Genomic DNA, 72,089 nt, shown 5'->3' on the forward strand with positions numbered 1-72,089 from the left:
TACTGACGCACAGTACATAAATTTCAATACTGGGTATTTAATTTATTTTTATCATTATTATTGTTATTATTATTATCACTACTACTAATGATCATTCTATACATAATAATAATAATAATAATAATAATAATAATAATAATAATAATAATAATAATAATAATAATAATAATAATAATACAATTTTATTTCTTTACACTACTACTCCATTGCATAAAACATTTTTTTTACTCCTCCACATTTTTCAGACAACTATAGAATGCTGCTTTGCATTTGTTCAAGTTTTTTGTTTTTCGTTTTATTCCCCAAATTTTAGGCATTGCAAACATTCAAGTCTAAGAGTACAGGGCACATTAACAGACCATTAAGGGTTTAAACTATAGTATAGTCCTTTAAATTTAATGATACATCCAAAACATAATTTCTTGGGCTACAAATAGCTGGTATCTTATTAAATCAGTGCATTTATTAAGATATGGTAATATGAGGTAATTTACAGGTAGATGTTATGTCATACTATGTTATATTTATTGTAATTATCAACCAACTTCCATGTATGTTTTATAAAGTCAGTAGCTGAAATAAGAAATTACCTGGGAAAAATAAAAGCATTTCTGAAATAGTATTTACTGTGGAGATACTGTGATTTCTCATAGAGGTTACAGTAATCCTCTCAACAGCATATTGACTACACTGAATTACAAATGCATATTTGCTGAAACTGAGACCAATCCAAAGGAATTAAATGATAAGAAATGAACTCAAGTTAATGCAAAAATAGGAGTTTTAAGTTTAAGAAAGTTTCAAACCTTCACAGAATCAAAGGTGCCTCCAACAAGGGCCACAGCCATATCTGAAGTCTTTCAGGCCACCTCAGATCTGATAGGTGAAGTTCATTTACTGACTCTCTGATGTCCATGTTTCAGTAAATGCAACTATGGTATCAAGTAAAAGTCAAAGCAAAACAAGAAAAGCACTCAAAGAGCTCAGTACTCCGTCAAGATTGTTCAGTCGTATGATTTCTGACAGATTAAATCTTTAAACAATTTGTGGTCCACAGCGGTGGATTTGTAGTAGGATCGCAATCATGTGATCATCAGCAGGCAGCTGATGTAGTGTTCACTTGTTGTCATAGTTACAGTGACGCCGTGCCACTATCTCACAATGATACAGAAATCTTTAACAAATCCATGGATCCAGACTATAAGCTGCATCACTGCCAAAATCTAATCACTTGGTCCTTGTGTCATTTCTGACCTTCCCTGAAAATTTCATCCAAATCTGTTAGTCCGTTTTTGAGTAATGTTGCTAACAGACAGACAGATTGTCACATAACTCCACTATGTTCCTTATAACAAAGGAATAACAAACAAAAAAAAGCCTGTATCCTGGCTGACCAATGAGCAAGAGCTCCCATTCTCACACACACACACACACACACACACACACACACACACACACACACACACACACACACACACACACACACACACACACACACACACACACACACACACACACACACACACACACACACACACACACACACCTATTTTATATGTCAGTGTGAAAACTGCCTTCTTTTTACACTGCAAAAGCATCACAATACCATCTCCCCCAGTGCTTTCTGTTTTAGCACTAATTAGATGGGTGACAGGAGTGGCACTGATTGGCATTGTAAAATCTGCACTATCATTCCTCACCACTTCCTGACACCCCCATCACCCACCCCCCCCACCCGTTTTCTGTTCAAAGCTGCCACTGCCATCAGAGGAATTATTTAAGATGAAAGATAGTATGTAAAAAAATAAGAAATCTCCCTTGGCGGGTATTATCAGTACAACCCTTTATGGAACGCGCTAACTTACTTTTCCCCTTTACTTTCTGTCTGTTTCCTTCCATCTCTGCCACTCACTCTGTCTTTCCTTCTCTCTAGGTTTCCCAGCGGAGAGAAAAAGGCAAGGGGAGAGAAAGGAGGAGCAGAAAAGTGAGTGAGCTCTGTCAATTGGAGTGAGAGCGCTGCTAAGTCTGGCTACACTACAAAGGTTAGCAGATCTGACTGTCAATAGTGTCTTGTGGGTGGGAGGGGGATGAGGGAGGAGACATGGAGGTGAGGTGGTGGAGGAAGGGGGGCGGTCGCTTTGAGAGAAAGAGATACTTTGATATTTCGGAATGTTAGAAGGGTGAATGTGGAGAACTGGAGGTTGGGGATCTAATTACCGGGCCATAATTGGGGGCTAGGGAATAGGTTGCCGTCCTCTCAACTCGCTGCAGATCAATTATGTTAAGAGAACATCTGTAAGTAGAGCTTAATGAGGTCCATTAGAGCAACATGCGCTGCCTTCCCTAACGGTGCTTGTCAGCTTCTTGGATGAGTTGGAGTGTGCTGCTGACTGGGGACCTGGTGGAGGGGCTTAAATAGGAGAGGAGGCTCGACTCCACACGGCTTTTCCCTGTTAGAGAACCAGAGAGGCAGACAGCCGGGAGAAGGAGAAGGTTACGGACGACAAGGGGGAGAGGGGTGTCCAGAGCCACGGGGGAACCCAGTTTAGGGTGTTCTCTAACTGTTGTTCAGCTAAACTTGCGTCGGCAAGTTGTCTTTAGAGAATCCAAAGTCTGGAAGAAAAAGTTGTCATGTGGACATTTTGATTTAAAGTCAAGAGAACAGAGAAGATTCAAACCGCAGCAGCGACCTGAGTGTTTGTTTTGGGCATCCCTGGCTGTACTCCAAGGTACGTGTTCAGTCTGTGTGTTTCTGGGTTTGAGTTTAACGTAGAAAAGTGACAGGAGATACGACACAGAAAGCACAGAGCTGCTGAGGACACGAGGTGGAAATGTGTTTAGCTGCTCCCCTAATTCCTGCCTGTGAAGCAGCCCGGTGCTGAGGACGTGGTGTGGTTTAGATGCAGGTCTCTGCTGTTGTTCTGGTTGGGGTTGGGGTCATATGTGCTTTAATCGCAGCAGCGGTTCCTCTGTCTGTCTGCAAATACACGAGGAGTGTATGGAGGTGTGCGGATCCATTGGATGGGGAGACTGATCAGTCGGTCTCCTCCATCCTCCTCCTGTCTCTATCTCACACTCATAGGGAGGATGAATAATTGGCGCGACGCAGTGAGTGAGAGGAAGGTGGAAGGGCAAAGGGAGAGGGCTGGCAGCCTCACACACTCTACACACACCATGCAGAAAATTGCATGATTACCAAGATAGGCCGCCTTGAAATAATTCAATCCATGACAAAACCTAATTACTGCTAGGTAATACCCTGTCAGCTTTAATGCATCTCATCACTCATAATGGCGCGGAGAGCATTTTATGACCCGTCTCATTATCGCTGCGTTTTAGGCTCAAGCCGCATGCCAACTATTGACTGCTGTCTCCTCCTCCTGCTGCCTTCCCCTCCTTCCTCCGTCCTCCCCCGATCAGCACGTTTATGGGAAAACTTCCACTCATCAGACTGCATGTTCCAACGCTATGTGGTGTGTATGCACCTCTCCCTGACATGTCAGCCTCATTATGGCCTCATTCACTTCAAACTGCGCTAATATATGCACACTGGCGCAATAACAGGGCGGAAAACGCCGTCCTTTAATTATAGAAATGATTGAAATAAAGAGCGCGGAGGTCCAGGACCTCACAGTGAATGCAGGAGGAACAATGCTGCAGAAGGAGGAACCAGCGACCTCATTTCATTTCCCTATTTAATTAGACCATCTTCCTCTTAATTACGCTGTGATATTTTATTTTCTCACAACAATCTGTAGTCCATGTCGCCAAATATGTATGAACACGGATGTACAAGCGGTTCCCTGACCTCCTTTACTCTTTAACCGTCAGACTAATGGTTTTAAGGTTCGTGCATTTGCTGTTTGAGTGGCCTTGTTAAATCTATCAGTTGGACTGGATGAGTGATTGATATCATGTGCTGGTAGGTAATGTCCTCTCATGGAGCTGCTTTTGAAGAGCTGCTGCTGTTTGGCCTCAAATCACCTCCAACTGTCGGCCTGCGTGGCCGTGGGACTACACTGTGGACTTGTATCGTTAAACTTTAGACGTGGACAGTATTTTGGTCGGTAACAGTCTAAACGTGTGTTTACAGACCCTAACCCCCTGAAAGCAGCACTAGACCACCTGCTCCTTAACCCTTAGATGCAGAAGTGGGTTACAAATGACAAGGTGAGGTCTTGTAATGAGAAGTTTTTATTATTTCCTATCCCAACTATTCCTGAAACAATATGTTTTTGATATCATTCCATTAAAATGTTTAAGTTACCTTTAAAGAATTTGTGATATTTGTATTACTACCCCAAGTTATCACTGATAGTATTATCAAAACAAACTTGGAGAGCAGCAACAGTTGGAGGAAAAGGGTGGAAAATGTCAAAAAAAAAACCTGATGCTGACATTCTTTTATTGCTGTTCTATGTCATATTTTTCTTTTTCAATTATAACAATGTTGAAAATTTGTTATCAAGTGAAAAATAAACCTATTTAAAACATGAAAACGCTTTTGTGTGGACAAAAAATATGATACAAACAATAATACAAAATTTTACTCTTAACCAAAGTGACAAAAATGGCATATAAGCACATTGATTCTTATACGAGTCATTATTGACCCACTTGTAAGAAGAAGAGGAAGAGTGTAGGTCCAATCACTGGACCATCTAAGGGTTAAACAACAAATAAATAAATAAATAAATGCTATGACACTCCACTTTCAGCTCTCCTTGTCACCTCAAAGTAACGAGCGGCTCAGAGACAGAAGGACGTTAGAAAGTGGGCGTTCCGGGGACGCGCACCGATTCATGCTTTCCCTTTATAGTGGCGCGTCTGGTACCAGATGAATGGCCCTATGGTGGAGGTGTGATGTCTCACCGATGAGGGAATGGGAGTTTGGAGATTCTAAACCAGATGACTTGCCACTCAGTCTCTGGTTCTCTGGACTAGCAGCCTGACCCCTGAATGATCAGCACATGTAACTGTGTCTTGTCCTACTAAGTAGTCGCTGTGATCCACGTGGAGCACATTTTTCCACCCTCTGAGGTCTATGTCAGTTTGGTGAACTTTTTTTTTTTTTCTGCTAAGAAGGGATCTGTAGCTGAAAGCCACTGCCTGAAACCAGGCTTCTGCTGAACTTATTGACAAAGGTGAGTGAGCAGGACTCTTATTTTGACATATTTACATTTTGAACCAATAGCCTGATGGAATTTAGGCCTCGGCCTACATGTCATCATTAGGAGAAGGCTGACATAAATACATCAGATCCTGAACGCCTCGCTGTTTAAATATAGGGGGGTGAGAAGTGTGAGTGTAGCTGAAATGCTCCGGTGCTGCTGGAGAGCGGGCTGGAGGGAACCGCTGATTCCCAGAGCGGCAGCCTCCTGTGTGATGAGGCTGCCAGCAGGATTAGATGCTCGCTGCATCTCTTTGTCGTCATGTCATTCGCTGCCTGCATCTCTGTGCTCATACAGCTCCGCTCGCTGATAAACGTGCTCCTATACGCCGTGTGACGCCGACAGCAGCCCGCAGCTCGCTCGAGCTCCTCCGCCTGCGTTTTGTTGGCCAATGTTTCCCCCCTTCTTTTCATTCCTCTCTGGTCGCCGTGCTGGATTATTCCCTTTCTAACAAAGCCTGATCTCAGTCTGCCTGCAGACAGCTGCTCTCCGGACCAGGCGGCTCCGGGTTGCATGGTGGTGCCTCGGCTGCTCCAGCGGTTCAACAAATGCAGAAAAGGGAGAAAAGTTTCGGTAAGACGCTTTCTTTGGCTTCGGATTGAATGAACGGCACGTTTCATGTGTGTTTAGTGTTGCTCTGCGATGACAACTTACAGCATCTCTCTGCGTCGAAGGCGACGGGTCTGACCTGCTTCTGCATTAACCCAATCCATGATCTATTTTACTGTCATTCCACCGACAAGCTTTCATTAAGACATTACAGAGATGTGCTCTGGTCTGATGGTACTGATCATTCCGCTGATATGTGCCCGAGTTCACTACGGCTCCAGCCTGTTATGTGCTTATGAAAGCTGCATGGCGAATTGAGTCTGTGTTAAATCCGTTATTGGCCTTTACCAACAGTGCGCTGCCATGGCAACAATAATTAAACTGATAGGGTGAAATGTCAGCATCTCGTTGCCGATCAGCTGAGACTGAAATAGCATGCGGTTCTCCGCTCCATCCCTCCATCAGCCTTCATCCGCGCTCGGCTCAGATAATGATAACCTACATGTGGCCACAGACAGCAGCCTGAAGCCCACAATGAGAGCAGGAATTAGGAGAGGGGAGACCAGCTCATGAACGAGCGAGAAAATAAAACAGATATCATTAGGACTGTGAGCAGGCTATGATTTCCTTCTTTTGTGGAAAAATGAAGCCTTTGTTGGGAGCTTCCGGCGATGAAAAGAGCGAAGTGGCCAAATTCCTGCCATGCTTCTCCCCTTGTCCCCCCGAGTTGATTGCACAGTGAAAGGAGACTCGAAACTCTTGCTTCTTTTGGTGTGGTAATGAGTAGCGGGGACTTTGTAGTGTTAACGAGGCAGGACGGATCAGTGGTGCTGAACAGCGGAGAGCAGCCGGCCGAGCAGCCGCGCGCCCGCTGCCCAAATCCGGCCAATTAACAAATCAACGGCCCCGACGCACCGGAACAAATGAAAGGAGCTGCTCCCCGCACAGCTGCAACTTGTTTCACATTCTCTGCAAGCCATTTCTGTGCAAGAATATTTAGTGTATACACAATGTGCAGCAGGTGAAGAGCAGTAATGTTGCACGATGTAAAATATTTTATATTATCCTCAAAGACCACACCAGTGCTTTTTTTATTCAGTGTGATTGTATTCGAGTAGTTTCCCTTTGTCTCCAACCTTAGTTTAAAACTATTTTCAGCCTTTTTCTGACTTCTTCATCTACATCAGGGGTGTCAAACTCATTTTAGTTCAGGGGCCACATTCAGCCCAATTTGATCTCCAGTGACCAGTAAAATCAGAACATAAAAATTGATAAATAACTCCAAATATCTCCTTTGTTTTAGTGCAAAAAAGTACATTCTAACAATGTTCACATTTAATAAACTTTAATTTTACATAACATTATGAACAACCTGAAATTTCTTAAGCAAAATAAATGAAATTTAAATAGTATTACTCCTTAATTTATAATTTGTGTATCACAACTTACACATCACAGTTTCTCTACGAAGGCACAAAACATTTAGTTGCAGGTATCTGGAACTGAACAATATAATATTTTACAACTTGTCATAATCTAAAAATTATTTTAAATTGACATTCATGTCCTCGTCCGTGTAGTAATCCTGACCACCTCAACTGACACACCACACAAACTAAACAGGAACTATTAAGGAAGAAGGTTAAGTTGTCCTCCTGCCTTTTAAATGTATAAAATGTATACATTTAAAACACATAAAAGTCGTATCAGTACGTCAACAATAGGGTTCCACCAAACCAAACTCTGTCGTACTGAAGCTGCTGACTGACATATCGCACAATGTTCAATGTCTTTAAATATTTTCACAGTAAGGATTCATTTTCACCTCTGTAATTTTTACACTTTGCAAAGTTGTCTTTATGTTTGACACCTCTGATCTACATCATTAAACTGCTAAATGCATCACCTTGAAAGTGTTTTAGAGGCTGAGGTTCAACTAAGCATTGTGTGTGTGGTTAGAATTTTTAAAATTTTTAGCCGCACTTGGACTGCATCCACACACAACAGACCAAAAGACTAAATGATTTTCGCAGGAATGGATCAACTTGCAAGTTTGTGTAGTGAAATTACAGGGAAATTAAGGCTGCTGTCAAAAAGGAATAAAACACACATCCAGAAAGTAAACCTCTACATCACCCTTTTATCACTGGGCAACAGGACAGGACAACTTTATGGGGATTGTGGGGTAACACTGGCAAGTTTCTGTGTTTTAAAATGGGCAAAGCTAAAACTAAAGATTGTGTGTGTGTGTGTGTGTGTGTGTGTGTGTGAGAGAGAGAGAGAGAGAGATGAATGGGGGACAAAGGGGAGTGGGGCTGTGCCTCTCCTTAGGGAATGGTAGGAGAATACTAATTCCAGCCCTGTGAGAAGCCTCATTATCCTCCGACTCCTCGCCTCCAGTGGGCCAACAAAGGCTCTCCACAGTCAGCTCAGGCCAAACAATACGGCGCACGGCTAAGCTCCTCGCTTGTAGCCACGCCCCTCTAAACACAGAGGAGGTCAGTGTAAAAGAAGTGTCCAGGAAGAAATGTGAAACTGTGGCTTTGTGTCTGTGTGGGCTGTTAGTTGTGCTCACAGCATCTAAACAGCGAACCGTAGTGGTGCTGATCGTACCGACCAGGTCCAGTCTGCTGGCCACACAGCCACAATCCAGCTCCTCCGGGCTTTTATTTGACATTATCAGTCCATTGCTGTTGTTGTAGAGACACAAGTAACATCCGCTAGTCATTGCTGTTAAACGTAAAATCTATTTTATTATTTAATTTTTTTGTAATTTACTGGTGTTGTTGTCTATATCAGAAAATACCATGAAAGTGTCTTTTTTCTTCCTGGTAACAATGAAGTTACCTCCGCACCTGTTATTGTTTAGCTTTGTGTAAAAATTAAATAATGCATAGGCCAAAAAATGGCAGGACCAGATCAGTGCAACAGCTGCTCAAACTATTTCCCTTACAGAGTGGTGTTGGTTATCTTTTCACAAGCGAGAGGCTACATCTTACCCTCTGAGTGCAATGTGCTGTTTGCAAAACTATTAAACACATATAACACAGGCTGTTTCCAGAACACTATTCTTTACTGAAAATAAATGTAATATTTTTAAGTGACATGCGTGCACATATTCTGCAGCTGAAAGTGTTCTTAGTATTTCCCACAGGCCAGGACTACACACTGACTGTATTACCACACACTGGGTAAAGCACACTGACTTTGAATTCAGTGTAAAGGACAATACTTGACAATTCTGATATGTTTTTACAACACTAAACTTTTAGTCTACCAACAAAATTGATGTACACTTAATTTTGAGTCCATTTTTTTATGTGAACATATTAGTGTGCAGCTTTGAATCAACAAACAACTAAACTGTGATTTATGAATGGTACGGCCAATTATAATTAAAAATATCTAGTTTTGTTTCTCAGATCTTCGTCGAGCTGTTACATATAGTTTTTGGAAATCCCTTTACCCTGTGCAAAGGAACAGTCTGCATACTAGCTTACTAAAGTTAACCCGTTTCCTGTGTGACTAAATTATATACTAATAAAATGAATAAAACCTTCCATGAGTTGTTGTTTATAACTGAATGCAGTTCTGCTAGATGTTTTAAGGCCAGCAGTTTAAGAATTAAATCTGAGTTTTTCTACATTAATAGCAGTAATTTCAATTACTTTCACGAATAGCACGTTAAAAATTTCAATGGCCCACATAAAACACATGCTATATAATTTAGTGTGAAACAGCTTAGGTTAAAATGTGGATTTTTTTACAATATTGGAATATAGGATTTTACTGTATTTACATAACCGTTCAAAAGTTTGGGGTCACCCAGACAATCTCATGTTTTCCATGAAAACTCCCACTTTATTCATGTACTAACATAACTGCACAAGGGTTTTCTAATCATCAATGAGCCTTTCAACACCATTAGCTAACACAATGTAGCATTAGAACACAGGAGTGATGGTTGCTGGAAATGTTCCTCTGTACCCCTATGGAGATATTCCATTAAAAATCAGCTGTTTCCAGCTACAATAGTCATTTACCACATTAACAATGTCTAGACTGGATTTATTTAATGTTACCTTTATTGCAAAAACTGCTTTTTTTTTCAAAAATAAGGACATTTCTAAGTGGCCCCACACTTTTGAACAATAGTGTGTGTGTGTGTGTGTGTGTGTGTGTGTGTGTGTGTGTGTGTGTGTGTGTGGGGGTGTGTGTGTGTGTGTGTGTGTGTGTAAAAGTCTTATTTTGGTCAAATAAATGAAAATTTTGCTTATATCGCTACTGCTGATTAAAACCTAAGGAGCACAATGGCAAAACAAGTGATACATGCTATTTTGGTTTTTATTGTTTTACCATTTCACTTCTCTTGTCAATGTAAAACCCTCTTACCCTCCTAAATAGTATTTGTAATACATTACATTACCAGTCTGACCATTTAGCTCCATACTGTGTCAGATGTTTTCTGCCTGCATCCGTCACCCTCAGGGTGTTCCCATTAACACCCTTTTCCTTCTCCTCAGTCAGCGCACTGCTGCATGATGAGTGTTTAAAGCCTCTCTCTCTGCTTCTCCCAGGTATACAAATGCTCTCCGTCCAGCCGGACACCAAGCCAAAAGGCTGTGCCGGCTGCAACCGGAAGATCAAGGACCGCTACCTGCTGAAGGCCCTTGATAAGTACTGGCACGAGGACTGTCTCAAGTGCGCCTGCTGTGACTGCAGGCTGGGCGAGGTCGGCTCCACGCTCTACACCAAAGCCAACCTCATCCTTTGCCGGAGAGACTACCTACGGTAAGAGAGAAAAAGCTTCACAGTGTCTGTGTGACATTCAGCAAACTCTGCATACATCCAGATAACACAAAGTCGGGTCAGTGTGTACACAGGGCTGTTGGAGAACTCACCCTCTGAAATCCACTTTACACCCACTGACAGTTCAGTTCATTTATTTTTTGGAATGAAGCAGAGAAATATTTGTTCAGGCCTCGAAATTTGTCACAACCAATTAGACAACAGAAATTTGGTTGTGAATTATAATATGCCATTTTTTTACATTTTCCAAATTAGCATTGTTATGTTTCTATTATTTATTTATTTACATTTTTTACGTCTATCATCAGTGTGGTGTGACCCTATCTCCATACATTTTATTATTTTCACTCACAAAGGTTCCAAGTTGCTTCAGATATGGTTATAATAACCTCCTTTTATTGAATCATATACATGTAAAATTAATTTTTAGAATTGGACTATAATCCAGCTAATTAGTGTCACTGAGGTTTGTAGTGAAGCAGACAGTAATTATGAATATAAAACAGCACCATATGTAATTAATAACAGGAAAATTTTGGTATAAGGCAGCAACAAATATTTAATTAAGCCTTAGATGCTCCAGTGATTGGACCTACACTCTTCCATAAGTGGCTCAAAATGACCTGTATAACAATCAGTGTGTTTTTATGACATTTTTGTCATTTTGGTTCAGAATAATCATTTGTATTATTGTTTGTATTCTATTTTTGTCCACACAAGAATGATTTCATGTTTGAAATTAGTTTATTTTTCACTTTATTACAGATTTTGAACATTTTTGTTATTGAAAAAGAAGAATATTGCACAGAACAGCAATAGAAGAATGTCAGCATCAGTTCTGTTGACATTTTTCCGCTCTTTTCCTCCAACTGTTGCTGCTCTCCGTCTCTCCATCATCTCTTATATAATATTACCAGTGATAAAGAGCTTGGGGTAGCAATGCAAATATTACAATTTCTTTAAAAGTATAAAACTTAACTTAAAATTTTAAATGGAATGGTATCAAAAACATGCTTTTTGAGGAATAGCTGGAATATGAAATGATAAAAACTTTTCATTACAAAGATATCACAAGAAAACCACCTCACCGGCTCATTTCTGACCCACTGATGCATCTAAGGGTTAAAGTAATTTTGTCTTGGCTTTGAAAATACAAGCATCAGAGCCGACAAATTCTAAAAAGGATATTTCAGTTTACAGTAGGGATTGCCTACGCTTTACAGCCTCTTCCCTGTTTCAGAAGATTTAGGCACAACGGGATGCTACGATAGCAGCAATACAGGGAGCTGTTACAGCCAATCAACACTACCCAGTGTGCTTCTAACATACAGCACTATGTATATGCTGGCAGAGAGATACAATGAATAGGCCTAATTAGGAGAGCACTAGCTGATTAATTATGTTCATGTGTATTGTTGTATTTTTACGTGATACTACATTAATTTGTCTTTTTGATTTGTTTCACTTGTGCTGAATTGAATTTATTTGCAAGAATGGATTTCACTAATCTGTTTATTATTGGAATGCGATGTCCGTACATAGACGTTACAACCTGATCTATTAGCAGGAATGCAGTCTGTTTCTATGGCTCCAGTTTACCAGGGTTACTATCATTTAGCAGGCTGAATACATCTAGTCGATATGTTGGTATATTTAATAAGCAAAGTTAGTATTAAAGGATAATCTGTGATTCAAACATGAACCACACAGTAACTGATATAAAAAAAAATAAAAATTGGAACTAATCACTCTCTACATTTATTGATGGACTAAATATGTAATTTTAAACCCAACACTAAACCAAATCAGTCTGTCATGGTTTTATTTGATAAATAAATAACTAATTAACTTTATTTTTGCATCTATAACAAATTATTCAGTAAAAATGTGAGAATTCCTCCAATTGAAGTGCTCCGAAATAACTGATTGTGTCTTCAAAATACAGTTAAAATATATATAGCAGGAGAGATTATTATAATGTGAGGTCATTTCATAAATAAATCAATCTACTTTTTTTGAGGACCTGTGATTTTATTGGCAAAAAGATAGCAAATTTATCATCTCTCCTCATTAATATAATATTTGAAAACATTTTACTGCCAAATAAATATATATTTTTTAATATATTGGTGCTTAAAATGGCTATTTTTTTCAATCTGTGTGTGGAGATTCTTTTTCTCCCACGAGCTGCAGCTGTGGTCGTTTTCAGACCTGTAGAGAGATAAATAGTTGACATTTAAGCTGTTTACGTATGAAGTTAATTTGTAGTTTATGAAGGCCTGAAATATGTAAAGCTTTCCACTGACATTGGTTCTACATTGAACAGCTTCTGATTTTAATCTTCATTCTAAAGGTCTGACATCCAGATCTTGATTCCTGAGTAGATGATTCAGTTTTTTTCTTCACTGGTTTTTAACATCACGAACAGCAGATACAGCGGATAAAATGTTAAGACTTGCAAATACCTTGAAAATTTGGGACATGAATGAGGAAAATGAATTTGTGTATGTACGCTAGTATATAAGCTGCAAAGTGTGTGAGTGAGCGAGGACGGAAAGGTGACTGGTGGGAACACATGAGGTTACTGGCACAGAAATAAGAGAGGGAAGGTAGAAAATGACTAATAAGAGGTAGTCGTGATACCCCAGACACACATTCACATCATATCATGAAACTTATCCTTTAAGCAGTTATTTTACTAGGTGGCATTACCTTTGGTTTGAGCAATTTGCTACAATGACCAGTTATATTACTAAATTACAAAGCATCCACAAAAACTATTCAGCTGTTTATTTGTGTGCTGCTTTTAAAGAAGCACATCTTCAGTAGGAAACAATGGATATACCGAAAAATAGACTAACATATTGTTGGCTGGGATGTTTTTAATCCTTAAATATGTGTCAGGGCCGGGCTGTCTAGGGTAGCTGGATAGTGACAAAAATAAGTGAAACAAATGCTGAGTTCTAGAGTGGTAGGTGGGATTTATTTTGAAAGGGGTTATGAGCACAACAATACAGAAAGTGAGGGGGTTAAAAACAAATGGTTGCTACCGAAACAAAAGAAATAAACACAACCAAAAGCAAACTTCTCTATGAAGATGATATCATGAAACTGGGAGAAAATAGAAGATAACAGATATAAAGAAAACTCTAAACCAAAGTACTCGGCAGCAGCACCCCTAACTGAAGACTAACTAAGGATTCTCTCATAGTGTTTCCTCATAAGTCACAGATCCCAGCTAGCTTCTACCCCTCAACGCACATTAACCACTGGCACAAATATTCACAGATGCTCACAAATGTTCACCAGGCAGCTCAACTTCTAATACAAACTGCTACCGAATGCCGGCATGAATGAGCCTTTTACACATCAGCTCCAACCAGGATTGGAGCAGTAGTTCAGCCAGCTCCAATCCAAATTCAGTTCCAGGGGTTGTAGGCGGGGCGAGAACACGGAGGAGGGGCGGACGAAGGTGCAGGACAATCATTGCAGCTGAACACAATACAGATTAACAGAGGAGGAGGAGCGCAGCGGCAGGGCTGTAGCAATGTGATTAGAGGTCGACCGATATGGGATTTTCAAAGGCCGATGCCGATACCGATTTTTAAAAAAAATTTCAGCCGATGGCCGATATCTAAAGCCAATTGTAGAAGCCAATTTTTAAGGCCGATATCCTTTTGTTTTTTTTTAAAGCACATCGATTACAAAAGGCAATTTAAACACTAAAAGTATATACATGTATATATTACAAATTAAATACACTAGTAGAACTCTAACATTTATTGAACACAAAAAGTGAAAAAGTACAATAACATAAAAAAAATACTTAAAGTTCACAAAAATACAATTAAAAAGTAACCTGAAAGTGGTTAGGGTTAGGCTTGTTGTTGCCTGGCTCACTCACTCGCTCCGCTCATGCTCCGCTCTCTGAGTGCCGGGGGTCCTTCTAAGGGAAAAGCGGTTGCGGCAGCTGCCCGTACGGGTGCCTGATCACAAATCGCCTTTTTATTTGTAAATATCGGCCGATGGCCGATATTGAAAAAAGTCCATATATCGGCCCAAAATATCGGCCGGCCGATATATCGGTCTACCTCTAAATGTGATTATATTATAGTATCTCATATATCATGTAGATATAATGTACCAGCCCCCCTGGAAAGTGTCCTTCCATCACCCAGTCCTCAGGTCCTTCCTGCCATGGTGGTTGCTGTGTAGCAGAGCTTGAGAACTAAAACTGTAAATGTCATCGGTGAATCACTTGTTAACATTATTTCCCCGACACCACAGCATACAGTCACAGTGAGGCCAGACAAGCTTTTCTGAACTGGCGTGCAGACTGGGAGGGAGACCAATTCCAACATGTTATTCTTTCATCTTCAAAGTTCAAGGTGACTGAATTGATTTGATGCTCACTATCATGTGAGTGGCCTGCCTGCAAATGCACCCTGGCATCTCCTCACTGCTGGCTAATGAATGGCAAATATAGCAAATAACAGCACTCCACATCTGATCTGCAGAGCAACAGTGAAAGCCAGGCTCCATCACGAGGCAATCAATGACTGCTACATCACAAAGCAATACAGTTTTACACACACAGACACACACACACACCCATCCCCGTTGTCAAAAGTAACCTCAAATGTGTTATTTCTACTTTATGTTTATCTCACTCTGTCAGCCCAGGTTAGCAACAGGAGAGGGAAAAATAAGGACGTCTTCACATGGAGTTCATTTTTATATTCCGCTGGCTTTAAAGTAAATTATATGTACCTTCATTATGCACCCCCACCCGCTTCTCTAAGTCAATCCCATTCTGCTTAGCAGGGTGGCATGTTATTAGGCCTTATGTAACCAGGGTTAATAGAATTCTTCAGGGGTCTGCAACCATGAATGATGTGATCCCAGCAGCAGATGAATAATAATCCTCACAATACATGCACACACAAAACAAAAACAAATACAGGGAGAAAAAAACGTAAAGATACAGCAAGCCGAAAAAAACGTGTGACTGAAGACGGTGTACCGAGAGGAATTTGTGTGTGTTTGAAACCAGGCCCTGCGACTGCAACCGCAATTACAGGTATTATCTCCTAAAGCTTGATTTGTGCATGGCTTTCTCTGAATATGGAGAAATACAGCGAGAACACTTTATCAGCAAATGATCCCTTTGAAACCAAAGCTCCCACTGATGATACAGGGTGAGGGCGCTGTTTATGCTGATCTATGATTTTCATAGTACAGAGCGATAATGTTTGAAAGCCCAAATGAAGGAGGGAAGCGGACAGAATGACACATTTAAGTTAAAATATGCTAAGAAAATGAAGACTGCAGCACGGCGGCCTGCTGAGTGCCACCACACACACGCGCACACACGCACACACACACACACACACACACACACACACACACACACACACACACACACACACACACACACACACACACACAGCGCTAGCTCCAAGGCCGGGTGCAGACGGGAAAAAGCTGTTGGGCATCAGTTAATGGAAAACTGTAAATTCCAGGCATCCATTTTAAAGACAGCACCAGGAGAACACTTATTTATTTATCTATCTATTCATGCATTTTTTTAAAAAAAAAAGTCCAACTTCAATTTTCCTCTACAGTGCTTTTACTAAGATTGTAAATGCAAGCAAACTCACGGCGCCGTCAACGCTGCTGGATTTATTAACGTCTTGGAAAACTGGCTATCAGTGAGAGATAACCAACATGTAGAGCATGGTTCACTTTAATAACAAATAAATTTCCGCCTTCAAAAACAACTTTGTAATCCACTGCCACCTTGTACAAGCATTTATATAAATGTAAATGTAATACAAAGTATCTGTTTTTCATCTGACATTGGTGCCTATTGTCAGTTTGCCTGTCTGCTTCTGTGACATCAAGTCGGGTTTTATCTCCAGGGACCAGCAGGGAATGTGGAGAAAAGGTTCCATTTCAGAAATTTCATTTAGATAGGTTCTCCTTATGAGCACATGTCATAATGTAATATAATAATTTAAAAAATAAATTCAGTTGGTGATTACTCACAAACTAAAAATCTAGCTTTCTGAGCTCAGACACACATTTAACTGAGATGAAGGCCATGATCCCGCTTCTGAATTCTTCACTATTTTTACATCCACTCTGCTGCTTCATAGGTCTGTCCATATCAACCACTGATGCAGCGTCCACACTTGTCTACCTTCTTACTTTCCTTGTGGAACTATTTTTTTAAATTTAATGCTTCATACAGCTTCACTGCTAGTTGAAAGTGATATTGATGTGCACATGACTTTCACTACTTTCTTCATTTCCTGTCCCATTTGTGTCAAAAATATCTTCAGATCAGATCAGATCAGAATCAGCTTTATTGGCCTAGTATGTGGACACAGACAAGGAATTTAACTTAGGCTTTTCCCACTCCACACATCATTTCCATGCTAAGCTTGTGTTCAGATTGAAGGTGATGTGTGCAGCTGGTACCTTCATGAAAACTGTGATTGTGGTCAGCATATATTCACGACATACAACCAAGAGATTAATGGCAGACTAGCTTTGTATTTATATGGATGAAAATTTTTAGAGAAGGAACTTTGTAGTGGCAGTAAATCAGTTCTTCTCTCTCTGTCAGAAAGCGCATTTCATTTAAAACACCCATGGTTTTGGCCTCAACATGGATAACAAAATGTTGCAGGGTTTTCAAGGAGAGTGACAACATAGAAGCAGCAAATATAAAAGCAGTTTTAAAAGATACCCTTTCTAAATACTCAGCATGTACAAAAATGGACAGTGGAAATGTGTTATTTGAGTCATTTGATTCCTAAACACTGATGGGAATCCAAACTGCCACAATGAAGGACTGATCTACAAAGTTTTCATGAGCTCCTCTCAGGCCTACAGAAATGAGTTTTGCTAACTCTTGCTAACTGTACTCTGGCCTATGTAGCTTTCACTGAATAGTTTTGGTTACTTTTAATTAATAAAGTGTTAATTAAATAGCCATTCAGGGATAATATCAAGCTAAAGGTACAGCTGTGATCTATCTAAATTACACACACAGCCTCATTCCAAACAGCAAACTAGACTCCCAGTTAGACCAGTCCTCAGTAATTCAGTGATTGATGGCGAACAGCCCCACAAAGAACTGAAAGCATGTGATTCCACTGCAACCGCTGCACAACATCCCACTCACTTAACAGTCGCTGTGTTCCTATGAGATTTGCAAGAGGCTGGGTGTAGTTTGTCATCAGCTCTCTCCTCCCTGATTCTCTGCAGGCTGAAAGATTCAGGACAGGTCCTTTAGTCCTCTAGTGACTAACACAGATGTTCAGCTGCTCCCCAACTAGCACTGAAGGCCATGAGACATCTGAAGCAAGCTTCTGGTCAGTGACACCAGAACTTGCTTTTCAGTGGCAACTCCTAGTGTAGCTGCAGTGTAGGGTTGTCTCAGAGAGTATAACCATACATATAGTAATGCTGCCCATTTTTAGACGATGCAGTTGTGCTAGAATTTTTGTTATGCTTAAAGCGTACCCAGTCTCCATAGGAATAGTATAATGATGATGTATTTTGTAGTGAGGGAGGGGTATTGATGTGAGATGCATCTCACTGTTACTGTAGTGCACACCCTGTCTTTTAGAAGTGAGATTCATATGTTACAATTTTTCCAGTTTTGTTTATGCTGATAAACAATCATTGTCTGCATTATGTTGGTTGCATATATATATATATATATATATATGTATATATATATATATATATATATATATATATATATATATATATATATATATATATATATATATATATATATATATATATATATATATAAACTGCTGTCCAAACATTTGGGGCTGCTTCAAAATGTCCTGTTTTTCAATGAGGATAACATTAAATGAATGATAAATCCAGACTAGACATTGTTAATGTGGTAAATGACTATTCTAGTTGGAAACGGCTGACTTTTAATGGAATATCTCCATAGGAGCACGGAGGAACATTTCCAGCAACCATCACTCCTGTGTTGTAATGGTACATTATGTTAACTAATGGTGTTGAAAGGCTAATTGATGATTAGAAAACCCTTGTGCTATTATGTTAGCACATGAATAAAAGTATGAGTTGTCACTGAAAGCATGAAATTGCCTGGATGACCCAAACTTTTGGACCGTATGAGCCTGTAGCTCAAGAAAAACCTAAGGGCGATGGATACAGATGGATACAAGCTTCAGTAGTGTTATCTATGGAAGAGAGTCTACTTCAGTCACTTGTCATGATACACAACAGGCTCATATCTGAGGAAACAGTATGACAGAAGGATGGGGGTTAGAGAATCACAAATAACAATGATGGAGATGACAGAAACAATCTCTGTAGACTGGACTTGTCACAGGACTCAAACAGCTGTCCTGGAAGTACAAGTACCACCTCGATTAAAGCAGGACAGCCAAAGCAGAAGTATGTTATTAATACTTAGCAGAAGACCAAGTGTAATGAGACCAAGCATTGAATGGCAGCAGGTACCTGTGGTGTTATTGTTTTTGTTGTTGTTTTTGAAAGAAATTGGAGGGTTTTGTTTTTTTTTTATTTTCTATAGATGTGGTTCTCTAAAAGGTTTCAGATCCTGCTGTGTCACTGATCGCCAACATCATTACTTACTCTGTCCTCATGACATCAGGCGTGAGGACAGAGTAAGTAATCATACTGACGATCACTGAGGACAGGCTCTTGGTTATCTATTTATTTTATCTCTCAAACTGAGTGGATTTTCCATGTTTACACCAGTATAATTATTTAGGATACATTAAATAGCACAAACCATTTGGCTATGTTTTAAAACTGGTATGCAGAGATCTTCACCCTCAACTCAAAGATACCTCTCAGGACAAAAAAAGACCTTTTTGAGCCCTCACAAAGAAGCAGCCTTCAGATTTGTTGAATCCCTTTAGCACTTGAGGTGACGATTTTGCCTGGAATGTGTCAGTTCATTCAGGTCTCAGATTGAATCCTGTCTCTGCTGCTTGTTATTACAATAGACACTCAGCATGCACAAAGGGCCTCTCCTGCTCAAGCTTTTAATGGGACTTCTAGGTGGAGAATACAGCACTCAATCTGTCAACCTTGCTACTATACTTTCCTTTTTCTTTCTCAAACACACACATGTACACCCATCTCCGTCTCTCTCTTGAGTCTCAGGCCTCTTGGCCTTCTTTGATGCAGCTAATCGGGTTCTCTATTACTCTAAACGGGCCAGAGATGATTACTTGATTCCAGCAAAATATGTTAAGCTTTGTGTATCCCCACACCTTCTCCTATGTGAGGCTCTACATGCAGCAGTGAGGCAGTCTCAGTGCTACAAGGTGAACTATTCCCTGGCATGTGTTATTATTATTAATAACAGCCAGAGAGAGGGGTCACCCCAGACAACTCCTTGAAAAGAACCCCAGGCGAGGCAAGTAGGCCGCAGCTGGGTTGGTTGTTAAACAATACCACAGTTCCCCCTGAGGAGACGCGCTGCTTAAAGCAAGAATAATGCATGGGGAGAAAGAGGAGAGCCGTGTAACCACATTTTTTGGCCGTGAAAAATTAAGATGTCACCACCTGGCATATTTAAGCATAACTTTACCACTGAGCTGAAGGTAGTATTAAATACAAATGACTGGTAAATGCAGAACCACTGGAGGGAAGGGGAAAGATGAAATCGGGAGAGATTTTAAGCACCAGTCTAATTATTGCAGATCTCTAATTATGGGAATTAATGGGGGTTTTATAGCCATTTTAGCTGTACCGCACATCACTGTTCTATTGGCAAAAATATAGCTGGTTAGCGTAGTCTAAACGTCTCCTGTTGGAAGTAAATACATGTCAACTTGTATTTAAAACAGAAAAGTATTTTGGACATACAAATTTCTTGACAGCGTAGCTCATACGGTATTTGAACTCCGCATGCTCCTGCATTTTTAGGTGTTTTTTCTGACAGCATAAAATATGTTTCTGCAATTTTTTCCTCTAACCTTTTTATGAAACCTTACTCAGTCAAGTAACAAACCCAGCTTTAACACCCTCAACACTATGGCACAATTCAGTGCTACAATCTCTCCAAATGAAATTGGTTTTTGTGGGATCAAGGTTCACATAGTTGTGTTATGATTTGATCTGATATATGCTGAGGAACAGAATAGGGTGTAATCCTCCCCGTGCAGCAGTCAGACCTACAGCTTCATATTTTCATCTGTCCTGCTGCAGTGATTACTCCCACATGGTCATTAAGATGAGAGTGTGATGGCTCAGGCTATTAAAGGTGGAGGAATGATCTCAAATAAACGACAAGGAAAACTGCTGCATTTTTAAAAAATTATTTATTTTGTTGACTCTTAGATCCTGAGAACGGTTGTTGATCCTCGACTAGAAACCTATTTGGGATCACATTTTATACCAGTGATAATACAATTTAGCAAGTACCAGGCTATGACCAGTCCTGTATCTATAATATGTTTTGCTTTTGCTATTTGTCATTTCCACCAGTTTCACTTGAGACCTAAGGTGACCTCTAAACACATTCACAGGTTTGCATCAGGCCGTGATGTTGCATCAGGTCTAAATAGGTTTAAGGCACGGTTTCTCGAGGTCTTGAAAACTGAGAATTAAAAGAACTGTAAAGTTTATAGCTGTCAATTTGTTTAAAAAGTCAGACCTTCAGATTGTTTTACCACTGCACTTACTCATTCATTTTTCTTTTCATGATGCATTTTTGTATATGTACATTCCAAATTCGCATCTCTTTTTTGGTTTGAAACTGTCAAATCTGGAGATATCAGTAGCACCTTTGAAAAATACCGTGTAATTTGTGTCTAAAGACTACTAGAACTCTGTTCAGGTTAACTTTCACAATGACTTCACTCTCACCGAGGTCATAGTGAATGAATAATGGCTAGAAATCGGGGACTTAAAGAATACATTTGAGAAAGCATATAATGATTATACTTATATCCGGCCAAGTAGAACGACATATTTTTACCAGTCTACACCAACACTGAGGCTCCCTTCATGATGCTGCTCATTGAGCTTTGGCCATGAATCACCCTCTGCAAGACAGTATAACAAAATAAGAGGAAACTAGAAAAGCACTCAGAGAGTGCAGTACTCCTCCAAGGCTTGCCTCCAGAAATGCAGCATTTGTTTATTAGTTATTGATGATCAGAAATCACGGCAGCATAGAATGTGTCCATTTAATACAGATGTACCCACAAACAAAGTGACCTTGCGCTGAGCACAGGCATGTTTTATATATGTGTACGTTATGTACAGATACTGAATAGCGTGACCTAAATATGTAGCGAATGGCAGGAATTTATTTATTTATTTATTTATTTTTTTTGCGAGTGGCAGGAATTGATACCGAATCATATGACCTAAATATGTAGCAGGCGGCGGGAATTGATGGGACTCAGAAACACCCCCACAATTGAATCTATTGTTCCTTGTATCATTTCCAACAGATAAGTCCCAATAAGTCCTCAGCAGTGGATTTGTATAAGGATCACAATCATGTGATTGTCAGCGGGCAGCTGATGTAGTGTTCACTTGTTGTCATGGTTACAACACCGTGACACCGTACCGCTCTCTCACGATGAAGCAGAAATCTTTAACAAGTTCGTGGATCCAGACGATAAGCTACATCACTACCAAAATCGAATCATTTGGTCCTTGTGTCATTTCTGACCTTCCCTGAAAATTTCATCTGAATCCGTTAGTCTGTTTTTTGAGTAATGTTGCGAACAGACAGACAGACAGACAAACAAACCAATGTCGATCGTCACTTAACTTGACCGCATTCCTTGGAAGAGTAATTAAAGGAAACCTATTCTATTTTCGCAAGGAACCTCGCATTACTTCCTGAATTCTGTGGTATCAAATATATTCTTGCTTATTATGAATTCAGCTTCTTACAAAGTCTTGCATTTTTGAAAAAAAAATACAAAAAAAATAGAATTTAGCAAATCTGTATTTTTAATGTAGGTCGTAAAACTTTACCAGGGAAGGACATTTTTACAGAGTTGTTGACTAAGATCATGAAATGACTTTATCTCTGAGGGGAATAACTCTTCCACTAGGTGAAACAATTACACACCTAATGAAGCCCCAAAAGGATTTACGATCATTTTAATCTCACTGAATCAAGTGTCTTGTTACATCTCTGTCATACTTCTCTTTTGTGGCTAACATGGCCATTCTAACAGTTTTCTAGTGTATAGTTTTTTTATTCAGGGCTGCACAGTTAGCGCTGTTGCTTTGCAGCTAGAAGATCCCCGGTTCGCGTCCCTGCCTTCCTGGGGTCTTTCTTGCATGGAGTTTACATGTTCTTCCTGTGCATACATGGATTTTCACTGGGTGCTCTGACTTCCTCCCACAGTCCAAAAACATGTTGAGGTTAATTGGTGATTCTAAATTGTCCACAGGTGTGAATGTGAGTGTGATTGTTTGTCTCTATATGTAGTCCTGTGATAGACTGGTGACCTGTCCAGGGTGTCCCCTGTCTTCACCCTAAATCAGCTGGGACAGACTCCAGTCCCCTATAACCCTAATGAGTATTAAGTGGTGTATAGATAATGGATGGGTAGCTTTTATTCAACACTGAGTGGCTCTAATATTATATATGCTTTGATTAAAGTCAAAATGTGGCATTTAGCATTTGCAAACTCTTGAGCAGCCTGAAAATACAGTATATCAGCTATGTACCAGCTCTGTTTGTTTTCCATAATTTAATTGGCCAAAGTTAAATGATGTACGACCTTTGAAGATTTAATGTCTCCATTAAATCTTGAAAGATCCATTCTATGTGGCTGTTAATAGGAGTGAGAAAGGAATCAGGCAGATGAGTGGTTGTCACAAAAATCAGTGTCGACTGGTTCTCTACACAAGGTGAGATGATGGTACTCAGTAGGTGGCTAACAGACAGCTAACGGGAGTTGAATATGGTTTTTAGCAGCACAGTCGGCTGTGCTTGTTTAGTCCACTGTGATCCTGCTGTTGTTATTGGTTTCTTACAGTCACATATTCTTAATTGTGTACTTTTTAAGGTTTGAGATGACACAGTTTCAGTCTTCAAGGGACATCACCGCGTTCGCATCTTCTCACTTACCATGAAACTACAACAACTACAACAAACAGTGATGGGCACATTTTTAATTTCAAATAGAAAAGGCTGAAGATAAGCAATGTGAAGCTCTTCATTGAAGAGGTCATTTTGCTCTGTGTCTTAAATTAGGGCTAACTGAGCCACCAGATAATTCATGTGATATTTTAATAAAGACAGAGAATCTTTTATATTTCAAGGTCATTCCATAAATTACTGTCACTATTAAACAGTATGGATAGTACCATATATTTATAGTTAACAAGCTCATGTCTGGTACACATTCTAATGATTTTATTGGAAACTTTGATAACTCGAATAGTGCGTCAGGTTTTATTGAATAAAAAAAGGCATGAAAGGCTCTTGTCATGTTGTTAGAGTCATGACACAAGCTGCTCATCATTACCATTGTACACAAGGTGGTTCAACACAGTTCAGTACAGATAATGTCACTGAGTTTCTAGATTTCAGCTTTCAACATGGAGAGTGCAACAAAAACATGATAGCAGTTAATAGATAAAACACCATTTGAACAGTCTGTGGTTTGCCATCTTTACTTAATATAGAAACCTGAAGAACTGCCCTTATCCCAAGGTTTGTTTTCAGGTCTATGGTGTGTTTATTAGTCTGTCTGTCTGTCTGTCAGCAGGATTATACAAAAACTACCAAGCCACATGCCATGAAACTCGGTGGACAGGCAAGTCAGATTTTAGACAAGTTAATAGTCAAACACAGTCTCAGTTTTTAATCTAAAGTTAAATCATTTATTTCATGGTGGCCGTCCTCAGGTTGAGTCACAAACGCCATCATAGCTGTCAGGATAGATAAGGAGAGATAATTGTGCTGTAGTGTGACCAGGGTGTTCAGAAGAGCACATCCAAAAGGAGCTTTATTCAGTGTCCCAAACAAATCAACGTACATAATAAAAAATACGTTGTATTATGGTAAATCATGTTCCTGTCCCAGTCATGAGCCCCCTCTGAACAGGCAGGCCTCATTGTAATGAATATTGACTCTTAGTGTGTTCCTTTCTTTCAAGAAAATCAAGTCTTTTAAATGTCTGACACTCACTGTGCTCTGTACACAGTTACCAAAATGTCAACTCCTTCACCTGCTGATGGGAAATTGAACTTTCCTGCACAGTGGTAACTCCTGTAGTTTTTACTTCTCATCCCAATTATTTGATATCCTTTCTCCTTCCAGATTAACCTTTATGGCCCTAATAAATGGTCTATATTGACATCAAAGGGATGGGAGATGGTGCTGTGGCTTATGGAGAGGAGAACGTGGGCCTGCTGAAAGAGCCTGAGCCCAGCTCCCCTCGCTAAACAGTAATAGTGCCTGTCCATTTCCAAATTATGCTCGTCTTTGTCTTTTTAATTAAACTCAAGTGCAGTTTGGAGGCTATCTGACCTTTGCTGCCCCCTCTTTATGGGTAGTGCCGCAGGTCATTTCCATGCATATATTAATGACTCACCCTCCTCCATTTTCCTCTTAGGCAATGATCCATGAGGCTTTACAGATTAGGAATAGGTTTAAGTCTTCAGTGTGGGCCATATTTTTTTTAATGTGCTATGTAAGAAGTTATTTGATGGAGACAAAATGTTTGAGGCTTCCATTAAAATAGCGTAGCGGAGATACATTTTAAGTTTGATTAAGTCTGATTGTGTGTTGACTGTAAGTAACCTTCTTAACCTTTATTTACCCCTTCAGCTTCATCTTAAGTAGCATTAAAATTTTTCTCTTGTAGATATTTTTGCATATTTCTTTACTGTTTCCTGATGTGCAACGGCTATGGTTCCAGTTGAGTTAAGATTATTTAGGCAGCAAATACACTATGATTACAGATCTGCAGATAGCTGTCACTCTTTGAAACATTAACAGCTGATAGGGGACAAGATGTGAACTATTATCATTTTCACCTCTGCTTCTATGAAATTTGCATGACTGTAAGAACCTTGCTAGCACAAGGTTTATATTAAATTCATATAGGTATTCTAACATGAAACCATCTTTCTGGTGAGACAGGGTTGTGAATACATGCCCCCCAATACCACCCTAGCCCTTCAATTTTTATTTTGATTACCTACCAAATGCTGCAAATTATTATTATTTAATTTGATACATTTATTTAGTGTGCAGGTCAGTACAGCAAAATAAGAAACAAAATAAGGATCAGATTTTGCCTGATAAGAATTAAACATGTTGAATTAAAACAAGTGAAAATATGTATTAATATTGTACATCTGTATAGGAATACATAAATGCACAAAATCATATACACAAATACGTTTGGAGATGTAAACTTGCAGAGGTATCAGGTCTACTGATGGATCAGTACTCTATGAGCATGTATTTGTACTATGAAAAAATATTTTACATGAATTGGAGGAAATCAATGCCCTGAAATGTATAATGGAATATACAGTTATATTTTATTTCTTCTTTTTTTTCAAATGTAAATGAGAATTTATTTTAGTTATATGGGAATGTAATTTTGTATAGATTGGGTCGTGTGGCGGACAGACATACATCCATACTGAAACTCAGTGACCTGACTTGATCTTAACACAACAATAATGGTTTTACACTGATTAAGGAATTACAAACAAGAAACGCACTCAGAGTGCAGTACTCCTCCAAGGCTGCTCAGTCGTATCATTTCCAGTGGATGAAATGTTTCAAATATTTGTGGTCTGCAGCGGTGGATTTGTAGTAGGATCACAATCATGTGATCATCAGCAGGCAGCTGATGTAGTGTTCATTTGTTGTCATAGTTACAGTGACGCTGTGCTGCTATCTAACAATGATACAGAAATCTTTAACAAATCCATGGATCCAGACTATAAGTCACATCACTGTCAAAGTCTAATCATTGGTCCTTGTGTCTATGATCTTCCCAGAAAATTTCATCCAAATCTGTTTTTGAGTAATATAGAGAACAGACAGACACACAAACCAACAACGATCGTCACATAACTCTGCCGCTTTCCTTGCTGGAGTTAAAAGGACTGTGGCTTTAGTTGTCACAGGGCTGGGTGTTCTTAATTTGGAATCCCTGCAGAACTCTGCAGCAGCTGTGCCTGTGCACTGTGATTTTTTGTCATGTTTAATGTCATGTGTGGATAAAGGACCTCTATGGTCACTGCCTATGCAGCACAGGCACAATGCCTTGCCTGGACTCGCTGCCACACATTTGGCTGCTACTTTTCCTCCTCCGGCATGTGAGAGCATGATAACAGCCCTGCGGTTTGACACAGTGATATGCAGCACCCACCCCACTCCACCTCCAGCCACAGGTTTTGGCACACATTGCTTTTGTTTTGTTCACGGCTATGTGTTTTGGAATCAATTGCCGTTTTCAGCCTGCTAAAAAACCACACCCTCATAGTCAATCAATAAAAACAAAACCAATCAAAAAATAAAAACAACAAGAAAAGCACTCGGGAGAGTGCAGTACTCACAGTTTATGGTCTGCAGCGGTGGATTTGTAGTAAGATCACAATCATGTGATCGTCAGCAGGCAGCATGACGTAGTGTTCACTTGTTGTCATAGTTACAGTGACGCCGTGACACTATCTGGCAACGATACAGAAGTCTTTGACAAATCCATGGATCCACACTATAAGCTGCATCACTGCCAAAATCTAATCACTTGGTCCTTGTGTCATTTCTGACCTTCCCTGAAAATTTCATCCAAATCCATTAGTCCATTTTTGAGTAATGTTGAGAACAGTCAGACGGACAAGCCAATGCCGATTGTCACATAACTCCGCCCCGTTCCTTGCCGGAGTAATTGAAATGACAAACAAAAGTAGAGGAAACTGGAACCCATTTGATCCCTGAGAGAGATGACAACCCTCATCCTTGTGAACATGCAGTTCTCTAAGTGACAAAAGCAGAAGTGTTGTAGCCTGCATAGAGACGAGGGTCTGGCTTTGTGCCTGATGACAAGAGGATGGAAAGAAACAATGAAGCAGATAAGCGAGAAATACAGAAAGGTGGAGGACAAAGAGAGAGAAGCGGGATGTGCTGTTGTCATCTGAATGTATGAAATGCATGTTTTTTGACCTGCTGAACTTTGAAGACACTGTGCTCCACTCCGAAGTAGAAAGGTACCCCAATGTTTGAATATGTGCAACATTTGGAATGGAATTTATAATGCATGAAGTGTGTCAGGGCTGCACAGTGGCTTGGTGGTTAGCACTGTCACCTTGCAGAGAGAAGATCCTTGGTTCGCGTCCCGGCCTTCCTGAGATCTTTCTGCCTAGAGTTTGCATGTTCTCACTGTGCATGTGTGGGTTTTCTCCAGGTTCTCCAGCTTCTTCCCACAGTCCAAAAACATGCTGAGGTTAATTGGGGATTCTAAATTGTCCACAGCTGTGAATGTGAGTGTGATTGTTTGTCTCTATATGTAGTCCTGTGATAGACTGGTGACCTGTCCAGGGTGTCCCCTGCCTTCACCCTAAGTCAGCTGGGATAGACTCCAACCCCACCATGACCCTAATGAGGATTAAGCTGTGTATAGATAATGGATGGATGGATGGATGGATGGATGAAGTAAGTCACATTGTAGTGTCGCTACTCCTAGTTGAGAACGAATCAAAATACTGAAATAGTGTGAACAATCTTGATCATGGCAGTCATCTTGCTTCTGAGGTGGTGTTTTACGTTAAAGAGTTGACTTCATGTGGTTAATGGAAGTGCTTGAGATGGTATCAAGCTTTTTTTATTTCTTATGAAAGTGTGGTAGTAACATATCTGCTCACGTTATACGGAACAGGAGATGCAGTCAGTCAGCAATGTGTGTGTGTGTGTGTGTGTGTGTGTGTGTGTGTGTGTGTGTGTGTGTGTGTGTGTGTGTGTGTGTGTGTGTGTGTGTGTGTGTGTGTGTGTGTGTGTGTGTGTGTGTCTTGACAGGAAGGATTCAACCAGGCCTTCTGTGGCACCTCTGGTTAATGAGGCCTTTATGGAGATGAAGTGGGGTGCAGGAGAGGAGAATATAGAAACCAGTGCTAGCCAGGGAGAATGGAGCTGAACATAGAGAGGTTTAGGGGGGCAGAGGGGTAGGGGTAGCACTGTGGAAAGCAGGATTTCAAAATGTTGACTGGTTGGTGTCTGTCCCACTTACAGCCATTATTTGGATGGTATAGGCAGTGCTCTGAGGTCTGCTCTGAACCCCTGAACAACTTCTCAATTAGTGGGCGGCCTAGCAGAACTGCCAGACACTATTGTACCCCCAAACACACACCCCACCTTCACATACATACACACTCCCTCTCAGGTCACATAGCAGCCAGATCTCTCCAGTCATCAGTGCTGGTCAGGTTATTCTGTGCTGACTTAAGAAGATCATGCTGTTCTAGAAACCTTTTGTGAGCCGTCATGTGGGAGAGCACTGAAAAGCACTGATGTGTCTTTTATTGTTTTTACAGTGCAAACAACTGGTAAAAATATAATCCGATTTTTTTAAATGTTGTTCTTCCTCATGATAACCACTGGGCTCAAAGTGTAGAAAGAAGTGTGATGCTTTGTGACAAGCTGCAGCTGAATCTCCATGATAACACACGTCACAAAGAGGAAAGAGCTTTGCATAACCAAGCTCAGCCAGTCAATGTTTGTGTAAAATGAGATGTAAATGTGGTCATTTTAACGGCCTGATTTATTCATGAACCCAAAAGAAAGAGAGGAATGCTAATGCTACACACAGCTTTGCCCTTGGTCAGGGCATATCGACAAACAAGTCACTCAACAGAGGAATTAACAACTTCATTAAGTTACTTGATAGCACTTGCACATCCAGCTCTGCATCACTTTGCCTGTGGTGGCTGTTGTCAAGTTATCTGTTGCAAGACAAAATACCAAACACACATTTTCAGGCTTAATATATTCAAGGAAAAGGGCTAGCTTAAACAGTTTAGGTATTATCTTAGATGTTTGTTCAAGCCATGATCTGAAAAATGAAAATCAGTCAGCCCAAATCCATATAAAAACTCATTATTGAGAGGATGTCCAATCAAAATAGGCTTTCAGGGAATACAAGAATCAATGTGTTGCAGAGGTCATGCTTGTCTCTTGTTTATTTGATGTGTATCTGACCACATGGTGCTGAGAGACTAGGAGAAACAGCAGTGACTGATGAGGGGGCTACTGCCAACTGATTCCAACTTCCACCACTTTTCCATTTGCTTTCAGCATGTGAAATGTTAAAGAGACGATCACAGCGGTCTGCAGCAGAGCCGTCAGAGAGACATCCATGTGTCAGTCTGGGGATTTCTCAGCTTCCTCCACTACCTCAGGAAGCCTTGATCAATGAGTGAAAGAGGTGTCCCTTCTACTGCTCCTCCTCATGTTCTCTGTGGTGTGAGAATGTGGTCCTGATGATGTGCATTTACAGCGTTGGCCACTTAAAGCAAATTAGAGATGATATAAAACAAACAAGTTAATGTAAAAACAGATAATAGTCAATTATTCTTGACATTGACTGTGCTCAGAGTAAACCGCTGAAGTCTGACATGAATGAATTAATGTTTTGTTTTGTTTTTTTATTTTGGACGTGAGACAAAAAGCCACAAAAATAAATCAAAATATTAAAAACAACAACAAAACTAAATAAAATGCAATAAAACAAAGCAAAAAATAGTAACAATATATCTGAAAAGGAGTAGGATGAAGCATGAGCTTATTTCCTCCTACCCATCAGTCACTCAGTACCCCACTCCCATAGTTATTTATGTACATATTTACAAACAACTAGAAAATAAATATCATAAATAAACAAATATTAAATCAACAGTGATACATCAGTCCTCTCCTCCTCTCTGTATATTTTTGTACTGCTTTTTAAACTGGCTGGTGTTTGGATGTTGCTTGAGTTCCACCTCCAGTCTGTTCCAAAACCTCACTCCACATATTAAAAGACAAAAGGACTTTAGTGTTGTGCGAAATCTACCATGTTTTCATTTTAAATCTCCCCTACAATTATAACCCCCATTTCTGTTAAAAAACAAGTTCTGAATATTTACGAGAAGTTGTTTATTACTTCGAACATTATTGGTGCTGTCTGAAAATGAAGCAGGTTAGTGAATTTTAGCATTTTTGATTTTAAAAAGAGAGAATTTGTGTGATCTCTAGAACCAGTTTTATGAATTTTCCTTATTGCTCTTTTTTGGAATAGTGATAGTGACTGAAGTGAACATTTATTTGTATTTCCCCAAAGTAATGTAGATATTCCAGCATATGGGTTCTGTAAAGCGTCTTGAGACAATTTGAACTGTAATTGATGCTATATAAATAAAATTGAACTAATAACGAATTGAGCTAATATGGTAAAACCAGTGAACAGTATAGAATGTGGAGTGATTTGTGGTCCAGAATGTGTTTACTTTATGGAATCATCTCAGGATGAAGCTAATCAAAATGCATTCAGGTCTGATAAGTCAGATAAGTCATTTAAAACTGAGTTAAATGTTCTTTCGTTGGCTTTGTTTTTCTGTTTCATACTTTGTAAATGGAATCTTTTGGGTTTCAGTGAGTCATTATGACTAAGAAAAATATCTGAGATATCGTCTGGATTTTCACACATTTTTTAGGTATTATATAGACTAAACAATTCGAGGGTTGATGGAAATAACAATTTGGTGATAATCAACAATAATGCTCTTACACAAAATGTCTTTTTGCACATTAATGTGGGAAGTGTTGCATTGGCTTTGCTCTAAAATATATATTGTAGTTTCCACCAATTTTCTTGAAGGACAGAATCAGTCGAAATGTTTATCAAGAAATGACTATTAGGAGAAAATGTTCATCTTTTTGATGGCAGATTGTTGAGATATTTGCTCTGATAATGTAGCAGATATGATAATAGGAAAATAGTACGGCTATAAAAAGACATTTTATTAAAATTTGCTTAAAGGCAGCGATGAGAAAGTTTTTAATCTTCCTATCGACATCAGTGTTTCAGCAGCATGTTTCTCACTCAGATTTCTCCTGATGGGCTATGTGTCTTGCTGACTTGGAAGTTTAACAACAAGCTTCATCTCAGCTTCATTTTCTTTCAAATGTATTTTTGATGAAAAATATTTAGTTTTTTTTATTTTTGCAATCACCAGCTGCAAAGTATGATGGGATCACTTGTTTCTAAATTAATCATTCCTGAATTGAAGGACATTAGGGCTTCCACGTGTGAAAAATAAACCTTCTCTTTTACAGTTTTCTGCTCCATATTCATCAATAATAGGTCTTAAACTATCCACCCCCCCGATGACCAAACAGTCATCGGGGGGGTGGATAGTTTATGGGACAAGAGAAAAATGTCATTTTAGGGTGAACTCCAGACTTATTTGGTATTTTAAAAATATTTTCAAACATTCTTTTCTCCTACTTTTTTTAGATTTGGTCTCAGGAAAAATACATTTACACAATAGCGGCATGTTTTAGTATTTTGTACATGAATTATTTGAAATTTGATGGGTGGGACGTAAAATGTCCTCCAATTCTAGAATGAGCCAAATACTCAACTTTGTGTCAGTTTTGTTCCAGTGGTAAAGAGTACATCTGTGAGGTACTTCTACCTTGAGTACTTCTATTTTATAGTACCTTTTGTATGCTTTTACCACTTATAATTTTACATTTCACATGGAGTGGAAGTAAAGTATATTACAGAAAGAAATGTTGCACACTATATTCATTCATTTATTCATTCATTATTATAGGTTTAGTTACTTTCAAGATGGAGATTTGATATATTTGATCACATATAAGTCATTGGGATCAACCGGGACTTTGCTTTAATATTTTTGACTACATATTACAGTTAATAATGGTTTATTTTTACCTAAATATGATTTTTTTAAGTAGGACTTTTGTTTGCAATGATACTTTTACTTGAGTAAAGGATCCACATATTTTTTCCATCACTGAATTTTTCTATGACTCTTGGAGGTTTAAATGGCAGGAAACAAAGGCAAAACAAAGAAATCAGTGTCTATCTCTTCAGCTTCCACCTCAATTTGCAGTTTAATGAGATGGCGCATGGATGTTCAAAGCTGTGAAAGCACCCCATAATTGTTATGTTGTGCTTAGGAAAGCCTGGCTGCCATTAACCCCCAAACACCACATTTCACTTCACACGTCTAGCAATTACCTCGCCAAGAATGCTTGAGCTCGCAAATGTGTGTGTTGTGAAGTTCCTGTAATTAAATTGGGCTTTTCACATATAATCTGAAAATGCTAAGGGTCAAACTGGGCACCCAGTAATCACTGGTGATTGAGTGTGAAGGAGGGTCAAATGTTCTGAGAGTCTTTTTTCATCCAGCCCTTAACTTTATTGATTAGAGAGGTCACATTTTTAAGGAGAGGTCAAGAGGGAGGTGCATTTATTCTGTTTCCCAAAAGCTGAGAAGGGAACATTTTTGATGGAAAAAAAAATGGCATGCCCTCAGTAGCAGTAGTATTTAGCCTCTATTTCAAGAATAGTGTGTAGAGTTTGTGGAGGCGTTTTGCCATTACCAATATCCAAATCGAGAATTTATGCCATTCATTGATCTCCAAGTCCCACTCAAGGTGATGACATATACTGCATTCAAAAGTTTGGGGTCAACCAGGCAATTTCATGTTTTCTTTGAAAACTCACACTTTTATTCATGTGCTAACATAACTGCACAAGGGTTTCCTAATCATTAATTAGCCTTTCAACACCATTAGCTAACACAATGTAGCATTAGAACACAGGAGTGATGGTTGCTGGAAATGTTCCTCTGTACCTCTATGGAGATATTCCATTAAAAATCAGCTGTTTCCAGCTAGAATAGTCATTTACCACATTAACAATGTCTACACTGGATTTATCATTCATTTAATGTTATATTCATTGAAAAAAACTGCTTTTCTTTCAAAATTAAGGACTTTTCTAAGTGACCCCAAACTTTTGAACAGCGGTGTAGCTAACAAATCCCAAAATTTGTTCTAATTTCTGTATGTTTTATGCATGTCTAACTCTTATTAGATTTGTTTATTCCAGTGGGGTTTCCTAAAATGCACTTTCTGCCTATGTCCACACTAATATGTTTTTGTTTTAAAGCACATAATCTTTGCTACATTTACATCCAGCATCCATCGTACCCCTTGGAGTGCTGCTGAATGTGTACATTTTTTTCTGGTCAGGTAGAAACAGAGACTTGAAAATGATATAGGCACCTATGTTTGTTCCATTTTTAGGTCTTATCGGTCATTACGTGTCTTTTCTTGACTTACTACAACCCTTTTTGGGAAGAAACTATAGACATCAGCTCTGACTAACAATAACAATTCCACTTAGTCTTACGTCCAACCTGAGAAATGGCAGCTCTTTCTTTATACCATTGCTGTTGTTCCTCTACTTTTTTTTCTACAATTTTCTACAACTAACCAATCAATATGAATGGTGATGTCTTAAATGTTTTCAGATGTTTTAGTATGGACAGAATTGGTCCTGAAACGTGTCTGAAAAGTGAGCTTTAAATTGAAAACAGATTTTTGGATGGAGACGTAACCTGACTCATCTTCCCAATATCCCTGTTTCTTTTGTAAACTAAGTTATTGTTATTCTCTACAGTACTCAAAAAATATAAAACCGAGTCTTTAAAGTCACAGTACAAGTATTTGCTGGCGTTGTAAAATTAAGTCCGGATGCCACATAAAACACACACCATTTTACACATTTTTTAAAAACTGTTTTTCTGTCACTTGGCATTTTCATTTTAACTAAAATGTTAAAGTGCTGTGGCATGGACACATATTTTTTTGGACTGTCCACTCCAGTTGAGGTTAGCTAAATTAGTTGTGAAGAGCAATGACTTGTGGGACTGTGTGGTTTGCATGCAGATAATTGCAGGGCTAGCGTGCCATAGCCTGGCACGCGGTTTAGGTTTGCAGGTGGGTTGGCATTGGGAAGTGCCTCTCAAACAGGCACATCTGGCCCCTGCTGAGGTTATAACCTTTCATTATATCCTCCTCAAAATGGACCCAAATACAGCACTGCCAAAACTGTGCTGAAAGCCTTTTCCTAGTTACTGTGTTGAGAGTGCACTTTTTTTTAAAGAGTGGTTTTTCATTTTTAAACAGAAGAATTCACAGAATTTTTGTGATTAGATGTGAGACTGAGGGAAAGATAGTATTAAGATATATACAGAAAAATATGATCAATACATAATAATATTAATAATAATATTAAAAGAGGGGGCTGTATTGGTGGTTAGCACTGTCACCTTGCAGCTAAAAGATCCCCGGTTGGCGTCATGGCCTTCCAGGGATCTTTCTGCATGGAGTTTGCATGTTCTCCCTGTGCATGTGTGGGTTTTCTACAGGTTCTCTGGCTTCCTCCGGTTGTATAGATAATGGATGGATGGATAATAAATGAGTAATATTATACTACAAGAAAAGCACTAGTGACTACTAGAGCACAGTACTCCGCCAAAGCTGCTCAGTCATTGTATGATTTCTGATGGATGAAATCTTTAAACAATTTGGGGTCCACAGTGGTGGATTTGTAGTAGGATCACAATCATGTAATCATCAGCAGGCAGCTGACGTAGTGTTCATTTTTTGTCATAGTTACAGTGATACTGTGCCGCTATCTTGCAATGATACAGAAATCTTTAATAAATCCATGGATCCAGACTATAAGCTGCATCACTGCCAAAGTCTAATCATTTGGTTCTTGTGTCATGTCTGGCCTTCCCTGAAAATTTCATCCGAATCCGTTATTCCGTTTTTGAGTAATGTTGTGAACAGAAAGACAGACAGACAGACAGACAGACAAACCAACGCCGATCGTCACGTAACTCCGCCACGTTCCTTGGCGGAGTAATTATTGAGGATAATCTCTAAGTGGGCCTGGTGGGTTTTCTTTTTAAAAAGGAAATAAAAGCATTGTTATTCACAGCACAGTTTTGTTGTTTGTAACATTGAACATGAGTGCAAGCAGTAATTTACGTCTTTTCCACACAGTTTCAAAGATGCATGATGAAGAATGGCTAGTGTTATCCAACCTTTTTGAGAGAGATTCAATAGCAGCTACTTTGGCAGCATTCTGTGACTGCTCTTCAGGTTGACAGTTCAGGAGAATGCTCCCCCCATATGGTCGGTAGTCTCTCAGAAAGCAGGCCATATTTCATCATTAGGATATCAGAGTCCAGGTGCAGATGAGAACTGATCGAGCTGGCAACCAGGCAAGTCAGGGCACTCAAGGGGGAAAACCTTCTCCCAGGGACAATCCCCAGGTCAGGCCTGCTGTAATTGAAATAATTCAGCCCCTAGAGTTGTTTAATCACTGACAATCACACATGCAGGAAGGGGTAAATTGAAAAACACATGAGTCTGATTACATTTGCCACACTTAACTGTCTCAGCAGCCCTTTCCACTAGAGTTTACATCAGCACCTTGGATATCAGCAGTCCACCTTTCTGTTTGCATTCTACTGTCAGCTATGTTTTTGATGATGGACAAGCCATATCACTTTGTTCTAGTTTCTTCTGTCCCTTTTGTTTATACAATATTTAAACTTTAGCTTCTTCCTGTGACCAAATTCCATGTGTGGCTCCAAAGAGTCTGGATCATCAAATGGACAAGGAAGAGTCACATTAAAAATTCTATGCTGAGATGCAACAAATCATTTGTCTGTTATTAACCCTGAGCCTGTAATTATGCAGATTGCCATAGATTTTCCCTGGGAGCCTAGAAGTGAGATCCAGGGGTTGTTCTCAGCATGGCAGGCAGACGAGGGAACGGTCGTGCATTACTGAACTTGCCACATTCATCATGTTGACTGATGGCACAGGGAGTCGCTCCCCAGGTCCCGGTGGTTAATGTAGTGGGTAATTAACTGTCATTTGCCTAGTAATAGGCCGATGATCAATGGTTTGTGAGGAAACAAATTCTAATCTGGCAGCTGATGAATGCATACCAAGGCTGGAGCAATTGATGTGGTGAAGGGGGTAGAAGAGATGGGGGTTGTGGAAGGGAGCAGGAGAGAAAAGCCGCCACCGGAATTTCAAAAGGCCACTGGGAGCACTGGTGCTAACCGTCGCTCTCCAAAATGAATTAAAGAAGCTTCAATTGTTTCCTTTGATGGTGCTAGAAAACCCAGTCAGAGGAATGATAGAGGAGCTGACTGATCCTCTTAACAAAATTTATTCAGCAATTCATTTGGAAGAGTCACCACAGTTACAGATAACAAACTGCATAAGCAAACAAAAAAAATATTGTTTCTGTCCTAAAGCTGTATCTCTCTATGCGGATGGCTTTGTTTTGTTAATGTATTTGTCTCTAGTTTGTCTTGCTCATAAAGTTGTAAATCACATTAAAACACTCAGTCACAGTCACCTTTCTCCGGATACTCCACTGTGCACAGTTCACACATTTTGGTTTATTTCTCTGGTTTCCATGTAAACTGACCAAAGTTAGGTCAAAATTTAGATTTTTCAATAGGAGTATGTTGTTGTATGATGCAGAGAAGCCGAGTTTTCTGTTTTTTCTTGTTTTGGTAAAGGTACAGTACACAAATACGCAAACAACATATAATAACGGCTGTTGGTGTGTATGGGGTGCACTGTTGAGCTGGGAGACAATAACATTTGGTTCTGATGAAGTACAGGAGTGACAAATAAACTGTACTTTGTTTAATAGCCACATGCTATATATAACACAACCATGAAAACATATTTGTGGTCATTTGTAACTCAAAAATTTACAGGCGTAACTTAATAATTTAAGCAATTAACTATGAATGACAATGTATGTCACGGACTGGAAAGTTTTGGTATATTTATATTTTGAGGAGAGTCTGAAGGTGAGGACATTTGTCCTGCAAAACAAACAAAAACAACAACTCAGAGGTATATGGATATAATATAATTTTATCAGTGAGTTTTATTCACTCTGAGTGTTAGCTTTGGAAAATCACTTCACCATTAGAGGTTTTGCGTCTTTGACAGAACGTTTGGCTCCCTTTATATATACTCCAAAACAAAACAACCTCTTTCTTACACCTCAGTAATCAGCTGAAGTGTCACCTTATTTTGGATTTAACTTGTCAAAGTTCAAACGTGACACCATTCCAGGGGCCTGCAGGCTCAGACTGGTTTTTGGGGTCCATTGGGATAAAGGCTCGTGGAATAATTGAATGGGTATATGTTTCTCTTGTATCAAAGGAGTACCACTGAGTCATAGCAGGCTGCAATTCACAGGGAATGCATTTTGACTGAAACAAAGTAGTGAGCATTGACTGTCACCATTCTCTTTCAAATTCAGATTTGAGCAAAGCATGAATTTTAATTTCATGTTGTGTCTTCAGCCTCTTTAAATATACATGCTATTTTGTCAGCCATGGATATGAAGTGTATGTCAGTGCTATTGTACATGTGTTATTCTGTTTTTTAGCAGCACTCTAGGTACGGCAGATCGCTGTACTACTGTCAGCTTAAGAGAAATGCATTAGATATGTATATATTTATTACAAAGTACAACCCGGAGCTTCAAGCACTAGATGCACTGTTTCACATTCAGCCTCTGAACCACCATCCTCTGACTGTGGTGAACCCTGCACCTTTAAATTCATTACAACTAAACCACACTTAATTTGCCCCCTCCCTTGAGACCATTAGCATCTGCAGCATCAAACCAGCGGAGTGGTGAAAGACGAGTGGCAGGTACAATACATCCATCTTTGGTCTCTGCAGCGAGGCAGGGCTTCCTGTGTGCTGCTGATCTGAAGAGCGTTTGCCACCAGCAAACCCAGCCAATGCTGCCAGGTGCTGCAAACGTGAAGATTTGCCACATCACTTCTTTGGCTCAGCCTGTAGAAGATGCTAGAAAGAATGAGGAGGGCATGTATGTACTGTTCTCATGAGACGGCACAGGTTGGACATGGCATTAAATAGTTTAAAGCAGTTACATTTGCACAGGAAGGTAGAAGATGAATTATGCAAAGCAAATATGCATCAAACTTATGGATGAGAAGCATCTAGAAGTTTGGATAGTCTGTTTGATCATTGGTCTTTGATATTTTGTTTTAATTTATGTTATCTTATTAAGTGGATCTTCTACAAGGATTCAATTTCCTCGGTAAGATAAAATAAATGTATTGTCTGAAAACAAGAAACCGAGTGAAACTGCTGTTTGTTTCTATAACTTTCAATCAATGACGCAAGCACTGTATCACTTTCAGAGGCAAACCTACTCTAACAGGGAGGTCAGCAGTTTACCATCACGTTACTAACGCTGCTCACAGGAATTGTCACCAGTGGAACATTTTGTATTGCACTAACAGTACGAACAACAATTTAGATTGTGTTCAGGATGTACGACTTTTTCTTTAAAGCCAAGAACACTTGGCTGTCTTTTGGACAGCATAAAGAAAAAAAACACCCAAAAAAATCAAAGCAGTCCAACATAACAGGAAGAGGTTTCATCCGATGTCTTCTTTAGGCCGCCCGTCTGTAGTTTAATGTAACGTGTCCATTGTCAAAGATTTTGCTTTTATTACTCCGCCAAGGAACACGGTGCAGTTAGGTGACAATCGGCGTTGGTTTGTCTGTCTGTCTGTCTGTCTGTTTGCAACATTACTCAAAAATGGAATAACGGATTCGGATGAAATTTTCAGGGAAGGTCAGAAATGACACAAGGACCAAGTGATTAGATTTTGGCAGTGATGCTGCGTATAGTCTGGATCCATCGATTTATTTAAGATTTCTGTATCATTGCGAGATAGCGGCATGGTGTCACTGTAACTATGACAACAAGTGAACACTACATCAGCTGCCTGCTGACGTAGTGTAGCATTTTTATTTAGAATTTCTTAGATTTACATTTGTATATTTATTCTTTTACTGTCTGTTGTTGCTGGGTACTACAACTCTATACACCATGTCAAATTTCTTGTGTGTGCGAACTCATTTGGCATTAAAGGCTTTTCTGATTCTGACGATCACATGATTAAGATCCTACTACAAATCCACTGCTGTGGACAGAAATGATACAAGCAACAAGTGATTAAGTTGTGGGGGTGTTTCTGAGTCCCATCAATTCCCGCTGCCTGCTACATATTTAGGTCACGCGATTCGGTGTCCGTACATAATGTGTACATGCATAACACACGCCTGTGCTCAGCGCAAGGTCATTTTGTTTGTGGGTACATCTATATTAAATGGCCACATGGCCACGCTCTCTGAGTGCTTTTCTTGTTTCCTCGGCTCTATGATTCATGCCAAAGTTCGAAAAGATCTGAAAAGTTCAGTTTATGAGAAGAAACAAATTACCAGTTGAGTTCTTGAAACAGAAAATAATTGTTTCAGAGATTCAGTGTCTCAGTGTCATTTCCTCAGTTCTCGTTTTTTTTTTCTTTTTGTGTATTTCTGTACTATGTATAGTTTGTATACCTGTTTTATGTATTTTGATGTATTCATTACTTCCAGGGCTTCTTGGCCAGGTCATGTTTGTAAATGAGACCCGGTTATCCAAATTTTTACCTGCTTAAATAAAGTGCAAATATCTAGCAAATTTATTTAAAATACCTTTTTTGTTGTTTGATGATTAATTATCCTTAAAAAGATTAACCTCCACAATTATTAATTTAAATCAATTAAATTCAGCTGTATTTAGCTCCACTTCACAGGTCACTTCACATAATAAGACAAAGATTTGACAAGAATATATTATAGAGAAAAATCTAACAAATCTATTGATTTTCTTCGAGCAGCACTTCAGAAAAATACTCCCTTTAAATAGGAGCAAACCTCCAGCATAACCAGGCTTAGGGCTCCGCCTGTCTCAGCTGGTTGGGATGAGGGTGAAGAGGAGAGAGAATGTGATAACAAGGAGAAAAATACAAACCATACATAAACACTGACAATTGATGTTAAGGCCAGTTATTGCAGATTAGAAATGTACAACTCCAAGGCCAGATATACATGCAGAGAGGGCTAAATTATGCCACCATTACAGTTAATAGTATATGAATTATGTCTGTCTGTCTGGTTTCAGAACAATTTTTTATGGAAATTATGACTGCCTGATGTTGTTGTTGAGAATCTTGATGTGTTCCTCTTTTTTTGATGGTGCCATTTACTGTGATCAGGTTCCCAGGATAAACACCCCAAAAGCACTGGGTTTCCACCACCATGTCTGACAGCAGGGATGGTGTTATATGCCAAATGAAGACCACATCATTGTGGCCAAACGATTACATTTCTGTGTCATCTGACCATAAAACAGAAGACCAGAAGGCTTCTTCTTTGTCCAGATGAACATTTGCAAAGGCCAAGTGAGCATCTGTGTGCTTTACCTGGAGAAGTAGCGTCTTCCTTGGTCTGCATCCGTGGAACCCAGCAGTGTGCAGTGTCCATTGGACTGTCTGCCTTGAGACGTTGCCACCAGCAGAGCCTCGATTCTCCAGGAGGGCCTTGGTGGTGATCCTTGGATTCTTTTTCACCTCTCTCACTATCCTCCTGGCCAGCACAAGTCTTACTTTTGGCTTCTGACTACATCCTCTAAGATTTTCCACAGTGTGGAGCGTCGTGTATTTTTTAAAATATTTTGCACTGTAGCCACTAGAACTTGAAAACATTTAAATATGGCCTTATAGCCCTTTCCTGACTTGTGAGCAGCCAAAATGCATAGTCGCAGATCCTCAGTGAGCTCCTTTGTCTTAGCCATGACTGTCCACAAACCAACTGCAGAGAGCTGCTGTTTTTCACCTGCTGAGTTGATTTAAACAGCTGTTCTCAATGAATCAGGATAATTAGGATGCTAATTAGGATGCTGTCGAACAGCTTAGACTATTTGGAATGGTATAGAACCTTGGATTTTCCCATAGACTGTGACAGTTTGCAATGGGTATGAATAACTGTGGACATGATGCTTTTTGTTCAAATGTAAATATTTTTTCCACAATGATGCCTCTTGTACAACATCTTAACATCTTATTATCTTGTGGGAGAAGCCTGTTTCATTTCCGGTCTGGTTGGGGTATGAATAATTTCGGACACACACACACACACACACACACACACACACACACACACACACACACACACACACACACACACACACACACATACACACACACACACACACACACATATGGCTTTGTAATTAATTAACCACAATTAATTACATTTTTGTCAAATACCAATATTTGACACAACGAGCAAAATTCACACTGGTTGGAAGATAATACATAAACACTGGGTGTTCAGACATACAAAGACTTTCACCCAGAACAACACAATGTGACAACAGATTGGAGCAGAGCATGGATAGACACAACAAACAGTGAAACATCACACCATTTTGATATAAGCTGACAGGCAGAGTGTCTGAACACATTGCTTTTTTACATGATTACCTTCTACCATTGATAATTATGCTATTTTAAAGTGATTCAGGTTACTGGAAGGACATTTGCCCTCACAGTGAGAGGAGACTACATCATCACTTATGTTTGAGTTGTCCTACACAGTGCTGCCATTATGCTCAGACATTGATCGTCACAATAAATCTATTATTTCTTGTTATTTTTTAAAGAATGCTTTTAGATCAATTACTCTGCTTTTTAAGGAGACAAATCAGTGTTTCATCTATTTCATGCCTTCTGGCAACACACATTTGAGATACGACAAAATGATCTAAATTTAGATTGCTCAAAGGAAAAGGCATAATTCTCATAATTAAGTCAGCACTAATCCATTGAATAGGCCCCTTTATTGTCTCTCTGACCACATTACAAAAGATATCCTTCATTGTCTCAAGGTGTGTTGACAGTGGCCCTTAATTCAGGAGGTATTCATGAGGGTGCAATCTATCTGCTTCTTGCCTCTGGGAAACATACTTTCTGAAGGTTAATAAACAACCCTGCATATCCCAAGCCCTGAGATCATTTATCAGATTGCGATCTCTTACAGACTCTGAGAGTGGCAGGCTGTTTTATCATTTTAACAATGATGGCTAAAAGTGCCTGAAGAAGTCTGCCTAATAGGTTATTTTGTTATATCATTTTGTTATCAGATATTTTCCCTTGCTAGCCTGGTCTAGGTCGCTGTGTAGTTACAGCCCTGAATCCCTAATGAATACTCACATTAATGTCCCCGGAGCTGGCAACAGAATAATAGGGTTCTCCCTGGGCAGTGTTGCTAGCAATGTCCCTTCTATTTCTATTGCACAAGCTATTTTTTTCCCCTTTTTTTTACTGTTCGACTGTTGTCCAGCTCTGTCCAGCCTATTTTTGTCACTGATTTGGAGGCTCTCTCTGTCCCAGCAGCTCATGTTAGTGTGTTTATCACTATTTCTTTGGCAGCTGTCACTCTCATTCTCTGAGTAACCAAGAAGCAGCTGACGCGGTCTCCTCCTGTAATTCTGTTGGTCGGTTTTCTGTAATAATTGGGTTTAAAGTGTAAGCCATAGTGGCTGCTGGAAAACTATTCAAAAGTTCAGATGTACAGTTTAGTTCACAACATAAACTGGACTGAGAATGGGATTAAAATAAACATGCTCCAGTACATTTTTATTGACTTTATTTAAAACTATAATCACATACTAATGTTTTGTAGTTTTTACATTTTCTTTCTTCCCAGGCTCAGTTCACAACAGAGAAAATGCAAACTGTTCATTACTGCAAGTTCAGCAAGACGTTGCACAAACTGCACAAAAGATGCAGCCAAGCTTTTTTGTTGCAGTAATAAATGCTTTAAAATGATGACTTACGTGCATCTTGTCTGTGTGCATTTATTTTGCTCAGGTTGTTTGGTGTAACAGGAAACTGTGCAGCCTGCAGCAAGCTCATTCCAGCCTTTGAGATGGTCATGAGGGCCAAGGAAAACGTCTACCACCTGGACTGCTTTGCATGCCAGCTCTGTAATCAAAGGTAAGTGACTGTACCAGTCTTCTGCTTCTCATACCTGTGTCCAAGCAGACAGAGGTGCACGACTGCAGCACAGAGAGATGCAGATAGATTTCACATGAGAAAATGCTCATTGTAACCAGTGAGCAATGTAGACACATCTAAGGCGTTGGCCCAGCACAGTGGTTCTAATTCTGCTCTACTAATGCAGAGTCAGCCGAGTGCTACAGCTACACTTACAGGATGGGGTCAGAAATTTCAGGGCACTGCTTCTTATTGTAGCACCATATCAGAAGAAGCACTTTGGAAGAATTGAAGCCAGCTATAGGAATACTCCACTATCACAGATACTGAACTTCAATATACCTCTACAATGAGTTTATTAAGTGTACTGCTAGTCTTAATTGTAGTCCAAGATAACAGCCCTGCAATAGTAAGGTAGTAATAAAGTTTGGATAATTTAGGATTCGTTAAAGACTCTACACAGAGACTTCTAGTGCTTTTTCCACCTCCTTTACAAATGTGAAGGGCTTGTTAGAAAAATGAACACTTTCTATTCTGCCCAAAGTAGGTGCAACATAAAGTCTGATGCCTCACTCTTCCAGCTACAGGAGCAATGCTGATAATTCTGATAGAGAATCAAAGTAGCAACTGGTTTCCTCCAACCTGGACAATCAGAAAACTGTGTTCATGATCAGAATCACAACTCTTCGCATTCTGACTTATCAATGACTGCTTTAGCAAAACTTCAATGTGCCACTAAGTTCTTGTTAGTTGTACACAGAGACATGGTCTCCCATGCAAACTGTTGTCAAGTGATCATTCAAAAGAACTGTTTATTTTGTTGGACCTCTCTGTAATATAATATTGTAAGGTCGTAACCTTACTATGTGAAGTTGCGTCAGATGACTGATTACTTGGTCTGTCTGTCTGACATTACTGAAAAACGGATGGATTTGGATGAAATTTTCAGGGAAGGTCAGAAATGACACAATGACCAAGTGATTAAATTTTGGCAGTGATGCGGCTTATGGTCTGGATCCACGGATTTCTTAAGGATTACAAATCGACCGCTGCAGACCATGAATTGTTTAAAGATATCATCCATCAGAAATCTTAGGACGACTGAGCAGCCTTGGCGGAGGACTGCACTCTCTGAGTGCTTTCTAGGGTTGTGAATTGGCATGGCATAAATAAAATGAATTGAACAGAAGTAAAAATTGATTAATAATGAAGTCAACTTAGCCTTAAACATAAGCACAGACACACAGAAAGAAAATTCAAAAGACATACTGTTTTGTTTCATATTGAACACACGTCACACTCACCTATAGTCCTTTCTGTCACACACACACACACACACACACACACACACGCACACACACACCCACACACACACTGGATTCCTGACTGACTTATCTTCTGCCAACGTTGACAATAGTGTTTGCTGTATTGTTTGAAAAAGCACTGGTACCACTTCAAACAAGGGCCTCTGCCATGGTTTACAGGTGCTTTTAAAGCTTGAATCTCCTGACTAGCATGTATGATACTTTGTCCAGCCATATATAAAGGCATTGGTGTCTACATGGCCACGGTCTGCCTTCATAGCCTCTTGTAGGATGTGTATCTGACTGCACCCCAGTGTGATCCAAATTGTTCTATACCAGACAGTTGACAGGGCTTTTGTGTCCACACAACTAATCCACTAAATCACCTTTGGACATTTGATTTCAGATAATATTAGAAGATCTTTCAGGTAATTTGTTCAATAAATACGTAACGGCCTATATCCCTGCACATTTCACCCAAATTTCTGGGGAACTTTATAGGTTTAATGCTCCACAACAGTTGTCACATTACTATGATTAAAAAACTTTGGAGACTCTCTATGAACAAAACAGAATGTTGTCGAAGGTTTTTAAAGGTTCCCACAATCACTATCAAACAGAAAGACTCATGTAAAGGTCTGGAAGATTACATGTTGGCTGGGTCCCTATGCTTTCTAACCTTTTTTTCTCATTCCAGCTCTGTTGCACACGTATAGACACAAGTACCAGCACATTCACACAAAGCAGACACACTGAGCATGCTGAAGGCAAAGGACCTGGTTATGCACAATTAGAACTCAGTTATTGTCTTGCCACCTCAGCTGGCTGCACTAGACAGCCTCTCCTAATGGAAGAAGTCAGGTAATCTTCATCAGTCAGGCCCAGGCAGGCTCACTCTGGTCTCCCACATTAAAACCCATTTAAGCATGAGCAAATCTTTCTTTTTACATTAGGGCAGTTGATGAACTGTTGAATAAAATCAACGTTAGTGTGTTTCACATGGTCCACTGAGGCTTTGCAAGCACAAATCAGATGCCCATCACAATTTCAACAGGGACTAGTCACAATTTCTGGTCTAAAGTTGCTCCTCAGGTTGGACTTTTTGTTTTCCGTTGTGCTTCTTTAAAATAGTAAAACTGCTGGGGGAGATATATCTGTGCAGCAATGTAAATTTAAACAGGACTACCCAAAACAAGCTGAAGGTTTGATGCGGTGTTTATGACCTCAGAATTACAAAATGAGGCTCACCTAAGTAGGTATCTCAACATTTACAGATACATCCTGATTAATAGAATGACCTTTTACACATTTTCCCAGCCTCTGCTTGAGACCTGAAATCTCACTTACGATTCCCTGAACCGTTTTTTGCATTTTGTTGTGGCTGACCTGGAAATGAGCTCCTGCTCTTTGTCTAGCATACCAATCTCTCCTCTTGTTCATCTACACCAGCTCTGTCCCCTTTCGTTTCCCCGCGTCAAACAAACATGAAAGCTCCCATCAACCCCTCCCCCCATGGGTCCTTCAATAAAGCAATCTAATCCATCTCACAAATGGCCCAGAGATTTCTCTGTGGAACGTCGTCAGAAAATGTGAAATCTGATAAACATAGCAGGCAATCGCGAGGTCAGCAGGGGTCATGCAGTGTAATTATCCATCACTCTTGCAGGTCAACCACAGCCCATGTTGCCTTTGAAGGTTAAATTGCAACAATCAAGTATGAGCATATAGCCACACACACGCGCACACACGCACACACACACACACACACACTCATCTATTCACGGCATCAGTTGCTTTGTGGGTACGTCCACTCCACTGTATCCCACAGTTTAGAACAGAGAACTCCAAGCCAGCGATTATTCTGATTCCATCAGGGACTCTCGGCAGGACACTAATGGTCATTGCCATGTTCAGCTATTAAGGGGCTTTGCTTAAGTGATTTGCCTATTAGTGCAGGGCAGAGATGGAGAGACTGGCCTGTTAGCTGAGAATGGAAATGTCGTTGCATTTGTGACCAGTGACCACTTCCTTGCGGTTTCTCATCATCACCAGCAAAATAGCAGTGATCTCTTGCTTACCGTTAACCAAGCATTTAGAGCTGAATCTGCACCAAGAATAAAATGAGTAAAAAGCTTCTATATATATATTTGTTTTACAAGGCAAAAGCTGTTTTTGCCTTCCCTTCTGTCTCTTCTTTCTTTACATTATGCAAAACTTTAAAATGGTTTCAAGCTAAGGGGAATGAATAGTTCCTGTCTATGGTGTAACAGTAAAAATATAAGATCCTACGTTGGATCTGATTTGTCATGTCTGTACCCAATGTGGCCTTACTCTTATAAACTGGACATAAATCTGCAGTCATAACCTTCCCACCAACTAGACCTATTATTTTCCTCTGTGTGCTAGGAAAGGAAGCACGACTGTGGTCTTGCAGCCGAAGAGATCAGGGGTTGACTCTAAGGAGAGACGTTATGTTGCTGAGGGTGGGGGTGTTAAGAATAAAGAAGGAGATATGAGACTCCATCCAGCAAGCAGTTAGCCACAGATCAGCCCTCGGGGACAGCTAATCGATGGGGCTGTCGCCCAGCCTCATCATCTAGCCAGTGCTGGCCCAATTTCCCCATCATGAGCTGGAGGCCACGGTCTAGGGAGGCTGGAGGAAGGTTAGAGCAGAGGGGAGCAGTGGAGAGCAGGATGGGTGACAGTGCAGCAGAAGGTCAGCATCGATAATACCGGAGGCTCAATACTGGAGCTTTTGAAGGAGAGACTGACACCAGTTGGGTTCAGCATGACTAAACTCAGCCACTGGTGCCTTTGTATGTCATCAATTAGGCTTGTTAGACAGATGCTCTAATAGGCAATAAGGGACACAGTTGTGACTTTGTGATGGTCGGTCTTGAGAAGTCAGAGGTTTTGCAGCCACCCTGCTAAAGGAAGCAATTCCGCTTTCTGATCTTCGATATTGGAAGAAAAAAAATAATACAAATGTGATAAATGTGCATAAATAGCCTCATACGTGGGACCAATATTGTAAATAATAGTGGTCCCACCACATCACTGTAGAAATGACACTTGATGATTAAAATTGTAATTGTTCATTTAGGGGCACCAGTCTCAATTTACTGAGGAAAATATTATTTTAGACTAAGTCTAAAAGACAGTTTGATTAAAATGAAATTGATCAGTCTGTTATCTGAAAACACGAAAACATTTATTAGCTAATACTACAAACAAACAATAAACAACAACAGACAGTGAATAAATGAATGAATAAATGTAGATAAACTAATGAACTGTGATCGTCACTGGAAACAGGTGGTAGAAAAGGTGATGAATTTAGAATCACTCTGGAATTGGAAAACCAGTTGTAATTTGTAAATTCACCTGTTTAGCAGAAGGAAAATGATACTTGCTTTGCAGTAGTGAGAGGGAGGCTGCTGCAGGATGTGGAGCTGTGATGATCTGCTGGATGAGTTGGTTCAGGAACTCAGAGACAAGGAGGAACTTTGGCAGGTTTGTGTTGGAAAAGTGTGCCAAAGTAAAAACACTTAGAGCCAAAGCTCATAGTTGTACAGAAAATATTGCACTGTTGTAGTATTGAAGTTAACTTAAGACATCCAACTTTAAGTAAAATATAGAAAAACAAAACCCTAGTTTAAGGTTGTTATACATTTCTTTAAGCTATTATAAAAGAACACAGTATTAAGCCTTTGTTTTAGTTTAAAAAATCCATTTTTCTCTAGCCTGAGCCTCTGTTTTCTTTGTTCTTTTGTTCTCAGCCAAGTTGCTTTCCAGCGACTTTCCCCTATATAGAAAGTTTTGGAGCCAAAGTCAAAACAGCATCTAACCAATCATGGATGTGTTCCTCCCAAGGGGTGGTGTTGAGCTTCACTGTCCAGGAGAGATCAGAGGCCAGATACCTTTATAACTTACTCTTAGTTCATTTCCTAAATGTACAAATCCAATTGGTAAATATCTTTAATGACCACAGATCTAAAATAACACAGAATAAGTGATTCAAACATAACATGTTTATCTCATATGGTTCCTGAAATAATAAGAAAACGTGTAAACATATGAATAACCTTACAGATTGTAGACTTTATACTTCATGGAAGTAAATTTGTAATTATAATTCAATTAATTATAACAATTAATAATATAATATATAATATAATATAATCCCATTCAATAATAAGGAAAATAAGACATAGGAAGTATATATGCTTAGAGTAAGATGTCTCTCTGCCTTTATTGCTGCCGCTGCTCGCTGGTACCTTTTTAACATTCTAGACATATTTTCTCTAATGGTGGGACACAATTTAAAAAAATTATCTAATTTATTAGAGGCTTTGTAATTAATTAATTGTGATTAATCACATTTTGTCAAATAGCAATATTTGACACATGAAGCAAAATTTTCAATTCAAATACATTTTGGTAGACAACTGAATTGATGAAAGGACATATACATGAACGTAAACAACAAAAATGTTTAATTCATTTTTAGCTGCATTTTTCATCTGTCTATTACATTCACAGACTACTGCAAACTCAATGTGCAATTATAGCGATTATATTCAACATTTTAATACTTCTGTAAACTCAAGCACTTTCAATGTCTTGAAAAGTGGTGTATTATGGGATGGCTACACCGTTTGTTGGTACCAGGACTGTCATAGCTAATGTATGGTGTGTTGCCACGGAGCTCATTTGCATAAAGTAGTCTCATTCATGCAAATGTGGCGGGCGGAGCTGGGGTCAGACGCATCGCAAAACTTTCGTAAAACGTCTAAACTAGCCGTCGAACTAAAACAAGGACAGATTCGGGAGCTTACTTCTCTCTGCAAATACTTTCAGAAATACTTTTTGCTGAACAGTTTTCTTAATAAAAGAGAAAGTTTGTGACTGAGTCGGCATGTTGGTCCGACGTTTCTGTGCCGATTCATTAATTGCATCCTGTGTATCTTCTTTACGGCTGCAAACAGACTTTAGGTTCATTATCGCCACCTACCAGGCTGGAGTGGGCATCAGTGTTACCTGTGTGACAGAAATTAGGGAACTGAGAAAGGTGCGAATTAACACGTTTTTTTTCGCCATAGTTAATTAATTGTAATTAACGCGTTAAAGTCCCAGCCCTAATTTTATCATTTTATGAGCTAATCAGACCCTGCAATTGTCCTCAATTGGAATATTTTTACAATTTGCCGGCACTACAGTCTGAGTAAGTTTTAACCAGCATTAGCTCACTTGTCCTGTCCTGGCATGAGCCTCACCTGGCATTTTAACCTGGAAGTGAACCGGTAGGACATACATCTGGTCTGTATGTGTCTGGTTCTTCCAACTCCAAGTCACTGTTCTCCCTACTGAGCAATATCACCCAACCCCAGGACCCTCTCCCTCTTCACTTGTACACAGCCTCCTTCTATAACTCCTTTATGTCCTTTAGTGGCAAGAAAGACGACCTTCAAACAAAGTTTATTGTTCTTAATGTAAGATGGCAGTTGTATCGTCCACTACTGTCTCCTGTCACCAGCTCTTTTGCAGAGATTGTATTCTGATATTGAACTGGATGGTGTGACACGGCTAACAGAATGTCTACATTTGCTGCAACAGTGTTTGATATAGCTGTTGACTTGATGCTTTAAGCACCAAAGACGGAGATTGCGCAGCAGCAATTTTCAACATGCTGTTACAATTAGACATCAGTGCCATAGGGCCAAGTGTTTCTGAACATGTATGCATCTTAACAGTAATAAGATTAGGTGCAGCTGAGAGTATTTTCTGTCTTTGAAAATCTCAGTTTCTTTATTTGAGTGGAAAATGAATACTTGAGTTAAGGCAGGCCTGCAAGGCAAATAGTTGGCATTACAATGTATCTTTTAAGTGTGTGCCTGTGGAGGCCATTTTTTCTCTTCCTCCTACATCAAGAGGTCTCCAAAGGCTCATTATTCAGTCACCTCTATGTGAAGGAAAGAAGACAGAAGGAAGAAAGTGAATGCAGTACAGGCAAAGAGGAAGACAGAACCAGGAGAAACTCACTGGCTGGTGGATAAGATTGCACACCATCGTATTATACATACTGCACTTGTGATAACAGATGTGATGTTACATTGGATCTTTTATGAAGGTCGAGTCATAGCTAGTGCCTATTCTGAGAATTATCATCTATTACTTGTATGTGTTACAAATAAGTGGAAAAAAAGTAACACCTGAACTGAGTAATAGAGGCCAGATTTCTGTATGCCCACTTTATAAAGAAAGGCTAGAAGGCTATATGCAAGTGTAATAGTACAAGTGGACACGGTGTAAAGCATAATCAAAAAGTACAATGAGTTCAGCACTATGTAACCCTAACCCTAGCACTGTGTGGTAGCAAGCCAGAAGTAAGCCCTGCACTAGTAAGAATGGTAGAGGCCAAGAAAAGTCCAAGGATCACCACCACGACCACCTTGGTGAATCTGATACTCCTGCAGATACTGAACAAGGCTGACAAGACAGACACACAAAAACAGCTTGACTAGACTTTGGAAAAACTTACCCGGACAAAGAAGAACATTTTTGGTCAGCATATCTGAGGCATCAACATCGGAAGACTCTGGAGGAAAGCATCAAGAAGTTGTCCTTTGGCAACACTGAACTTTCTCATATGACAATGATCTGAAACATACTGCAAAGATGAGAGAGATGCAAAGAAGTCAAGAAATGGTTAGCAGAAAACAAAATCAATGTTTTGGGGTCCAATCAGAGAACAGACTTAAATCTACTCCATAATCGTTGGAGGGAACTAAACACCAGGGTAATGGCAAGATAGTCATCTAAACTCAAAGATCTGGAGATTAGATGACTCACAAAAAGGGGAATTTCTTTTTTTTTAAGCAATTATAAGAACTGTTTAATTGTTGTGATGGCTAATAAAGGCTTTGCCATTGATTACCAAGAAAGGATGTAATTCATTTTGGGCATGTAATTTTTGGCATAAAAAACAAAACAAACAAAAAAAAAAGACACACACAAAAAAGAACCTCATTGAAATAGTTCAAATGTGTTATTAGCATCTCTGACACAATTTTGTACTATGTTTTGTGACTTGTTCATGTCATTCCCAGCCAGGAGAAACCTATTCAAATAAAAATTCACTATAAATTGAGATTTAGCCCGGTATACAGAAGATTTGTGCTGCATATCCTTTAAAAAAAAGAATACAAAGGGCAACACAAGGTATTTTGTTTATTACGCCTGTGATGGTCCCAGAGTGATACACTCTTCATAACTGGTGCACAGATGTCACATATGCTGTTGACATTTCACAGAGGAGAAATAGTTTGGCCATGTGAAATAAGTGGAAAGAAGGGATAGAAACTGTGGGGAAAGAATGAGGTGAAGGACAATGTTGAGGGAGAGACAAAGAACAGCTATGGTAAAAAAGGTGTCAAAAAATAAAGGTAAAGTGGGAGTGAGCTTGGTGTCAGTGTAGACAGACAGTAACAGATTATAGGAGAGAATGTGCCAATAAAGAGGACCTATTTGTTAGAAACACACCAGTCTCTCTCTCCTTTAAATCACTGTAGCAGCCCAAATAAATGAAGATTTGTTTTTACTTAGGTTCCTAATAAAGGTGTCCAAGCATCCAGAACAGATATGAGCAACATTTCCAACTATTAAAAAAACACTACTCAGTGTTGAAATCACTATCTTGAATTCTCACTATCTGTGAGATCCTGGCTACTCCTTGGCTACTCCCCTGCTGCCACTTGCATTTAATGATTTTCAGTTTAGGCTTTGGAACAGTTTCTCTCATTTTTGATCTGACATGTTGGAGAAAACACAGCCATGATTGCGGTAACTTTTAGCCTAAATAAAACTGTCTGGATGTGTTGCTTATCTAATGTATTTAGTCTGCTTGTTACTGTTGTAGTGTTATTTATTTGACCAGGACATTGGCATTATGGCAACTTGGAGTTATGTGCTGTATGTATTGTACAGGTAATTTGGCTGAATTTTATCAGTCTCTGACTTATGTCTTTATTTCTGAGAAACACATCATTCTCCCAGTTTTTTGTTGTTTGTGTCAGTACCGACAGTATTTGAATCCTTCTAATTGGTCCCAAATGGATGCAACAAATCATGCTTTCAATCTGCCTCGCAGCTGTGAATAAATGCTGTTAACAGAGTGACCTCATCAGGTACCTGAGCTTCACTCTGAGAACAGCTTCCAGCCCTGGACTCAGCAGTCTTAACATCCAGGGAAGTCAAACAGAAGCGATGCTCACTGTTCCCATCCCCCCATCCCAGCTCCACCTCCCCTTTGGTAAACACTGGCACTGCTGCTTGCTGCCCTTGTCCAACCTACACATTGCGGGAGATAAGCAGCCCTCAGGACAGTACAACAAGAGTAGCTGCCTCTTACACATTCAACATAATCTCCACTTACCACTGGACTGAAAGGTCAAGCGTAACCATGCACCCCTCCATCCCCAAGCAAGATGGGGCTGCTGAGGTGGTGGGGTTTTTATAAGAGTTGCTGGTGGAACAGAACCTTGGGCTGAAACTTTGATAATTCAGTCCCCCCTGTGCATCCTTGAGGAACTCCATGTCTGCATCCACAAGCATCCCAGTTAAAGGGAGGACTTGTGACCAAGGCTACAGTAGCTAAAACAGACATTTTGAAATGTCAAGAAATGCTAGTCAAGAAACCAGCACAGCAGCCAGTTTAGTCCTCCAGCCTACAGCTCAGTTGTAATGATGACTTTCTTGCTTTGATGTTAATGTAAACACCCTTCTTTTTCTGTCTGGTTTGTATGTTGCAGGTTTTGTGTGGGAGATAAGTTTTTCCTGAAGAACAACATGATTCTGTGCCAGACAGACTATGAGGAGGGACTGATGAAGGAGGGCTACGCTCCCCAGGTCCGCTGACCCTCGAAGTCCAACATGGAGAATGAGGAGGAAAAGGAGGAATGGGAAAAAGAGAGACAGACAGAAGGAGCGCTTGCAATCACAAAACAAAAAGCACTATTGCCTCCGGTCCAGCTCCTGTCCCCCACATGTACATAACTAAGAATGCCCTCCCTGAGAGGGGATTCTGCTGTACAGAATAGCCATAGAGACAAAGTGGCAGGGAAAACCCCTGGAAGCCGACCACAAATTACATGTATGAAAAACATGTTTGTATATTCCTTTGTTTGTGACTGACAGATGCTGCCTCTTTCCACCAACAAACACTGGCCTCAGAGCAAGTTTTAGCCAACAGCTGATCCTGGCTGTTGAAAAAAAAAAAGACTCCCAAAAGCAGACTTGTCTCATCTTATCTGGCAAAGACAGACAGCTTAAGCTTGAATCTAAAATACACTGAGGCATTGTCAGTCAGCGTAATTTTGAGATAAAGACATTTTTACATTATGATGTCAGATTTAAAAAATACAGCAAATTTTAAATGAAAAATGGAAAAATAATGCTTTGGGATGACTGACTGACTGCTGTGTATGTGTGTGTTTGTGTCTCGCAGGGCTTTGCCTGGTCATTGTGCTTTCAGAAGCTTAAGATTGAAAAATGGATTACAAGAGTATCATCATGCTTTCAACTCAAACAGTTTGATTCCATATCAAGCAAACAATCTGAGATTGTGAAATAACCTAGGCTGTCTGAATGAATGAAGTTTCTCACAGTCACTGTTTAAAATATGTTTGAGAACATGTCACTTACAACCACTGAACGGCTGTACTGTTGCCCCTAGCCAAGTGATTCATATCTTCTTGTTTAGCAGCGCCATTTCTCAATTGTAATTGTTTATTTAAAGCCAACAAAAACACAAAGTAAGCATGCTCTAATACATTTAGACCACAAATAAAATGACTTTTGATGTGAAAGGCTCGTATTGATGAAGAGAGAGAATCATTGTCCCACTTACGGTATTTTTGAGCTTTTTAGCCTTCTACTTTGTTAGCACCAACCAGATTTCTCACAGATTTAGCATCTAGTTGGTGAAGAAAGAGGAGTATTTAACAGCTAAACAGCCAGATATTTCTTGCAGGCTGGTGGAGCTAAAAGGAGATTATACATTTGACTTGGGTTCATCAGGTAGACACAAACATAGCTGCCTAATTTGGTCTGTGTGCTGGATATGTAAGCAAGCAAACATTAGTTAATTACTTTTTTAGGGAATAGTACTGTGTGTTGGAAGATTTAGGCTTGTCCTTTAGCCCACAAGTGGCCAAAAATCAATCTAAACAGCTTTTAACATTATGGGCCAGATGTAATGCCAGTAGACAAAAACGTGGCTGTGCACGGTCTCTACTGGGGTGACAAGAGTCTGGTCCATTACATCAGCACATCAGAACTCTTCTGGTAGCATTTGTGCAGTCTGGAACTGGACGGTGACTCCAGGCTGTTTTTGTGTAGGAAAGTTGTGTATTTTCTGGTGGAGACAGTCTTTCTATTCCTTTCTATTGGTAACCTATGGGTCAACTGAACATATGGGGAAATGCTCATGGAGGTACATTGTTGTAAAGGTTGTAGGGGTGTGGGGGTCACTTGGGTAGGGATTGGTTACTTTTTGTACACTATTTATTTGATAAGCATTCGGTGCATTCTGTTGTCCAAAATTTGGCATTGTTTAGCGTGCTGATACTTGAATCCAGTTTATGATTTCTCAGTATCTGTTTAGCTAATGCTGAGAATGGCTGAGTAATTTTCAACACAACTTGGGTTCAGTGAATTGCACTCTGCAGTGGGTCGTTCCCCTTAGAACCCAGTCATCCTGATTACACTGGCGACCTGCTGCAGAGGAGTTGTATCCTTTTCAGCTGAGAGGAAGCAAAACTTTTCACCAAGCTGCATAAAGATCAGCATCTGAATATGTGCAACAGCACTCTTTCTTAGCTTGAAAAGGAAATGCCATTCCTTAATTTGTAAATTGTTGGTGTACATAAGAGAAATATTCATTTTTGCTTGCTCTTGTACAATGAGTTCTTTTTACGTGTCATCCAGCATGAGATGTTTATTTTTAGGACAACACTTGTAAATACTATAATTGTAATAATTTTAAGCACAAATGTAATACAGTTTTATTGTGTTACATGTGAGTATGGTGTGTTTTTCTCCCACTCATAATTTTGATTGTATTTTCAATTGTTGAGATTGATGTTTGAAGAAAGTTTACATATACTTTAAATATCCTATGATAAGTCACTATGCTGGCTGAAGCAACAATGGTTTAGTATCTAGCTTAAGGGCACAGCATTAGATGCAAACTTGCTGCCAGAAAGAACCTGTTCTCTGTCCATTACCCTAAGTGGCAGAGCATGTTGCAGTTGATAAATGATTGATCTAAAGTGTAATCATTTCCATCATTTGTTGTCTCTGCTCCCTGTAAAATGCTCTTTTCAGTTTTGTTCTGATGAAATGGAGCTCCCAAAATCTGAAGTGAAGTGCTTTGGTTGCAGGGTTGAGATTTCCCATTCAAATGAGATCTTCACACATTTTTCAAATCCATCTTTTGTACAGCTCTAAAACACAATAGGCGTTCATCTTGTCAGAGGAATAAGTGGATTTTGTATTTTGGCACTGCCATGTGTCAGGCATGGACCAAGAGAAAACCCAACGCTTCATTTATACTTTGGTGGCAGCAGCCTTCAAGAACAGCAGCAGCTATTTCCTCGTGGGGTCTTTCAACTAATTACCTGGATTTCAATTAGGAATCATCTGGAATGCCAAGGTAAAACATTTGGAATAGAGATATTGCTGTAATTACTGAGGTGCATAAATCGCCCTGTGAAGTTTGTAGATATTGATGCTTTCATCGTATTACGGTGCATAACTTCCAGGCCACATAAGATAATTGAATTTCCTTATCCAGAGAAACAAGCATGGGAGATCAACTTTTTGCTGTTGAAAGCTATTGAAAATCCTTTAGTAGATGATAATACTACACTGGAGATTACAGTCTTGTCAAGTTTAAAGTATGTTAAACATGGGAAAAATTCTCACTGATGGCATACATGTGTCATGTGTTATTAAGGCTTCTGCTTCAGATGTTAACCCCTGAATCCTGTGGATAATAAAGTGATATCATTACAGCAGGAACGATGCAACATAATATGATGGTCATCTGCACCATAGTATACACAGTATACAACAGAAGTGAGTCTGCAGTTGTGCCATGCCATTCAATATCCATCCATTTCCTATACGCTGCTTAATCCCCTACAGCGGACATCCTGAACAGGTCGATAGTCCACAGGTGCATGCAGAGAGACAGATAACGAAGAACGCTCACATTCACACCTACAGACGATTTAGAATCACCAATTAACCTCAGCATGTAGGAAGCCAGAGAACCCGTTGAGAACCTATGCAGGCACAGGGAGAACATGCAAACTTCACACAGCAAGACCCCAGGCTGAGGTTTGAGTCCCGAACCTTGTAGCTGTGAGGCGACAGTGCTGACCACAGCCTTACCATGCTGCCTCAATTAAATGCCAAATGACTCAAGATTTTGTCACCTTTTAATAACTGCATTATTTCTTGGTTGGCTATTCGAGTACTTCCTATAATTAAAAATCAAAAATTAGGCTCACAAGGGGTTCTCAAGACAAAAAAAGTTATTAAAAAACTATGACCTTGTCAAGCGTGTTGACTGACATGAATCCAGTAGAACACTTTGAGGGTATTTTGAAGAGAATAGTAGACTAACGCAACCACTCCATCAAAGAACAGCAGCCAAAATTGTCTCTAAAAGTGGCAAAACATCTCTGCACAAATTTATACAAAGACTGAGTCTGCCATTAAAAATAAAGAGGGACATAGAAAATACTGAAAATTTTAAATATTTAAATGTAAGGTGTACTGACTTTCACAACATTGATTTCCTACTGTGGAAGATTTTCATGAACTAAATCTAAACTGTTTTCATTGGACATAAGACCAAATAGCCCTACTGTACATCTTAGAGATAATGCAGTTATTGAGAGGTGATATGACAGTGAATTATTTGACATGTATGTGGTATTGCACAGGGTTGTGCTCACTACTGTACGTGGATTAATGAAGGTAGTGTTTCTATAAACTTCCCCAGCCCTAAGTAGACATGTCATCATCTATTGGCGAAGTCTGCTCTGGAATTCTATCACTATTTAGCCATAGATAACAAATGCTGTTATGAGTGCTACAGAAGAAACAATGCTTTTTATATGCTACAAGTAAAACACTGTCATCATCCTGGGTTTTGCTTCCTGTCGTATTTTAAAAGACTTCGTAATTTTGCATTCTGTTTTTTGCACTTCTTGTGTTTGTGCTTTTTCCAGTCTTGCAATTATATGCTCCTCCCTAATAGTTTTTACTTGTGACTCATTTTCCCTGTGTCCTTGTGTATTTAGCTGACATGCTTTCCATTTGTTGTCAGTTCATCTGTAAAGCTCCCAGTGTCTCTGTGTCATTCCCTGTGTTCTAGTACACAACAGTTTTCTCTCCACGATTTTTGACATTAAAGTTATATTTTTGTTTTTTGCAACGTACCTGTGAATGTATGTCTGGTGTCTGGGCCTCTTATTCTGAAACCTAACAAACAGAGTTAAGAAGTAAATTATTATAAAAGTTTTATGTCTTAAACCACAAAGAATAGGCTTTAGGCAATTGGGCTAATGACCAGAATGTGTTTCTATACAATCAAGGCAAGTCAAAACATGTTAATTATGTAGAACTTAAAGGGTAATTAATATATTGTTAGGCAAATAAAATGACTCTGATTATTATACATTTTCCTGAGAACGTTACACAAAATTTGAAGAGGATGTTTATGCAGATGATTTTGGGATAATTTTATAAGGGTTTGAGATATTCACCTCTGAATTTTTGCTTTCACAATAATACAGTTGAGGCACAGAGAGTTTTAAAGTAATTACATTTTTTTTTTAAATGTCTGCATCAGCATCTTTGTCAGGAAAGTGTGTAAAGTCAAATTTGGAGTATTCCTTTACATACAACTTAACCAAAGGGAGGTTGAACTGGGAGACACAACATGGTAAGACTGCTTCTATGTAGGAGACTTCATTACAATATTAGCAGCTTTCCACAGCTTACTTGTGTCTGCAGTGAAACTTCCCTCCCACCACCTGAAAGGCCAATAAAAAATGCATCAATGTGGAAGAAATCCTGAGACAAGTAAAGAAAATTTCAAAAAACAATTCTGCCACATCTCTGGCATCTACAGTGAGCTGACAAAGCACAAAGAAAAACAAATAACCCACATTGCTCTCCCACATTGGGGTTTACAGTCATTAAAAGCATTTAGAAAAAGCGTTAGCTGCCAGGCTGCGTATCATTAGCGTCTTCATCCCTGTGTCATAGCTGACCCTGGAGTTAGCACTGGGTGTGCAGTTATCCCTGCTCTCCTTTGCCAAACAGCTCCAGGGCCAAAAATAATGATCTTTATAGACATGCCAATATTATCCAGAACAGATAAGACTGCTTTAATGACTCCTTATCCTTTAGCCCTTTCAAGGAGATGGGTGGCCTAGCAAATATATTCCTGTTGTTGGGTCATTATCTCTTTATTGCAGGGATGCTAGACCTTTGAGTTTTTGCTCTGATTTAAGTGTTCTCTCCAACTGAGTACAATGGTCCAAAAGATTAGTCAGCTTTCAGTAACAAAGCACAATTAGCAAGTTACGATTACTGATTCACTACTCTGACCCTGCACTATGAATCCTTGTGTTTACCTGAACTTCTTTGTGGTTGTTAGCTATTCTTTTACATTTTTAGTTAAGTGTGCTATTGCATAAGCATGGAAGCACACTTAGTGCTATTCTTCAGGCTTATTCTCAAAGATTTTTCTGATATAACTAACTCGTCCCACAACTTTGAAAAAAAAAAAACCATAGGAGATTGCATTCTTTACTGTGATCTCCTGACCTTCTCCTCCTAACAACACCCAGAACTTTCTATACAAGAATGAAATGCACAGTTTTAAATTTTATATTAAAGGAAATTTAACATCACCAGAGTGATGATCCCAACATCTTGACTCAATCTACGATACCAGGTCATCAAGACCAGTATGGAAGAGAACACCTCATATACAGTATGAAGTGTTTGTGGAGGACGCACACACAAGACATAAACACCACCATCCTGAGCATATACAATTCTTAAGTCTTATTCATCTCATTGATGAATGCACATACTTGTGTCCTCGTTCCTTGTCAGCCTCTTCTACTTGCAGCCAGCCTAGTTGCAGGGATTGGAGACAGCTGCATGAACCGGCTCACTTGCTTTTAGATTTTCTGGTCCACACCACCACCACCCAACAATCATCCTGAACCTGTTTACCAGCACTCCAAGGAGACACCTTCTGGAACAACTTCCAGAAGGAAGTGTGGCTCCATAGGATGCCAGACCCCATCGCTCCCCAGTGCAGAGCAGGTTCTGCCACATCCATCCCAACTCCAGGGTCTCCGCCCACAATGGCGCTCCACCTTTGCCAACTCCCAATCTGGCCACCCAAGGGGTCCCGTCTCTACGAACTCCCATTCTGGCCCTCTGAGGGGTCCTGTCTTGTCTGTCACTGTCCTCCAGCCTGGCTGCCTGAGTGTCCCCATCTCATCCGTTACAGGCCTCCAGCCCGGCCTCCTGAGGGGTTCCACCTCCTTTATCACCGGCCTCTCGTCTGACTCCAAGTGGAGTTCCTTCCTTCCTGCCTGCAGTCTCATCATCAAGTGTGTCTCAGTCAGATTTCTCCCTCTTAGCCTAATCAGTTTTGGCTGAGGAACACACAACAGCTAAATAGCTCGTTTTACGCATCAGGCAGGAACAGACTGACAGACCCCCGGAAGAAATTAAAGTTATACTTTCCACCACTAGGATGTATGATGCAGCTTCCTGAGCCTGGTTGCTTGTTTGTCTGGCGCTGCTGAGTCACATGATGGCACAACATCCAAATACAAGAGGAAGGAGGAGCAAAGTGTGCTTCTCTGAGTAGGGTGTGTCTGCAGAGTTGGAGGCTGAACTCTCAGGGCTGCACCGAGAGGACTGCACTTCTAGGGCTGTACTTTCAGATTAGCTTTTAAAGGTAGCTTCTAAAGTGCACGAATTACAGTTTAAATGCACAACTTACGGTTTAAAGGATGATTTCACTCAAAATATACTTAGAATTTACAAGGTTTATCCAAGGAGTATTCCACTTTCATTTTGGCCCCAGTAAGTATGTCTACAGAGCTGGAGGCTGCGCTTAAGCCTAACCCTAACCCTAACCCTAACCCTAACCTGACCCTGAACCTAGAATAATCAGAGCTGATGAGGATGAGCAACTCCCAGTATTTACCAGATGGACCTGTTTTCTAAGTAGGAGGCAAACAGCTTTGTGCCCTGGTTGCCAATCTTGTTCTTGATGGTTTAAAAGAATGCTATGATTGACTCTATCAAAAGTTGTGTTGAGGCACAACCTGATTAAAACGGACATTGTAGTTTATACAATGCAGACATCATTTATGCTGAACATAGCTGTTTATTCTATACAGCAGTATGTGCACTGTGGTAGAAACATTTTCTTATGCAAGTGGACTCATCATTTTTGTAAAGCATAAAGTAACCCCTTCTCTGATATATTAATTATGCTCATGCAATGTCAGTATATTACTAGACAGACTTACATTTGACATCTTTCTGAACCTAAGCAGTCATTATCATTGAGTTTAATCTGTGGACAGAGTAAGAGGACAGAGCATAAGCTGGACCAAACATATTATGCAAGGCTCTAACCCTGGCCTTCCAAGACTATACAGCACTATTGGCACAATAATGTACCTGGGACTACCTGCAGAGAAATAAGTGACACCCGACCTGTGTGTAGAAATTATAAATATGTGGTACAAATGGAAAAATACTTAACAGTACAGCAATAGAGGTATGAAGTTATACTGTAATCAACATGCTTCAGAAAAGATTTTTTATAAAATCGGCACAGTAATGCACTGAATGCTTATCACTGTCACTTATATTTTACTCCAAAATATGTTCTCTGTATGCAATACATTCACGTGTGGAATAACACATCTATACAATATCACTTTAACTGCATTACCTCTAAATTCAACAGTAGAATATTTGCTATTATGTAAAATTAAAAACTAACAGTTTGGATTCCCTATAATAAATTACAGACTCCACAGTAGGAATTCAATGCAACAAAAGTCAGTACACCTTTAATTACTGAGAGTAAAATCTTTATTTTGTTCATTATTTCATATGTCCACCTTTTTTTTGATGACAGATTCAACCCTCATTGGTATTGAGGATACCAGTCTTCCACAAATTTGATTTTATACCATTCAGGCATTTTTTCAGATGTTCTTAGCTGCAGTTGTTTTGTTTTCTACCTTTAAAATACCCCAAAGGTGTTTGATTGGATTTTTTTTTATTCCTTTTTCAATTTTCCTCTTTAAAAACTTGTGTGAGTTTGGCACAGTGCTTTGGATTGTTATCATGCTGAAATATTTCTCACCTGCCAAACTTCTGCAGACTAGGTTTCATCTTGTCAGCCAATATTTTTGTATATCCGCAGGCATTCATGGTGCCATTTAGAAATGTCATCACCCCAAACCCTTTTGCACTCCTACAGCCCCATGTTATTACAGTCATATCTCTGTGCTACACTTTCAGGAGTATGCTTTTTTCAGTACTCCTGGACAGGTTCATGCTGGATCCTATCTGAGCTGAACAAATTTATCTTGGTCTCATCTGACTAAAGAATGCACTCAATGTTCATCCATCCTTAAGCAAAGTTTAATGTTGTCATTTTGTGCCAAAGAGCTTTTTCTTGGACGCCATCCATGGAGGCTGATGTTATGTAATGTCCTTCACAGAAACTCAGATATCCACTGATAGCTCTGTGCCAAGTCTGCTGTTTTCCAATTAGATTGTGCAAGTAGTGCACTGTCCATGGCATCATTTTGACATGATGACCATTGCGGCTCCAATCAGTGGTACTATGACTTATTCTGTTCATACTGATTATTATGTTGATGTTATATTTGTACTACTGAATAAAGGTTTAAAAATTGACCAGTCTACATCTATGTCAGTTGTATCACATATACATAAAAACTGACCTTAAAATGAGAAATGAGTTGGTGTTACAACCCAGCTGTCTAGGGTCTGCTGGGACAATAACAAAAACAAAGTGTTCTTGGTATAGTAAAGCAATTTATTGCTTATTGATATACAGTAATTAACAAAAGCAAAGGCGATCATACAACAGGGTTAGGGTTGGTGGTTGTGGCTAAATCAAAGAACCAAATAAAACCAAACAAAGGCTAACAGAGTTACAAAACTAGCTATAACAAAATAACAATACCAGACTCCCTAGCCAATCTTAAAGACACAATAGCAAGATCTGTGGAACTAACAAAAGTAATTAACACGAGTACAAGAGAAAAAAAAACAACTAAAGTGCTTCAGATCAAGCAGCCATTTCTAAATGGCACCAGTAAACACAGCAAATGAAGGACAATGAGTATCTTCTAAGAAAAATAGTTAACCAATTGGTAACAGAAGTTACAAGAAGAAGGAGAAGAATACTTTACACTACTATCTTTTACAGGAAATTACTTTGTTACAGCAGCATGTTAACATGCAGACAACACACAAATCTGACAGAACACCAACACTAACAGTCATCATTATGACCATATACGTAGTATATAAGTTAGAAAAAATCTAAAAATTGAAGCATATGCACAGCATAGAAATCATAAGTTAAATTATTAATGTGAATTAATGTGAAATGAAAAGCCTGATTGCAGCTGCTAGGAAGGACTTCCTGCTGTATTCAGACCTGCACTGAGGGAGGATTAGTCTGTGGCTGAAGGTGCTCAGGAGAAACATCTCTAGATCGTAGAGTGGGTGAGAGGCATTGCTCATAATAGAGTTCAGTTTCTTTAGCTTTCTCACCCCAGCAATTTATTTTTATTTACACCAAACACAAACACAAGAGAGGCACCAAGGCGAGCTGCTCATGTTTAATCAGCCTGACTGTGAGTTGTGGTTGCAGATTTAGGCCCAAGTGTGGTGACTGCTGCAGTCTAATTGGAGGAGGAAACTGGGTGGTGGACTCTTGGAGTAGGTCTGGAAGTCCAGGCCATACATCCATGATTGAAGTCAGGTGGGGTCTGGGCCAGATTCTTCAGCCAATTTTTTTGTCTCCTCAACACATTTTCCACCCAAAGGTAAAGAGCTAACATATTTTACAAGGAAACCCTGCTGTTTTTCATATCACATCGTTGTAGAAGGACGGCCACTGTGGCTTTGTTTTGTAGTATTATGGCTTGTTCTATACCTCCTGATTACTTTTGGAACTGTTTTTCCAGTAAGTCCAGTTGATCACCAGTCTTTCTGTAAGCTTTTCCGTCTTGAAGTCTGTGTCAGATTTTTCAGTTGCTCAGGCAATGTATTTATACAGACATGCATACAGAGTCCATATGTCCAAAACTGACAAAATTCTGGTGTTCAGAGGTTATTTTATAACCATGTTCATGCAATTAGGCTGATTGGAAATTGCAGGTGGAGTCAATTTGTACTGTGTCCACTTCAGTTGCACTAAGTTTGTACTGACAATTACGGCAAAATATAGTGTATTATGACTACCTGGGCAAGATGAAAAAAGTCTAAAAATCAAATCTGAATGACAACACAGGATTTAATGCCCTCGATGGTCACATCATGGCCACATAGCGAAAGTGGAGTTCTACCAACCTTTTATTAAATTTGTGAAAATGGCAGTCAAGGATGCTTTGAATCAATGAACAGCACCATACAAATGTAACCCTTTTTACAAACAAACAAACAAAAAAAAAAACATCAGATATTTTGGCACAGTATTGTGGCTGTCATTTCTAGAAAGTGCATAACTTGCTGTGTTCGGTTTGATACGACATTAGCCTGGCAGGTACAGTTAGGCTAAATTTAATTTACATTATATTTAATTTGTATTATTATGGGTTCATGTCATTTCTAGCCAGGAGAAAAATATTGATCAGATAAAAAAAATCACTATAAATCAAAATTTGGACCATTTGGGGCTTAACTGTAAGTGCATAGTGTACAGAGTGTGGTATGTTGACTTATACTAACACAAGCACCTGATTTGTGAGATGGTATGTGTCTCTGTAGATGCAAAAAAGAACAAAACTAAACTGTGAATGCCACAAAATGTTTCTTGCTTCCCTCATAAAATCTGTATGGAAAAAACGTTGTCCCGTAAGACAGAATTCTCACTGGTAGCTACCCTCAAAGCGTTACAATCAAAGCAACTCCTCCAAGACCGATTTATTGGGGTTGGCATTAAACAGCATTCCCCCTTCCCCTCACTGAGCCTAATCAAGTGATGGAGTGAGGAAACAAGGGGTAGTAGATAAAAGTGTTGGAAATGGTAATGATGCCAAGAAATGATTTCCCTGGAGACATTCTATTGCCATAGGGAAGAGATGGAGAAGAAAGACCTAGGAGAGGGAGGGAGAAACACATCGACATTTTATGCAGAAGCACCTAAGCTATAGGATAAGGACCAAAATAATGGAGGGGAAAGATTCGTAGCACCCTGTAGGTGGCTTCACCCCACATCTCTCTCCCCCATTTTCTTCATCCCTTCGATCAAGGAAGTAATAGCATGTATAAAGCTCATGCTCAGGGGAAATGGAGTGCAAGCACAAGGTGAAATTAAACAGCCGAGAGGTATAATTTAACAACGTTCAAAATTCAACAAGTGTAAGATAAACATTAAATTAGACATATTGTGTCAGGAGGAAGAGAAACAAGGGCCATATTATCTCTATTGATCCCATCCTCAGAAATAAATCTGCTCATCTGCTCATCCTACCAAGGTTGGCAAAAAAAATAAATAAATAAGGAATTCCAGCCAGTTAGGGGAATAGTTTTCATCTGTGTTAAGTATGCTTTTCAGAAAATCAAATTCTATTTTTTTTTTTCAAATTCTGCTTTCATTATGGTGACACTACAAAGGCACTGTCCAGACACATACATTATGCAGTTAGGTATGTATTCAGCCTGCTGCAGAAGGGATTTTTTTTTTTTTTTTAAAACACAGTGCATGTTTTGAAGTTTTTTTAAAACAAAACCAACAACAAAAAAAGACATAGTTTCAACATTGTGTCAATTTTTAAGAATGGATGATTCAGAGCGCCCAAGTAGCTCAACGGGTTTTTTTTAAATCATTTTTATTTAGCATTTATTTAACCAGGTTAGTCCCACTGATATCAGAGATCTCCTTTACAAGGGAGACCTGGCCAAGAGGGCAGCAGCATAGTCACATCAAAAACAATAAACAGTAGCTAAAATTAACAACATTAAAACTTGCTCACACATAACACTTGCACACAGACAAAGTAGACTGTAATGATTTCACCAGAGCTTTAAACCATTCAGTGTAACAAGGGCTTGCAGTTAAAGTTGAGATCATAGTTTATTCCAAGCATTAGGTGACATAAACCTAAAAACTTTCTTGCCCAGTTCAGATCATACTTTGGGGATGACAAACTGAGGAGTATCCATAGATTGGAGATTCTGATTCCTTTTTTGTGTTTTGTGTGTCCTTGTTAAAAGACAAGACAAATAGGATTGAACATATATATATATGTATATATATATTTACAGAATCCCAGCATACAAGCAAATGTGTGCACAACCAGCACTACTCTCCATCCATCCTTTAGAAAGAAGACAGGTGAACAACTCTGGGGCACATGATGCAATTTATTCTGTTTCCAAACTAGTTTTATTCACTGTGCATGTAGTATGTAACTGTTTATTTTCCCTTGCTATGTTCAGTTACTAATTTGTGAGTGCCACAGGATGAAAGCTAATGTACAGAAAGTAGTCAAAGAAATCTGTCTTGTCTCTTAAGCTTTGTCTCCCTCTTTACCTCACTCATGCTGCAGCTACTAGATCACTTTTGCTATCAGGCTTGTACTTTCAGCACCTCTGCTTTACCCGAATGCAGCATCACGGTGTATGACAGATTCTCTCCTATCCGCTCAGTCTGATCTGTCAGAAGGCTGGCAAGACAACTAACACACTGACATCATTCTGTGCTCAGTCTTCGCCTGCTAGGAACAGCTTTATCTACGTCTCCTTGGCCTGGAGAAATGTTGCAGTGATCACACACAAACTGCTGTAATAGTCTGTTACATCAGTTCAGTACAGACACTGAATAACCTACCCTGATGGCATCATCCATTACTTATGTCTAAGTAAACTCCTCAAACTCAAGGAGAACACACTACTTGTTTTTCAAAACAATGTACTGTATTTTCACATTTTGCATATGCTCAAACAGTCATATTGGAAAACAGCATCAGCACTGTACTCTCTTTAAATTAGAACATTTAAATGAACATATTTGATATATCAGAACAACACATGGTGATGTGGACCTAAACAGGAAATTTTACAAAGGCTCTATGTGTGAATATATTGTCTTTTTCCAGAGATTGATTTTAAAAAACATAATATATCGATAGAGAAACACTAAATAAAAAGAATATGTCTGGTAAACTACATGTGTAAACTGTGATGCAATTAACCAATCAATACTATTATAATCTGAGAATAATATTAAAGATGCTGAGCAGACTCAGCTGACCTTAACTTTGGACAAAAATTACAAATGGGAAAAACATCTAAGAGACTTTACCCAGTAATATATGTTTTAATATATGTTTCTATATCCTTACAAAACTGGTGTTTTCCAAGATGACCATGAGTCAATCCAAAAGACTGAAGAGCTCATTGAATGGGTGAGTATGACAATGAAAAGAAACATGCTACAGCCTTCACACTCTGGAAATCTCAACAAATTAAAAAAAAACTTATGGCATCTCAAATTAAAATTAAAGATGAATAAATGAACAAAGTTGTTCATTTTATTTTTTGTTTTGTTTTTAGAAAAAATAAATCAAATGCAATCTGTTTTGCCTGGCAAGGTGGCTAAAAAGTAATAAATATATAATTGCACCATTTAAATTCCGACTCTGACCTCCTTCGTTGTTTACTTGGAACATTATAGATGTGTCTTGATATGCCTATACCAGCCTGTCTCTGTCAGTCAACCTGGACACCATCCTAGATTCACTCTTGCAGAGTTCTCTCTGAGTTCTGTACTCCCTCCTTCAATCCCCACCAAGCCTCCCTGACCACCAACGAAAACGATAAAATAAATTGTCCTTTAAATCCTGTTCTGTGTTCTTAGTGTTGCTGGGTCGAGATTCTGACTCCTAGCTCACATACTTACCTCTCAGCAAATTTGACATATTTTGAGATTAAAGCGCGTCAAATACTATTTTTCCTTCGAAGCGGGCCAACCTTGCAGATGTTGCCGATGACGTGTCCTAAATCTCGAGTGTCGGCCAGAGTGCCATCACTTTGGAAAATCCCTTTCATTCTCTCCAGACAAATTATAAAATCCAGTAAGAGCTGCAAGCAGTCAAATCCATCCTCCATATGTCGTAAGTTATCAGAAACTTTTGATTTGTTCCAGCTATTTCAGTTATAACTTCAAATCCACATTAGAAAATTTTGGGCATCCCAGCTTCGCCCAGTCTTGTTAGTCCACCGGCACCACCTCCGAGAATAGCTGAGATCTAACCACCTTGAAGACCTCTCACCCAACCTACCCTAGTGATGTCTCCTCCAGATGTCCACCACTTTCTTCTAAACACCATGGACTCTAATCCAATCCCCGAAATCAATTTTCCTTTGTAGCCATATGTTGGCAGGTATTGATATCAGCCAAGTTAAATTCTGTTGATTTCATCTGAATCTGGCTGAGAAAGAAAAAGTCTTGGATGTTGTGTTGAAACATCAGTTATTCTCAAGATCATAATTCAAAGCTGCCATAGCATATTACCATGACTGTGTTTAATATAGCTTTCAAAGCTTATACATAAAACTAAAATTAGTCTGGCACAGCAAAATTGATAATCAGCTCATCAGTTCCTCATGACCAAAAGTCATGATGCACCAACAGTCTCAGTCCTCTGTGCCAGGGCTCCAGACTGTGACCACAATTTGAGAGCATGTGAGCATGTGTTAAAATTTCAAGTGGTTGCATTTGTGCGAGTAAATCATGAAGCTGTTTGCTGTTGCTCTAACTGTCGTGGGCAGCTACTGTGTTAGCCCACAGTAAGCAGTAGTTTTATAACTACAGTGGCTCTGTCAGTCTGCTGATGGAAATTCTGGCATTACAATGCACTATTTCACTCTTTTCAAGTTATTTCAGTCACACACATCTCTGAACACACCACAGATACCAAGCAGCACCTAGCCTTCACATTGAGGTGTTCAGGGAACATTGGCAAATTTAGTGTCCAATGATAAGCAGATGTTCATTAAGGGAGGTGTTCGTCTGTGACATAGTGGCAGTGCTACCAGTGGAAAGTCTTGCACCTTGCACCATGCCATATTTTCTTCATCTACGCATCTGCAGATCACTCCTTGTACTAATTGGAATAGCAGGGTCAGGCAGCACTGTGGTGCTATGGATAGCACTGTCATCTCCCAGCTCAAAGGTCCTTGGGCCTGTCTGTATGGAGTTTAAGGTCTATCTTGCAGAGTTGAGATGTTCTTCCTGAGCCTGTGTGGGTTTTACCGAGTGCTTTGGTTTCCTTCCACAGTCCAAAGACATGCTGAGGTTAATTGCTGATTCTAATGTTACCGTATATATGAGTGTGAGTGTGCTTTGTTGTCCATCTCTGTGTGGCTCCTTGATGGACTGGTTACCTGTTCAGGTGAACCTTACCTTCACCCAAAGCCAGCTTAGATATGCTCCAGCCCCTCCGCGAACATAAAGAGGATTAAGCAGTGTATCAAAAATGGATGGTACAGATGCTCAGTTAAGGAAAGTGGACTTCATAGATGCTTCTTTAAAGCCAGAATAAACACCAACTCCAAGAGTACAACAGCACAAGAGAGTTCGCTTCTCAAATTAAGAGTCACCAGTCCACGCTTCTTTGAGGTCAGCAATGTCCACCTTTTGAATAATGATGGTGTAAAAGAGGAGTGAAGGAAACTATCTAAGTTAACTCCAACATCCATCTCTAAAAAAAATTAAAGGGGGTCTGCAACACCAGTTATCAAGCACCTCAAAAGCAGTGTGGAGATTTCTGTCCTGAAAGTTTTACCACCATTAACATCTTGAGTCAAATCTGAGCTGACAGCTCCACGTCTATCGTTGTGCAAGCTGGTAGCTCCACAAACATTGTTGGTGATGGGAAAGGAATTTCCCTTCAGGGATCAATAAAGTATTTCTGATTCTGAACCCTACCACTTTCACATCCTATGAGCTTCAATCAAAAGCAACTGGACTTCTCTTCTAGGTTTTTGTAAATGTTTCACCTCTCATCCAGGAGTCTTTTTCAGTTCTAATTGACTGATGGGGAGTTTCAGCTGTTTATAGTCACTCCAGCTCACATGACTAATGGTCGATGAATGACCCAAGACTCACTTGAAACCAGGTAATCGAACAGCAATGACAGCAGTAATGGTTGTGGAGTTGCCAGTTAACACAACAAAGTATATGAAACTTCCATGTCAGGATTTACTCAAGACGTTAATAATGGTGAAATTTTCTGGGGAGAGACCTTTGCACTGCTGTATATGTGCTCTGTAAGTGAAGTTGTAGACCTCCTTCTCTTTTTAGAGATGGCTATTCCAATTTGACGTAGATGGTGTCCTTCACTCCTTTCTCAAGCCCCCTGTCCTCTCTGTCCAAAATGTGTGCATGGCTGTTATTAGAGAGGTGCCTTTTATTCTTGTTTTATTGTTTATGAAGCACTTTTCATTTAAAATCTCAAAGTGCTACAGGCGCACAGTAAAAACAAACTGTACAAACACTTAAAATTACAAATTTAAAAAGGAGTCCTCAAGGTAAGTTCATAGCCTCTTTAAAAAGAAAGGTCTTAAAGTGTTTTTTAAAGCAGCCACTCTCTGTGGGGTCCTGAGATGGCTGGGTAGGGAGTTCCACAGACGTGGTGCAGCAGTGCAAATAGCCCGATCTCCTATTATATGGTATGGAGCTTGGTTGTGGGAGGGTGAAGGAGGTCTTGATTTACAGAGTGTGTGTAGAAAATCACGCTTTGCTGAATGAGAAATTCTTTGAGATAGGCATTTCTATGAATGCATTAATGGGGGATGAAAGCAACTTTAGAATTTATTCTTGTAGTGATGGGGAGCCAGTGAAGCATGCAGAGTATTGAAACGATATGTCCTGTTTTCTGACTCTGAGTAGGATCCTAGCAATACTGCTCTGAATCAGTTGGAGCTTGTGGAGACTTTTGCTGGGGATCCCAATGAGGAGGGCATTGCAGTAGTCCAGCCTAGAGGAGATGAAGTCATGGATGAGCTTCTCAATGTCGGATATGTTGAGGGAGTCACAGAGTTTGGCAATGTTCTTTCGGTGGAAAAACCAGTATGTACACAGATGTTTGATATGGTTTTCAAAAGTTAGGTGAGGGTCCAGTCTCACACTGAGGTTGGTGACAACAGATGACAGGGTGATATTTTGTCCAGAAAAGGTGATGGTGGTTATGGAGGATGACTGGACCTGGAAAAGGTGCCAATAAGTATGGCTTTGGATTGAGAACAGTTTAGTTGAAGGAAATTATGACTCATCCACGCCTTTTTCTCCTCTAGGCAGGTGGTGAGTGTTAAGAGTGGTGGTGATGATGATGATGACTGAGTAGCTGAAGAGGTTGAGTCAGTCTTGAGGTACAACTGGGTGTTATCCGCAGAGCAATGGAATGAAATTCTATACTGGCCAATGATATGACCAAGGAGGAGCATGTATATGATGAAGAGTAATGGACCAAGGACAGACCCTTGAGGGACACTGCAGGCAACAGGAAGCATTTGAGACCTTGCAACTCCCATGCTGACAAACTGGGTCCTCCCAGAGAGGTAGGATGCAAACCAATCCAGGGCAGAGTTTGAAACTCCAATATCTTCACGGAGGTGCTTGAGCAGAATGAGGTGGTCAATGGTGACAAAGGCAGCTGTCCGGTCAAGGAGGATGAGGAGGGAAGGAAAGCTGGCATCAGCTGCCATTATAAGGTCATTTGTGACATGGACCAGAGCAGTTTCAGTGCTGTGGACAAAGCAGAAACCTGACTGGAATTTTTCATACAGGCAGTGTAAATGCAGATGATCCTGGAGCACCTTT

General features: G+C 39.6%; 1 protein-coding gene across 5 annotated transcripts; it reads left to right on the forward strand.

The window, feature by feature from the left end:
• The first annotated feature begins 2,459 nt into the window (after nt 1–2,459).
• On the forward strand, nt 2,460–54,189 carry lmo3 (LIM domain only 3). 5 transcript variants are annotated; one of them, XM_023286521.3, is made up of 5 exons: nt 2,589–2,729; nt 5,639–5,744; nt 10,298–10,511; nt 43,440–43,565; nt 53,680–54,189. In XM_023286521.3, exons 2-5 carry the CDS (start codon nt 5,720–5,722, stop codon nt 53,783–53,785), a joined length of 471 nt encoding a protein of 156 aa, XP_023142289.1. In that variant the 5' UTR covers nt 2,589–2,729; nt 5,639–5,719; the 3' UTR covers nt 53,786–54,189. The 5 variants fall into 5 exon arrangements, with proteins under 5 accessions (XP_023142292.1, XP_023142289.1, XP_035811453.1 ...); XM_023286523.3 differs by lacking the exon at nt 2,589–2,729 and adding an exon at nt 4,724–5,144; XM_023286524.3 differs by lacking the exon at nt 5,639–5,744 and having other exon boundaries at nt 2,460–2,729.
• The last annotated feature ends 17,900 nt before the right edge of the window (nt 54,190–72,089 follow it).

The sequence above is a fragment of the Amphiprion ocellaris genome, chromosome 21 (assembly GCF_022539595.1).
Source record: "Amphiprion ocellaris isolate individual 3 ecotype Okinawa chromosome 21, ASM2253959v1, whole genome shotgun sequence".
Taxonomy (NCBI): domain Eukaryota; kingdom Metazoa; phylum Chordata; class Actinopteri; family Pomacentridae; genus Amphiprion; species Amphiprion ocellaris.

Excerpts from the sequence above, each read along its gene's own strand:
- lmo3 (XM_023286521.3), top strand. The coding sequence starts at position 5,720 with ATGCAGAAAAGGGAGAAAAGTTTCG. Across the intron at positions 10,512-43,439 it reads TGCCGGAGAGACTACCTACG|GTTGTTTGGTGTAACAGGAA; the intron begins GTAAGAGAGAAA and ends TATTTTGCTCAG. Across the intron at positions 43,566-53,679 it reads TGCCAGCTCTGTAATCAAAG|GTTTTGTGTGGGAGATAAGT; the intron begins GTAAGTGACTGT and ends TGTATGTTGCAG.